This window comes from Neltuma alba, unplaced genomic scaffold (assembly GCF_004799145.2).
Source record: "Neltuma alba isolate B1F8T4 unplaced genomic scaffold, ASM479914v2 tig00013702_pilon, whole genome shotgun sequence".
NCBI lineage: Eukaryota > Viridiplantae > Streptophyta > Magnoliopsida > Fabales > Fabaceae > Neltuma > Neltuma alba.
In genome coordinates this window covers 1-54954 of record NW_021637863.1, presented here as the reverse complement: position 1 = coordinate 54954, position 54954 = coordinate 1, and the positions used below count along the sequence as shown (strand labels likewise).

Genomic DNA, 54954 nt, shown 5'->3' with positions numbered 1-54954 from the left:
CCATTCCTCATATGTTGCCTCTGGTTCCATGCCCATACTGAAAAAAAGAAGCACGTTCTTGCATTTAATTTTTAAGAAAAAAGTCAATTATATTTTTTTTAACCAAAAAAGTCAATTAATTTATATGAAAGATTGGTACAGACAAACAGTCGTACATAAAACAGCATCATAAAACCAAACATCAACTTATTATTAAGTTAACTAGGCAAAACACAGGACACAACTACTATAATCATCATAACGAACAGCCAAACGTTCATGGCATCGCCCACTCAGATGGAAATACTATTTGGGATACCCTTGCCAGTGAGCCCCGATTCACTATTAGGATAGAGCAACGTGTAAGGCATATTAATAGGACCATATCGATTTTTGAGTTTCACATCATTGTTGTCTCTTTCAATTCTTTCCTCAATTTTTCTTATTCTTTCTCTGAACCTCTCAAATGCCTCTATTGCCTCTCTTTATCTGATATCCAATCAGATAAGTTGTCAGCTTGTCCAAGGTATGCCTCAGTAAAAGAATGCCTGGACAAGATAGCTAACACTGCAATCACATTGATTGCTTGGTCCTTGGAATTAATGGTTCTCAAGAAAACTTTCTCTGGGTCATTCTCAAGCTCCTTATATTCAGGAGTACCCTTTTGAGGCATGTAACGTCTAGTGATAGTTGGACGATTTAGGATATAGCCCCCATATGGGTATTGTCCAAAATTAACAGCTGCATGAAGGCCTGAAGTAATCCATATCAGAATTGCAGGATTCTATCAAGTCTTTACGAGTTTTCATTTTGGGCCACCTTTGATCATCTTTCTTATCACCATGACCAACCTGAACGAGTTCCTTCCACCATGATTGAAGTTCACTGTCTTGTTGAACAGTTTCATCTGACTCGTAACAAATGCGGCAGTAATCTTGGACCCAAGTCTTGATCGCAAACCATATATCTAGTCCATCAACAGCATAAGGGTAATCCTTAATGACAAGATTAAGGCCGTGAGGAGAAGTTGAATCCTCAGTTGCCATTCCCCTAAATCAAGCAAGAAAATAGCATCAAATTACATATGATGTGATATAGAATCAAGGAGTGTTTTTCTGATATATTTACCTCTTAAGAATGTCAACTGGCAGTGCTTGATCTGTAAAACCCCAATTCTTGTAAACCTTAGATGAAAGCTCCATAGAATATCTTCCTGGCAAAAATGTTGACTCTATAATGCCATTTGCATTGACGAGAAATTGTCTAGCAAGAGCATTTATCTTCATAGTATCTGTGAAGTGTGGAGCTAGAAGTTTGTAAACAGGATGAATCACACTAAGTTGTCGATTTGTTGCGATAACGAAAGGCTCAACGACAGCATGAGTGTGTAACCTGTGTGATTGATGTAAAAATATTAGAATAGTCATCTTTGGAAAGGAGAAAAATTAAGATGCATGCAAAAAACTAAAAAATTATAAATACCAATGGCTGATTAGTTGATGATAATTCGAGTCGTTCGTCACAACATAGGTTTTAGCCAACATCCAAACCCATTTCTCTACGCCTTGTTCAGCAGGCAAGTAGACTTGAGGAGTCCCATCACGATCACCCTCTTGAGGCAAACTTAGCTCAATTGCTAGAGGTTTTAAAGTCCCATCATTTTGCAAGAAAAGAATTGTCCTAGTGGCAAATGCTCTAGGGTGAACTTTTGAACTGATATCATCACAAGCTGTTGTGTTTATATGCCGCAAATATGAAATGAAATCGTCATAGTAATCCAGTACAAATAATTTCTTGTCCTTTATTGCCTGATGAATCAAATGCATAAAAATTGTTCTTAATATAGAGACCATATGTATAGGAAATAAGTTGAACTCGACCAGTTCTAAAGCAAAATACTGTTCTGGAGGAATAAAGAAAAAGGTTTTAGGTTCAATTACCTGCTTTACAGATAGCCCTTCTAGATTTTTCTGGAGATCATCTTCATGATTTTGCAGATGGTACCATCTACCTTGCTTTTAATAGGCCAGTCCTGCAAAAAAACGGATAAGTCTCCATGTAAACCTGATTTTGCAAATTGTACCATCTACCTTTCCCGACAAGGTTATCATATGCATGATACTTGATATATAATTGAACAAATTAGACTTCAAAGCAAGTTTTTATTATCCACAAAAACTCCATTTTCTTTCATTTGATATATCATCTTCACTTGTTTTGCATATGCATGGTACCATCTAACTATTGACATCAAGTAATTAGGCTTACTTGGAGACAACAAATTTTGACAGGATTCACTCCAGCAAGCATCTCTCTTGTGAATTCTTCATCTTTCATCCATGCATTTTTATTATCTGCAAGAGAATGATGATTCTCAGAAAAACTTATTTAATCAGTCATTTAATTCCCTATTCCCATTATGTATATGATTCAGAATTCTCAATGCTTGTGCATCATAAATGATACAGACTTTTCACACACTCATACACATGGCATACCTCTAATCACCTGAGGCTTTTGAAATCTGAGCAATTCATCTCCATCAATTCGGAAAACTTCCTTTAATTTTTGGAGTGGAAGAACGCTACTTACGGCCAAAAGTAAAGCCTTTGGCAACTTAAATCCACCTTCGTAGAGATTAAGAACCTCCTCAAAGGTATCAAACTCTTCAGCAAGACGAGCTTTCAAAGCAGGTTTGAAAACCTTAGTGACAGATTTGAATCCAAAAGTGACAAAGTCTGCATTCTTCAATGGAGAAAATTCTTCGTCTCTTGGAACGTAATTTGCGCCCAAAAATGTCACTCTGCTTTCATAATCTGGTAAAATGATGTATTAATAAGCCAATTAGAAGAATGGCGAATTTGGAAACTACCAATTAATATCATTGAATGTTATAGGCTATTGAACAAAATTCCTCTCAACATCAATCGAAGAGATAATCATTGGTTATCAATATATCTCCTTCATTTCACCCAAAAAACAAAACAAAAAAAAAAAAATACATCTCCTTTAAACCTTGAGTTATATGAAGACAACTCCATAATTTGTATTTTATGTCATGTGACATGTGAAGGTTGTTCATAGAAATACGTACACAAGGATGTTTCATTGCCATTTTTTTTTTCCAGATAAGGGCATAGTTGTTGGCTTATAATCCAAAATTTAATAATGATGTTTATGTGCAATTCAACCTATGTAATTGCAGATGATAATTAAATCTTAATGAAAATCAACACTAGAAACCTAACCTTTCTGTACTGACGACCTTCCAGTTCGTCCTCGACGAGGGTAAGGATATTTAATTTCCCCTCCAACGGTCCCTCCAAGAATCGGACGTTTATACTTTTTTGGACAGTTCAAGTCATTATAAGTAGCATAATCATAGACCCTGTCACGTTCTTCAAGTTGCCTATTTCCAATTCCATCCCCTCTCAATTTGGATAATTCTTCATCTCTATATCTTCGGAGCGGATCTGGTGTTTTACCAGGAAGATATGTCTGCAATGCATTGGACAAACTTTATTTCTCGTTAGATATATTTTGGGTTAAGGTTCATATCCATATCTTAGCATGTTTCCAGATTCGTTTAGTGTTTTGTGGTTCATCTAATAGCACCATAAAATATGTTCTCAGGTGTGTCCGACGCTTTAAAATATTTTGTGCTTTATACAGTAACCTGAAATATGTTTTCAAGTACACTCTCAACACCTTAATTTTTTGGCAAAATTGCACTAAAATATGATTTAAGGTGTTAAATGTGTCTGAAAAAATACTTTAGAGTCTTGCATCAACTAGAAAATACTTTAATTACTAGACACATATAAAAAAATATTTTAGAATACTGGATAAACCACATAATACTTTAAAGTACTAAACACATCTAGAAGAGTACTTGAGAGTGCTGGATCAATTTAAACCATATATTTTCAACTGAATAATTAACAAAATAATATATGAACAGTCTACTTCACCTTAAAAGTTGAGGTTGTATTACCTTGTTGCTGAAGAATATGCGACCGTCTTCGTATCTATTTGTAGGGTAAACCCAAGAATTGCAAGGAAAGTGGATTTCACTTTCACCGACGAGTGGAACATTCTTTAGTGTCAAACTTATAAGAAAGAACTCGTTGGGATGCTTATTCTTAACCAGAATTGCTCCTGGAATCCCTACTTCTTCTTCCCCATTCAAAGTGTACATTGAATTCAAATTTTTCAGCCGTCAGATTTGGGGCTTTAGTAATCCAGTTTTCCAGATATGCTGGCTTCCCAATTTTCCCTTTAGCTCCCCTTTCTACAAAATAAAAGTTTTTAAACCATGAATTAAAGCTTCATATTGAATACATTGATACTATAATTATTAAACAGTAAAGGGTGTTCTAGTAATTTTATATGCCAAAAGACATTTAACGCTCGATATTCAGTTTGTCGATAATATGAGTTGGCGGGAAAATAAAAAAAGATATTCATGTTTTAAGGAGAGGGAGGAGAGAGAAATTTTAATAAGTTCAATTTAAAAAATTTAAGAAATTAGAATCTTTTGCATGTCTTATAACATAACATATTTTATTTAAAGTATTAATTTTTACTACCTAATATACTTAATTAATTATAATGCTTTCTAACTATTAACCAAATTCTTCTAACTAGTATTTTTTATTTAGGAAAATTTTTAAATTTACAAGAAAAAAGTGAATTTAACTAATTAACTTATTGAACTTACATAGTAGTTAATTAGAGCCTATAAAAAGGAGTGGAGGGGAGGGAATAATAAACAAATGAAATTTCCCCTTCACGATATTTATCCCCTTTAACTGAAATCTCAAATGATATATATAGGGCTTTGAAAGATGAAAATTTAACTTTTTATTATTATCCAAATGGAGAAAACTCGTCTTTTCTCCTTTAGTTTCCCCCCTTCTTTACTTTGAATCCAAACATAGGATAAAACTATGGTACCTTTTCTTATTATAGGCTATACTTTTAGTTAATTCACACAAACTAGAAGTGAAAGTCAACTCATTAAATTTGTTTTAACTTAATAAAATTTTTCAAACTTTACCCCTATATCAATGAATTTTGAAGAAGAAAGAAAAATACAAAAACCCACATAATTAAGCATTTAACTATAGAGGTAAAATTGGCAAATAAGCATTAATGACCGTTTAAGTGATTTAGGGAGAGTTTGGAAACCCTCAGAAACACTTTTTTTTTCTTGGGTCCAAAACCCTTAGAAGCACTTTAAAAAGTTCAAACAAAACTTCTCACAGATACTTGCTTCAAAAACAGTAAAATTACTCTCAAAATGCTAATTTAAAAAAATTAATCATTCTAGACGGCATCATAAATGCGAAATTGAGAAAGCTAAGTAAACAAATGTGAAAGAGCTAACCTCGGTCAAATTTAGAAGCACTGACGAAGTGGATAGATACGCCTCGGCCTAAGCACTCACTGGCACGATCCAATAAAGACACTCCAACGTCAGTAAAGTCGAAGGAGTTTTTCTTCTTCACTAACACCACACTCCCTTCGATCTGTTTTCCCTTTCTGCTGCCTAAGAGACTAGACAACATTGTCACCTTGTCGAGGAGACACTGAAAAGCAAAACAATTTAAGCTGAAGATGATGGCAAAAGACGACTAATCACAGGTTGTTGTAATTAAGTGACAAGGTTCAGTGGGTATTAATAGAGAGAAAGAGAAAGAGAGAGAATTTTAACGAATAAAAAAAAGACTTGTTGAAGTCAATGATATATGTAAATTAATTAAGTTTACATTGGGACTGAGATTTATAGGATTAACGAGTTTCATGGGACTATGCTACCTGTGATCATATGATTTGCTGTCTAATTTCGATAAAAATTAAACAGGAAGTACGTGGTCGTGCGAGATTAAGGCATCATTTTCTATGAATATAAAAACAATGAAGATATATTTTACAAAGTGTCACGAGTCGAAATTTGAATATAAAATTCCTCAAGTAGATTGTCCCAACAACCATATGTATAATATTGTTGCTTTTCTGGCAATTAAAAGAACCACAAATCAATGATAATATATTAATGGATTAATTAATTCATTTCTCATTGATGAGACTGAGGTTTGGTTTTACGTTTGATGTTCAGTAAAATCTGAAAACTGAATTGAGTACATTTTTGACACCAAACCAAAATTTAAAAAGAGAAAACAACCAACTTATTTCAATTATGTTTTGGGTTTGGTTGGTTTTGAAAAGCAAAAAAAAAAAGAAAAAGGGCACATTAGTGATGATGGAATTCCATTGCTAAATCAGTTTAGTAACGAATCTTGTCCGTGATTAATTAATGACAATCTTTTTTGCGACGCAATTTATTAGTTCCGTGGCTAACATGAAAGAATTGTCTTGGATTTAGAATGGTGCTTCTCAAAAATATAAATGGGACACTGGGCCTTCAATTTGTTTTCATTGCAAACGTATGATTATGGAACCTGGACTTGGACAAAAACCAGAGGGCTGACGTTCTATCTTTAATTTTAGTCCTAACTGAAAGTTTTTCGTTCAATTAAAAAACCGATCACCAAATATGCATCTAACAAAAACAGAATAAAAAACTGAAAAATCGAAAAAAACCAACCTGAAAAACAAAATCAATTCATTTCGATTCAGTTTTCAGTTTCAGTTCAGTTTTACTTACCCTACTAACATTCATAGTGTTAACTTTGAGCCTTGGCTCAGAATTATTTTGGGAAAAGAAAAAAAAGAGTTTCAAGGGGGATATGCGACTTCTGAGCACACGAATTGCTGTCTAATGGCGACAAAAAGGAAGCACATGGTCGTGCGAGTGGAAGACTGGCAAGAATGAGATCAGAGAAAGAGACACAGAGTGAGAAAGAAAGAATGCTTCAGCCATACCCACTTTAATCCTTGACTGATCACGCATTCTCAAATAAAAGAGAATACATTAAATTAACGAAATTTTTCAATCTTACCGCAAATTTTTCTCTATTTACATTTGCAAATCATATTCATATTTCTTCCTTCTTTGTCTCTTTGTTATGAGAATTAAATGAGGATAAAATTATAAACAAGTATTAAATATACTCCAAGTAACTAACAATTAGAACTAGAGTAGCACAGTTAAATATCTACAACTATAACTAATTGCATACTACCTTCAGTTTTTAATATAAAAACTAATTTAATATTCAATTTAGTTCTAGATATAAAACTCAATTCACTTTGTCCCTTATATTTATCTATTTTTCTCAAAATAGTTCTTGTATTAGTTGCACATATTAAAGATTTTATCAAATTGTAATTCTAACTAATATATATGATTAGCAAAAGTATTTTGAAAAAAAATACATTTTGGTATAAAGTATATCGGTTAGCTCCTGTATTAAGAGACGGAGCCGGCATTTGATGTCTTAATCTTATCTTCTAACAAGGCATCATTTTCTAAAGTATATCGGGTAGTTTTATTAAAATTTGTGCCTGTAGTCAAAATTTGAATATAAAATTCTTCACTTGAATTGTCCCAGCTACCATATTTTATATATGAGGCCTTATCTACTATGATTGATGGAGGCAGTGTTGGAACGAGAAGGAGGGAGACTAGCGGGGCCATGGCCTCCAAAGATTTCTATATTAAAATTATATAATTATATAAGTGTTATATATTTCTTCTCCCAAAATCTATAAAAATTCACATTATATATTGTTTTTAATCTCAATCCCTATTATAATTAAATCCTTACCCTACTCTGAATAAAAGTATTCTTATAGTTTCACATTTAGGTTAGTTAAATACCCAATATAACATTAAAATTGTGTTTTCTATATGTTGGTTATTTATGATGCTACAAGTCTTTGATCTTTGCTAAACTTATGTCTTCAAAGCTTTAAAAAATAGTTTGGCCGAAGAAAAAAAACACTTTAAAAAATGGTAAAATTTTGCCCATAAAATTAATGTCTTTTTTTTAATTGTCTTTTTTTGTTGGGACTAAGATCGCCTGACGTGCTTATTTGAGTTGATGGTAACTCTTTAAAAGTAATTTTTTTTACAGAATACGAAATAAACATATTTGAAGAGTTTTATTTTAACTTAGGTGAACTGTGAACATGTTTATGTTCCATTAAACAGCTTGAAATCTCACGAAACTAAAAGCTAATGGAGACTATTTATTGATTTTTTTTTTTTTGCCTACGGACTATTTATTGAAATTAAAATAAAGTGACAATATTTCTTTATTTTTTTGTAATGATTGAAAACCATTTAAAATGTTTTTAAACCTTCAAATTAAAATGAAAAAAACGCATGCGTAATGGCTGAATTCTATTTATTCACAGTTAACAGGGGAAATAATCGCTGTTTAGAATTATTAATGATTGATGATAATAATGAATGATAATGTTTTGATTTGGTGGACAAATACGATTGCTTCTATAACATTTAGTAGTTTTTTTTTTTGGTTTAATAATATTTAGCATTATATATTTGATTGATTGATGATTTGATTTGATTGATTTCCAGGTAGAATTGACTTAACTATATAAGAAATTGGAGAGAGAGTAATAATGCACATGATCCCCATCTAATGATCTATTAATTTTTCTGACATGCAAAACATATTTTTAAAATTTTTTTCTCGTTGAATTGCTAGTTTAAACTTCAAAGCCTTCTTATCTTTCCCACTCTAATCATTTGGCCCAATTCGGATTTAATAAATATGTTCAACAACTTGGCAGAAAGAAATGTAAGCCCCTTGAATTTCAAATTTTTTGTTGTGTTGTCCAAAAGGGCAACGATTATCGTATACTTTCTTTTCTTTTTCGGTCGACAATTATCGTATACTTTCGGAGTTCACATCTATTTTATTTTTTCAAAATGAAAGTATGATTTTTTAGAACAATATGATACGCTAAAAGCAATTCGCAATTGTTAGAAACAGAAAGTTTCGAATTTGATGATATAAAAATCGAAAACAGAAGTATGAATACAATGAACATTTAAAAATTGATAACTTTCGTTGTCAATTATATGTCCCCCCCCCCCCAGAAAACGTGTTTACGTGTTTACGTGTTTAATTATTTCACATCGATCTACTTGCATCTTGATTTGGTCAAGATTTATTATACATTACATAATTTCTTCAATTATAACATTTGATTTAGCAATGATTCCAACTTATCTGGAGACCGTTCAAACGTGCCTAGCATGAAAATTGGCAAATGACTATTGAGAATTCAGAGCAATAATTGGCATCGCAACTTAAAATAATGTCATTGCTTCCTATCTGTAAATCACCTGTATCCCATTCTCACGTGTTAAGGAATGCATTAAATTCATAAAATTTTCACATTTGTTCCTCTTAAATGAAACGTATTGAAAAAAAAATATGCTGTACATTTTCTCTCATACATTTTCTTTGTTGTATTCACTGTCAACAGGAGTAAAATTGAAAAAAAATAATTAATTATCTTACAAGTGACTTATATTTAGGAATAATTTTTTTTCCTATAAGTTACTTACATATAGGAAGGAACATATTTGTCAATGGAGATCACAAACCTGAATAATTAATAATGTCGGAAGACAATTATTGTCGCTGATAAACGATGTAAAAAATTATTGCAGTTTTTCAAAATATTTAGATAGAAAGTTTTGTGGTTTACTCACTTAGTGTGAAACTATAGATTATAATGGAGATCAGCCTGCTTGAATAATTTATCAAAATAGCCTACATAGATTGGCAAAAGAAGGATTTATAAACCGATTACTCATTTCACAAACATTATGAGAAAGGATTAAAAGACAAAAGAGCTTATCTCAAGAGATGAAAATAAACTAAAAAAACAAGCCAAAAGCATTTTTTATCGCATGTTTGAGGAGTACCCCCGCAACAATTCATGAAACAAGTAGGGACTTAATTGAAATGACTTATAAACAATTCTATAAGCAAATTCAAATGGTCTGGTGTAAATGGTTGGCATCCCAACAAGAAATAAATTCATCAATAAATACTTAATTAGAAATAGATAGAGACCTTTTAGCTAATTCTTCTACCAAGTACAGAGTGCTTTTCTTGATAGCACAATTTATATAACGGCTACACCATTATTTACAATGGTCTTTGAATCAGTTTTGAACAGTGGAGGACTTGTTGATAATTATAGTAGTTCTCTGTCTCCTAAGATGACTTAAGCACTTATTTATACCAAAATTAGATAGTTGCTGGGTAATCTCTCACTGAATTGGCCTCTATGTTGAGCAAATTTGACAACTTTTAGTATATTGATAATGCCGTTAATAATGCAGGTGATATTCTGAATTCATCTCAATTCAAATTTACTTATTTCATTATATTATACTAATTCCTTCTTTATGTATATAATTTGTTTTTGACAGATGGACCAAGTGTAACCGATGGTGGAGGAGACAAATGAATGAAGACGATTAATGTTCAACAATATGAAAATTAAATTTCAATAATTTTTGTTCACTTGTGGTATATAATATGATATAGACTTGATGTTAGGCTTATGCTTATGTTATCATGGATTTGTAATTTGGATGTTGCTTTTTGTTGTTGTTGAATGTTGTTGAAAATTCTGATGAATTTATGACCAGGTTTTAATGTTTTGAGATTAGTTCTAAAGTTAAACAAGTGACTTATTTTTTTCTAAAACAAAAAGTGACTTATTAATATTAAAATTCAAATTTGAAAACCTAATATCAAAGAGCTTATCTAAGTGAGAGAAAGACTACACTTAAACTATTTTTTTTAAAACTATTTTAGATTTGGCTTTAATTCTATTAAGATCATAAACAAAATTTCACAAACACATATTTACTCCCTCATAAAGGTATTTTTCAAGTCTACTTATGATTAGTTGACAATTAGGATAAGATTAATTGAACTGAATACCATAAATGTGGCGTTTATTGGGAGGCATATATGATATTTCAATTTTTTTAATTTTATAAAAAAAATTAAATTTTTTATTTTATTCTTTTCCCTTGTATACATGTGAGAAAAGAATGAAAAGAAAAAGAACAAAAGAATAACTGCCTCTGTAATGTATAGAACGGCATTTACTCCCTAATCCCTATATGGGCCTATGCTAACTGGGCTCAACAAGACTTGGGCCTGACTGATTCTGGCCGCAGTTCACAGAAATTCAACGGAAATAAGTAACAAAACCCCTGCTAAACAAGCGAAAAGAAAAAGAATAGAAGATTTGAATTCTGACAGAAAGAGATGTTTATATTTACTACCTGAAAATGATGTCTATATTTATTACCTGAGAATATCTTAAATATGATTACCTCTAATAGAAAGATACATATACTGCCAAAAACATGTAAGTGCTCTTTTAGCAAGAATTCAAACTTCGATTCACTATATTACGGGACCAATTCCTTCCGCTAAATCCAATCTTCACCGGTAAAAACTTTGACAAGTGGGCTTTAATTGAAAGTGTATTAACCAAAACGTTTTTTTTTTCGCCAACTTAAAAAAAAGGTTTGAACAAACAAAAACTGAAGTTTGTGACTTTATTTTTGCCACGGAGGTTTGCGATTTCAAAAATTAAAAAATTTAATTGCTGAAAGATCTATAGAAGTTGAATTTTATTTACAAAAATTCACCCGATAATGTTACTCCAGAAAATGTCTAAAGCATTGAAAATTCTTTTTTAAATATTGTCTAGTTTTTATTCCCCAAGAAATTAACTATTTACATAGTTTAATGAATTTGATTGAGAATGATTCTGAAAGTTCTGGATGTTTTTCGACAAATTTTACAGATTTAACTAATTTTATCCAAATTTTTTGAGTTGTATGAAATCGTTAAAAAGTAAGATTTTCTCACATGGCTCAGAATTAATTCTAATGAAAGTAGAATGGGAGATGGTAAATGAAGTGAAAGAAAATTAAGAATAATTAATATGCAAGTCCTCATACTTTTAATTGGTTTTTAATCAGTCCCTATAATATTTTTCCTTTTTATTAGGTCCTTATACTTTCACATGTTTTTAATCAGGTCCTTTTTTTTTTCTTCTTTTTATCAGGTTCTTATTATTTTACTTTAATTTCAATTCGGTCCTTGTATTTTTTATTTTTTATTCTATAAATAAAAATATTCTAAAAATAATAAATTATTATAACAATCTTATGTTAATATTCTTTTAAATTTTTAGTTAAACAAATATATTATTTATTTTTCAATTCTGATTTTTATAATTATAAAATTCAAATTATAATAATAAAATTTTCTAAAATTAGAATATAATTATCAATAATTTATAGTTAAGTATAATTAATTATTAATTACTAAATGATTATATTAATTAGGGATAATTAATCTCCGGGTCCTTATAGTTTCATCTAATTTTTAATTAGGCCCTTCATAATTTTTTTCTTTTTATCAGGTCCTTTTAATTTTACATGTTTTTACTTAGGTCCCTCCATTTTTTTTCCTTTTTATTAGGTCCTTATATTTTCACTTATTTTTTAATTATGTCCTTTGTCATTTTTAAAAAATTATTTATTAACTTTATTATTTAAATTAATTTCATTTTAAACTAATATTATATAATTGGACAAAATAGTTAATATAATCATTTAGTAATTAATAATTAATCAGAATAATTAATTATACTTAACTATAAATTGTTTATAATTATATTCTAATTTTAGGAAATTTTATTATTATAATTTGAATTTGATAATTATAAAAATCAGAATTTAAAAATAAATAATATATTTGTTTAACTAAAAATTGAAAAGAATATTAACATAAGATTTTTATGATAATTTATTATTTTTAGAATATTATTATTTATAGAATAAAGAATAAAAACTACAAGGACCTAATTAAAAATAAAGTAAAACAATAAGAATTTGATAAAAAGAAAAACAAATTATAAGGACCTGATTAAAAACATGTGAAAATATAAGGACCTGATAAAAAGAAAAAAAATTATAGGGGCGTGATTAAAAACCAATTAAGACTATGAGAACTTGCCTATTAATTATCCCTTTTAATTATTTTGTCCAATTATATAATATTAGTTTAAAATGAAATTAATTTTAAAGAATAAAGTTAATAAATAATTTTTTAAAAACAACAAAGGACCTAATTAAAAATAAGTGAAATTATAAGGATCTGATAAAAAGAAAAAAAATTGAGGGACCTAAATAAAAACACGTGAAAGTAAAAAGACCTAATAAAAGAAAAAATTTTATAAAGATCTAATTAAAAATCAGATGAACTATAGGACCTAAATAAAAACACGTGAAAGTAAAAGGACCTAATAAAAAGAAAAATTTTTATAAGATCTAATTAAAAATCAGATGAAACTATAAGGACCGGAAAATTAATTATCCCATTAAATTATAGGGAAAACTTATATAAACCCCAGGCATGGAAAATAAATTACTAATAGGTTCTCTAATTAAAGAACTTGTGTGAATTAATGCACAGATGATAAGTTTATAAATTTTTAAATTCAACTCGCAAAAATCATATGAAAACTTGTACAAAATTCTGTGTCAAATTCTAAGCAACATAATTGAGAAAATTAAAAAAAAAAGTCGCAATTAAAAAACAATAGGCATAAAGAATATATAAATACTCAATCTAAGAACTAGTTGGGGTCTTTATTTTGATTTTAAATATAAGATATCAATCAATTTTGTCTTCTAAATTTATAATTTTTTTTACAAACTATCCCTATTATTGCATATATAATAAAAGAGAGTTTCCATCAATTGGATACTAATTAAATGTTATATTTTAAGGAAACCAATATATATTTGTTATAAATAACTAATTTAAATAAATTTTTTGAGGTAAAATTCCACTAAAATACCTTATGAATTTCCAAAACTCAAAAAGGTGATCTCAATTTCAAAAATTTCAATTTAATACTCATTACCAAAATTAAATTTTGAAATGTTAATTATTTTATGATGTTACACCTTATTTAAAAAGAACAACGAATAAAACCACCATCACCGACAATCCTGCCGCCGGATGTGTTTTTTGGGGCCAATTTGGGATTTGATCCCAGCACCCTTTAATTTAGATCCTAAAAAGCTCAGTAACCATAGAGTTACCAAATCTCTTTTTAAATATGATGCAAAATAATATACTAACTCTGAGTCTTAATATAATATTCGAAGTGCAAATTAAATTTTATATTAAGGACTAGATGTAGTATAAGATAACTATCAAAGTATATTACAAATCATTTACTATACTACTAGACGGATTTATAACATTTTTATAAAGTTTCATCAAAACCCCTTATAACAATTTTTTTTTATAATTTTAACACTTTGGAAAAATACAAGTGAGAAGGTCATGTTTTAAATCATTTAGTATACTACCATTTGTATTCACCATTTGATCACCATAACTTACAACACTGTTTTTTTTTTTTAATTATTTCAACACTTGGAAAAATACAAATAAGAGGGTCAGGTTTTAAATTATTGGGGGAATCTCAAAAAAATATCTTTGACTTTCAAAATTCTAAATCAATATTATTTACTACACTTTAATAACAATTAACAATATTTAGAAAGCAAATAACAACATACTCTTTTTGGGAGTATTTTTGTTGTCATTCCTGACTTAGGATTTTGAAATTTTAGAAGTATTTTTGAAAAATTTTCCTAAATCATTTACCACACTTTAGGAATAGTAATTATTACAACATTTCACAGAGTTGTTTAATTGTTATCAGAGGGAGTACTGATAAATTTGGAGAAGGAAAAACACCATCATCTTTATTCTGTGCGGTTATGTATGTATATATACATCACTTATGAGATATACGATACGATATTTATCATATCTTCGACTTGATATAACTCTAGATAACCAACATATATTATATAACTTGACTGTCTAAATAAGATCCTAATCTAAACTGTACAGATATGATGAAACAATGGCAATAATATAATAGTATAAGATAATGAAATAATAACAATAATATAATAGTTATATTATTCTTCAATTACCAATAAAAAAAGATATTTTTAAATGCTAGTTATTAAAAAAAAAAGAAAAAGGAAAAAAAAATGCTCCTCATGACTCATACACTATAACTCATGTGATAAGGATGCTGGATAATTTTTGGTCAGAAAAGGAGCTATTTTTTATTGGCTTAAAATTGACCATGAATTTTTATCAAATTTCAAAGCAAAGACATTGAAAACGAATTCTATGTTGCTTGCCCAAATAAAGTTTTGGCATTATTATTTATTTTTATATATATTTAAATTAATTGTTTAAATTTAAATTAAGATATTATTCTCAATTTCAAATATTATTTTACTTGGAGATAAGGAGCAAATCCCATGGGATATTGTCAAGTATAATCAAATTGATTTACTCTCTCCCTCCCTGAGGAACTTTATTTAATCGCGTAAAATACCATACTCATGAAAATACGCAGCACAGGAAGCCAGAAATAGATCATTAGCCAGCGCCCGCAGGTACGTATTTATGTATATGGCAGTTTTTTCAGTTTTGTTTTAATGACGATACGAGAAATTTGAAGTCTCAATGTTTAGTGAGGGATTTAAATTTATAACAGTTAAGCATCTAATTCCATGGTTTTAATTGAAGTAGGTATTGATCTATGACTATGATCTCTTGGCAAAGGGTTCTCCGGGTCTCTATGCCACACCGATTTGGTTAATTTATTCATAGGACATAATTAATTATACATATGGATGTGATTGTTTTTTTGTAATCGGTCCTTTAATTTAACAGAAGTTTATGATTTAATTTTTTCTCTCTCATGGTGCTTGTTTTAATGGCTGTTTGGTTGAGGGTCTTATAACTGATTTTAAAGTACAAACTAATAGCTACAATAATTTCTATGATGGATATTAGTCTTATTACCAAATATAGAGATGTATAAATATATGTGTTCTTTTTCCAATGCATTAACTAACCCTATACTTGCTGGTCAACAAACAAAAAAAAAAAAAAAACTAACCCTATACTGAATCTTCTAAGCTAGTGCAATACTCTTCTCATGGTTCTAGGTTGTTTGTTGCTTATAGGCGACATCTAATTGGGGAGATCTTCCTCACGTGGGGTGGTTCAAATATGAGGGTTTTGGAGAGAACTCTGCTTGATGAAGAAGAAAGTGACAGGCCAGAAACCCTAGAAGATAAGAAAATGGTTCGAATTATAGGCAAGTGGGGCATGCTTATTATAGCAGGGGCAACTTTGGGAATTTTAGTGTGGGCTAGTTATAGCAACAACGACCACTTAACTAAGTGCTATTACTTAGTTTCTTATACTTGTTGATGCTGGTCTGCTTTACATTTTAAGCTTCAGCTCTCAGAAAGCAAGAGAAGGAGGAGAGGAGGAGGAGGAGGAGGAGATGTATGATACACACGACGAAGAAGGAAGAGAGTATGTAACAGAAGAAGAGCTGGGAATATTGTGGAGAGGTTTCCTTCGAGTAATTATTAAGTTAATCCTGTCTCTCTCGAATAAAAATAATTAGGGTTTTGTATTCTTTTAACGTTTCTTTTGTTAGTTTGAGTAGATTGCTTTGTTGATTTATTTATTGGATCTTCGCTTGGGGGAGAGAAGTTCTCTCTCTCTCTCTCTCTCTCTCTCTGTGAGACGGTGCATCACATTGGCTTTCTTCTTTAATTCTCCGATCATCTTTGATCTTAGCGTTGGTATTTCTTATCTTTGTGGGTTTTCTCTTGGCTCATAAGGATATTAATTTGTTCAGCCAAGGATGCGTCTTCCGTCCTATTATTTTTTTCCTGATATAAATTGTCTCCAGCAGAAGGATACTCTAAAACAAAAAGAAAAATATAGGAACAACAGTCTCTGTAATCAGCATAAAGGCATTTACTCCCTATAAGGCTATGCTAACTGGGCTTAAAAATAGTTGGGCCTAACTGATTCTGGCCCGAGTTCACATGAAAACTCATTGGAAGCGGAAAGACGTCCAGTACGTAATAAAATAACAAAACTTGGGTTATTGGAAAAAAGGGGGAAAAAAAAAAGACAATGAAGAAAATTCAAATTTCAATAACTTATGGCCTAAGTTTCGAATCCTGCTGGGATATGTGCCGATCTATATATAGTGCCTTGAATACCATATGACCTAATATTGGGGATGGGAGTCTTGCAAAGTAAAAGTTTTCATCAGAATATATACGATTTCCCAGATTAAATTGGATTAAATTTTATCGAACAGTTCTAAAACATTTCTATGGATTTCTCCTGATTCCCAAACATCTGTTTCACCATGTTCCTCTAAACTACAAGCAGATTCAACAGAACTATATATACATATATATCACTTGTTAATTCCAGGACTTGCTGCATTTATGGTGAGCCGACCACTCAACAGTGTTGGTCAAATTGCTCTTACTTGCCTCCAACATTTTGAACCGTTTCCAATCTCCGAGGACGGCCTTAAGGTCGGCGATCTTGGCGGTGATGCTCCGGCAACAGTTGGCGTGAACGGTGGTGACTGCTTTAAAGTCCTTGCTATCCTGACAAAACCCACTAAAGTAAAGACTATCTATGAACCTAACTCGAACTCCCAACTGTCTAGTTATGCCATGTCTTATGAGATCCTGAAGCACGTCTTGTTCCTTTTGACCTTTGGAATTGTCCTTCTTGCTGTACCATGCTTCGAACAATGAAATGGTCTTCTTGTTGGATCGAACGAAGTAGAATCCTGTGTTGATATCATGCTTTTCCGACCATGGATCTCCTAGGTACCTGTCAGTACTGATCTGTAAGTCCTCATTACTGTCGGTGCTAAGTCTTGTGAACGGATTTCTCAGCCACATCACATCAGCATCCTGTTTCATTGAATATTCAGATCAAACATTGTACCAGTTAATTAATTTGCATAGAGATATCAGAAATGGATTGTTCTGTGAAAAAAAAAAAAACATTATATTAGAGGTATAGTATATATTATTTCAGCAAAAACTGATTTATACATCAAGTAGACGTGGACTTGATTAATTTGTTTATACTAAATTACTGACGATAAATGTAGCCTACGGAAAAATATCCAGAGAAACTAAAAAAAGAAATGAGAAGAGAAGAAAGGAAACTCGTGCCGTGAAGATGAAGCTGTATCCTTGTTTGAGAACTCGCAAGAGAAAGAGAGTCCTTCTCCACATCATGTTAATAAAATCAGCAGACATGAACAATTTCTCCCCTTCAAAATCAAAACCCTCCGTTTCCAATCTGAAGCAGTTCAGCCGGCGAAACCGGCACCGATCATACGCCGTCTGGTCGGCGGCAACAACCAGAAGGTGGTCAACAAGAGACCTCGTTCCTTCTCCTAGCCAGAAACTGGTCAGGAATAGGTCAAACATAGAGGTGTCTCCATTAACTTCTGCTTCTGCATAAGCCTTGTTCATGAACGTCACTATCACAGTCTTGTCTTCCATGGACGCTTTAGCCAAAGCAGATTCAAGCAACTGTTACAGTAACGTCAGGGAAAAAAACAATTAGATTAAAGAAAGACTGGATCTTTTGATTCATTCTGAAGCATATGTGATGTTGAACTTACTTTTTCTGATGGTGGTTTCTGGATCAGAACCGGACTAGAGAAAGAAGGAGGCCGGAACAGAAAAAGAACTCCCATCAAGAACAGCAGTACGACGGCGAAATTCCCAGGATTCTTTTTGACAGGATCCATGAGATGCGCCTGCATAGATATCCAAGAAAATTTGCTTTTTGGCTATGGCGGAAGAGAAGGCGAGTTGAACATATAGAACGCAGTTGATCGAATTTTCCTTTGTACGGATATAAGTTTCTTGACCACGAATTTCCTTTATGCGGAGGGTCCCATTTAATATGTGGGGCTCACCGGTACTTTTCTTTAACAAGTCGGTTTAACTTTTCGGGATAACTTTTCCTATTGTCCTTTTTAGGCCAAGCCTTCCCATGGGCTCCAAGTGGCGTCAATGTTTTGAAATAGACAATTCATTGAAATTTCATAAAGTATACTATCTTTGTTTTCAATATAAAAATTAGTTTGATTTTTAATTTAATTTTAAATATAAAATTTTAATCAATTGTTTGTTTATATTTATCTATTTTTTTAAAAGTAGTTCTTATGGTAGTGCACTTATTAAACATTTTATCTAATGATAGTTCTAACTAATGCATATAATTAGCAGCGATATTTTTAAAAAAATTACTTATTTATTACAATAACTAACTTAACAAATTTTCTTAATCTAATCAAATTAATCAACTAGCTTTTATATTAAGGATCGGATGTAGTAAGAGTTAATCAAAATTTCACTCCTCAGCAAATTGCATTCACTACTCCATCTAATCTTAATTAGAACAGCTACTTAAGTTATTTAAGTAGATTAAAAAAATAAAATTAATTAATTAATTAATTATGACAAATGCGATACATAATCTTTTTAAAGTTATATATAAATATGAGACATAAAATTAGGTAAATTACTTTGAAAGAAATTATATAAATATAAGAAATAAAGGTTATTCAGATGTTATATTTAAAACCAAATTTAACATTCCAACTAGCTCCTGTATATTAGGGACTCCAAGGAATAATGTTTATCGGAGCCAGTCTTTGATGAAATTTATTATATATTCATTTGATCCTTTTATGAGGTAGAGAAATAATGTTTTTGGAGTCATATTTATAATTCACATTATTAAATTTTTAAAAAAATATACAATTTATCATTCATTTACTATTTGTGAAAATAAGTAATCGATATAAAATTAAATAGAAAAAATTTGAAAAATTATCAAATTTGAAGATAAAATTATTGAAATTTAATTAAGATTTTTCTCTCTTTTTGTGAAATACATGTTAGAATTGCATTGTAAATATAAATAGGAGAAGAGAAGCATATATATATATACACACACATGCTGCTGATATTTCTTCCGATAATTTTGCGTGGCTGCCGTATGACTAAGCAACCATTTCAGAAACACCCACCAATACGCACATTTAAAGCACATAAAGCAAAGATGGATTGGACCATTAACCATGTTTGCTAGAGTGAAAATTGGGGCATTGACTAAGTCAACTAGATAGGAATTTAATCACACGCCAACTTTCTCGCATTCATGTAAATGATGGAATCTTAAGGCCTGTTTGTTTTCTTATGTTCGAAACAATTCTTTGTTTTTAATGACAAAAAAAAACTTATTTAGTTGTTAAATTTTTAATTAAGTATTTTGTGAAACAAAAAAGAGAAAATTAATTTAAAGGACCTTATAATTTGATTAGATTTTTATCAATTAGGTCCCTAAATTTTATTACGTCCTTGACTTTGCAACCGAGGAAGGGAAGGTATTTATGGAATGGTAGGAAGGAGGTCGGTCTAAAGATGGGGAAGGAAATGACGTTGAAGGAAAGAGCAGAGCTTCGTCAAACATGCTGACTAGTGGAAATTTTTAACGGTGTTAATCATATCTAACGGTAAGGACTGAGGAATATAATCGTAGAAAGCTAAAAGGAACTAATATAAAGGGAAAAGAAAGTCCAGGTGCCTGATTCAAAATCCAACCAAACTGTAACGACTTTTAAATTAAATTTTCCAAAAGAAAAAAGAAATCTTTTTTAAAACCAAAAAACTTAAAACAACTTTTATATGTTTTATACTCCTCCGGTCCTTAATATAGAACCCAATTCTTGAGTTGGTTTTGATTCTAAATATAAGACCCATTTCTTATATTTATTAATTTTCTCTAAATTACCCCTATAGATACTCCCTCAACCATAATCAAGTAGAAGAAGGAGAGGGGTATTAAGAAAGATGATTATGGTGTCTTAAGAAAAATGTGTCACTTTTCTTATAATTAACTAACTTACCTAACTTCCTTAATCTAATCAAATTAGTTAAATAGGTCTTATATTAAAGATAGGAGGAGTATTTTTTTTTTGGGTTCTGTCTTGTTATTTCTACTTATTCTCCTTTTTGTGCTTCCTACTTTGTTACTTTTTCTCGTGTTTGTCTGTGTTGTTTCCCAGTCTTTTGACTCCATCCGTCATCGCTGCACTCTCCGTTCTGTCTCTCACCTTTTGTTCGTTACCCAAGTTGATTTTAAGAACAATTATTTCAAACAAATTTTTATGGTTTTTTTGTTTTCAAATGCAATTTTTAGAACAATTATCCAAAATATATATTTTTTCTAAAACTTATTTTAAAAAATAATTTTATAAAACTAGTTTAAAAATATAAAAACAGAAAACAGAAATAAACAGGGCATTAATTTGGAGGTTTCTTCCTTGTCCCCTATATGAGATAATTTAGCACAAAAAATTGGGCGAAATTCAATTAAATATTTTAATTGAAAATATCCTCTTTTGATCTTAGTAGCAATTAGCATCTTACACAGTTACACTTATATATCTGCCCAAAAAGAATTTATTTTAGTATAAAAAAATCTTAAATTGATCTAATTTCTTGTACTATTAATGAATTGATTATTTTAGAGAAGGAAGAAAATTTGTGACTTTATTTTTGCGGCTGAAGTTTGTGTTTTCAAGAATAAAAAAAATTAGTTGTTGAAAAATCTATAGAAATGAAATTATATTTACAAAGATTCATCCAATAATGCTACTCCACAAAATGTCCAAAGTATCGATTATTTTTTATTAAATATTGTTTTTTTTTGGGTTAATCCCTAAGACAACTATTTACGCAGTTTAATGAATTTCATTAACAACGTGCTAATATATATTTTTATTCCTTTAACTTTATATAAAATTTTAATTTGCTCCATTAACTTTAAAAAGTATGATATTAGTCCCTAAGATTGTTAACAAAAAATGATGATATTGAAATCTTAAATACTAATAAAACATTCTCAAATGCTAATATATCAAGTTCAATTAAAAAAACAATAATTAGTACAAAAAATCATCACTTAAGACTAGCACATTCAGGGCCTGTTTGGTTTGAGGGGAGGGTAGGAGAGGGAGGGGAGGGTGGGGTAGGAAAGGGAAGAAGAGGTTTTATCCTCACCTTGTTTGGTTTGATTAAAAAGGAAGGGAGGAGAGGATATTTAATTATCCCTTGTTTGGTGAGGGGAGGGGAGGGGAGGGGAGGGATAGTAATAATCAATTTACCATTTTACCCTTACATATTAGTTTATGCTTTTTATTGATATATTATATAAATTAATTTACATCTTAATTTAAATTATATAATTTAATAAAAATTCAGTCTTATCATGTTAATATGTGTATTAAAAAATTGGTACAGTAATTTTTTATTCTAATTAATATAATAATATATTTAAAATAATCAAATTAACAAATTTTATATGCTCTAAGAAAAATGAAATTTTGTTCTCTTTAGGCTATCTTTTTTTCCAGCTTTAAAATATATTTGATAAATAATATATTTATAAAAAACAATTATTTTATAATATTATAATTTTTTATTTTTAAATAATTTTTATAATATATTTTTAATTATAATAATGTATTTTTTTTATATTTTTACTTAGGATAATATATTTTATTTGAAATAAAATTATAATAATATATTTTATGGGTAGAAGTGGAATATTAAAAAGTCTATAAGAGTATAATGGTCCAAAAATTTGGCTCCCCTCCAAAATTTTAACTAAATGAGAGGAGGGGCTCATTTTCCCTCCCCTCCCCTCCCCTCCAACCAAACAAACCCTCAGAGTTAAAGGATTGAAAATATGCTTTTTAAAGTTAAGAGATCAAATTAAAACTTTATATAAAATTAAATGACTAAAGTATACACTTTAGTCTTAACAATAATTTTGAATTTTTTGAGTTGTATGAAGTTGTCAAAAAAATATTTAACTGTAAAGACTTTGTAACTGAATTGGCCATTTAAAAAAAAAAAACTTTGTGACGAAAGTAAAATGGGTGTGGCTGAGGTACCAATTAAATTAGAAATAAGATACTAAGGGGGTGTTTGGATAAAAACCAAACCATGGTTTCAAACGTGCTTTTACGGTTTACGAAGTAAATATGTGAAGGAATTTGTCTCGTTTTGCGGAAAAGTGCTTCTGAAACCATGGTTTGGAAGTTGCCAAACACCTCCTGCTTTGGAAGTGTTCACTCCCTCATAAAGGTTTTTTTTTTTTTGCTCATGTTAGATATTGGGCCTGAGTCCGCCCTTGATGAGTCAAACTACTTGATCCAAAAGAAGAGAATCTCTGAGATCAAGAAAATTAATTACAAATCAGAAACAATAAATGATTGATTAGGAAATATTCAATCAAGCATTAAGTACTTGATTGATTGGAGAGAAATAATCAGATATTAATTATCGATTGTAGAATCAAAATATTATCCTACAATAAATAAAGGAGATTGTGCCTTCCTGAAACAAGGACCACACTGGCCCTATAAATAGGAAGTACCTCCACCCATTCTCTTCACCCAAACCGTTGAGCTTTCCGGTGTTCTCTTCTCCTCTCTTTGGTGTATCTGTTGTGCCATTCTATCAGGCCTCTAGTAGTCAGGATACTGCACTGACCTGATACGTGTCCTTTCTCTGTCTATATTATTTCCTTCAGCTCAAATATGTCCTACAAGTATAATTTTGTAGTAATTTTACCCAAAACCCTTTTTTTATCGTTTACTTTGACTGTTAAGAACACGTGGTAACTAAAAATGCCACCTCATCACCACATGGCACTTAATATTGCAGTTGACAAAACTCCCCCCCCCCAAAAAAAATTACACCTCAACATCACACTCCCCGCTCTCGGCACAGTCTCCTTGTTCATCGTCCATGAAAACACCAATCACAAAACAATCAATAATGAGAAAGAATCAGATGCACAATCCAGATAATCAGCACCCAGCCTTTAAAAAAAATAAAGAGAAGAAGAAAAAGAAATAATAGTGGGTATCATGATAGAGCAGCTGCTAATGCTCAATGCTCAGAAACAAACGAGTCTAATCCATAAACAAAAGAACAGCAAAAAGCTTCTCCTTAGCAAGAAACTAATTCTTAGAAACCACCAAACAAGGAAAAATATTCAATGCAAAAAGCTTTTGAAGAGTATTACCAATTCCGATCAAATGGGGAACAAATAACTCCTTGGTAAAGTTGACCCTTAATGAACCCCAAGAATCATTTCCTTCATGAGCCCCTCCCTCCCAAGAATCAATCGACACACCCATATAAAATACTACCTCATCTCCTTAATATAAAAATTGGTTAACTAATTTGAGTATATTAAGAAAATTAATTATTTTTAAATTAGTTATTTGTAATAAATAAGTGTTGTCTTTCTTAAAATATCTTTACTAATCAAGTATATTACCTAAAACTACCATTATTATAAGGACTATTATGAAAAAAATAGATAAATATTAGAGATAAAATGGATTGGAGTTTTATATTTAAGACTAAAATAAAAATTAAATAAGCTCATATTAAGGATAAGGGATGGTACAACAAAATTTATCCATCTAACAGGTAATCATCATCATCATCTTGATCGGTGCTATTTTCTTCATGGGCTTCTTCCCCATCTAAATCCGCCGATGTACCGACTCTCTCTCCGACAGCATTCGGCTCCTCGTCATTCTGATCAGAGTAAAAGGATTCTGATCAAACATACGTATTCTTCAGCTACCCACCGCTCATCCTCACCTTTAGCCTCCTTACACGGCCTTGTTCATCCCAACCAAGATGACGTCGATAAGCAACACAAGTAACGACTGGAGAACATAATTAAAAAAAAAAAAAGGACAGAGATGAGCAACCCATTGAGTCATTAGGTGTCGATTACTCGAAACCAAAATTAATCCCCAAAATTAATCTATGAATTGGTATCAAACCAAATTAACCAAAGCTCCAAAACCCAGTAAAATTAGAATACAGTTCTTCCCTAATAGAAATCAAATCAAAACACAACCTAGCTAAACGAAGCAATATCCGAGTCAAGCAACCGGCTTCCACGCCGGTAATAGTCTCCGATTGGTGGCCTCTTCGCAGCTTCAGTGATCGCATATGGTGACGAAGTACAGCTATGAGCAGCAAATCGTGCTTCCTTCGGTTCGTTCCAGGCCTGCTCCTCTCTATTTCGGCCCCGAATCGTCATCGAGACCTGAGACAGAGATTAGAGAGCACCAGCCTCTTATTTGCATTGGGGGCCCTACCGCGGGTAAGAGTGATGGAAAGGAAGGAACTTTTTCTTTTTGTTTTTGGGTTTCAGAGAAAGAGTTAATGAGGGAGAGAGAAAGGGAGACAAGATGAGTTGCAACGATGAGGTGTATAAGTCAAAATCCATGTGGCTGCCATGTAAGCATTTGGAATCAACATTAACGGTCAACGTAAATCGTGGTTAAATTGGAGCAAAATTGCTACGAAATTGTACTTTTAGGACTTTTTTGGGGGGGGGGGGTGTTTGAATGCTGGGCGCTCTTTGGGGTTTGTTTGGTTAGAGGGAAGGGGAGGGAAAATGAGCCCCTCCCCTCATTTGGTTAAAAATTTTCGAGAGGACCTCCCCTCCCCTCCCCATTTTAGCTCCCTTCTAAATTGAGGGTTTTTGGAGGGGAGCTAAATTTTTGGACCATTATACCCTTATAGGCTTTTTAATATTCCACTTCTATCCATAAAATATATTATTATAATATTTATTTTAAATAAAAAATATATTATCCTAAATAAAAAATAAAAAAATACATTATTATAATTAAAAATATATTATAAAAAATTATTTAAAAATAAAAAATTATCTAAATAAAAAATTATAATATTATAAAATTAATTTTTTTTATAAATATATTATTTATTAAATATATTTTAAAGCTGGAAAAAAAGATAGCCTAAAGAGAATAAAATTTTATTTTTCTTAGAGCATATAAAATTTGTTAATTTGATTATTTTAAATATATTATTATATTAATTAGAATAAAAAATTACTATACCAATTTTTTAATACACATATTAACATGATAAGACTGAATTTTTATTAAATTATATAATTTAAATTAAGATGTAAATTAATTTATATAATATATCAATAAAAAACATAAACTAATATGTAAGGGTAAAATGGTAAATTGATTATTACTATCCCTCCCTCCCCTTCTTAAACCAAACAAGGGATCATTAAATATCCTCCCTTCCTTCCATTTTAATCAAACCAAATAAGGTGAGAATAAAACCTCCCCTCCCCTTCCCTACCCCTCTCTCCCCTACCCTCCCCTCAAACTAAACAGGCCCTTTTAGTAAACACTTTCAAGACATTTTAACACCTTATTCGATTGAATTATAAGAAAAATTTATATAAATTCCAAGGATGAAAATTAATTGCAAATAGGTTCTCTAAAAAATTTGTTTGAATTAAATTCTAAGCCACATAATTGGGGGAAAAAAAATCTAAAACTACTCATGGAGATACTGACGTATCAATTTTAGAACCTTACAGTTGATCCGTATGTTTTTATACGAGTTCTCCAAGATCCTTTTATTCATAGGCCAATAGGCCATATTCGTAGGGTTTGTTAATAATTAAATTTTTTATCCGGATGTTCTTTGTAGGTTTTCTTAAATTGTTTTTTTAGGCAGAGTAATTTTTCCTAAGTTATTATATGATACTGCCCTAATAAATTGAACTTTGCCCGATCTAGTCATTTTTTTAGAGTTATGTGTGCCCTTATGTATTTCATGTGAGCTAGCAGTCACAAAATGGATTATATTATTTGCAATATATGAATAGTACAACTTTTTTTCCCAGAAAAATTTCTTTTATATTAATACTAATATTGATTGATACATTGGTCTAATATTGTCCCACACATCCAAATCTATTATTGAGAAGAGAAAAATGGAGAAAATTTGGATTAATCTGCTTCATACACTAAATTTCAATAACTAATTTAACTATTTAATACTCATAAATTAGTTATCTTATTCTGATAATTAAAATGGGAGAAAGAGCAAATTTAATCGACAACAAAGCTCATGTTTAAACCATAATTACTCTAAAACCATCAATCAGCTCGTAATGTCCACCATATGAAAAATTCAAATCTTTCTGAGAAATAATAATTCTCATCTACAACAAAACGGTAAATTATAAAATGAGTAAAACACATTCGAATGTTTCCCAGAAACAATAATGAGTAGATTCAACGTGAACTGTGCTGGGAAAAAAAAAAAAAAAATTCAACGTGAACTATCTATACGGCCAAGTCCAGTTAATGCCATGAGCTGCGGCATGCACGGTGAACCGACCACCTCAAAGTAGTCGTCGAATTACTCTGACTTGCCTCCAACTTTCTGAACAGCTTCCAGTCGTGGAGGACGGCCTTAAGGTCGGCAATCTTCGCGGTGATGCTCCGGCAACAGTTGGCATGCACGGTGGCGACTGCCCTAAAGTCCTTGCTATCTTGACAAAACCCACTGAAGTAAAGGGTGTCCATAAACCTAACCCCAAGACCTAACTGTCTTATTATGCCTTGTCTTATGAGACCTTGAAGCACGTCTTGTTCTTTCTGACCTTTGGAGCTGTCCTTCTTACCGTACCATGTTTCAAACAATGAAATGGTCTTGTTGTTCGATCGAGCAAAGTAGAATCCTGTGTTGATGTTGTGATTTTCCGACCGAGGATTTCCAAGGTAACGGTCAGTACTGATCTGTAAGTCCTCGTTCGTGTTGTTGCTGAGTCTTGTGAATGGATTTCTTAGCCACATCACATCAGTGTCCTGTTTCATTGAATATTTAATTTGATCACATCAAACAAGTTAACGAGTCAAATAACTAAGAAGTAAGAAATAATAATCATTTCATGGTAATCTCTCCTTCAAATCTTAAATATAAGAGTAATGAAAGGTTTGCTTGATCAAAACTTGAATTTAATTTGTCTTTCAAATTTGTAACTTTCTTCCTGAACTATCCACATTATTACACTTAAATACAAAGGGATTTATGTTAATAAGGTAGTTTCCAAATACAAATAATCTAAATGAGTATGTTAATAAAAACAACATATAATTTTTTTTACAAATAACTAATACTTAGCTAACTTCATTAATCTCCATAAATCAGCTATCTGCTGCAATTTTTACTATCTCCGATCTTTAATATATAACTCAATTGACTAATTTGAAAAAATTAAGAAAGTTACTAAATTATTTTAAACTTTTTATATTTATCGTTTTTCTTCAAACTAATTTGCATCACTTAGACATATAATCTGATGATCTACATAAGTATTTTAAAGAGATCATGTAACATTTTATAATTAAGTAATTTAATAATTTCCTTAATTTTTTTAAATTAATTAACTGGATCTTATATTAAGGACCAGAAGTAGTAAGAAAGTATGTCTTTGTGCCCAGAATCAGAATTAAAATATAAAAAATAACATTCATTTGCACGTACGTTACTAACTCTTCCACAGTACGCCACCCAGCCATGTTACGTAAACATAATCGAGCATTTCTCGTTCAAGTTTCTGGGTGACTCGTTCTTCTAAATATTATTCTATTGGCTAATCAATTCAATAAACGCACTTTTCTATCCGAAGCAAACATCGAAGAAGCATTATTAGGAGTACTGAGTACACCTTTGACTTCCAATGTCTATGATTAAACAATATTCAATATCGTGCGTTTCAACCTGTTACTTGTTCTCACAACTGATAATGAAAATGATCTTTTTCTGAGACCAAATTGATTAAAAAACCTATAAACACGCACGCGTACATGCCACGTATAGACTCGTATAAAAGAATAAAATTTCAACACAAATTATACTTTCAGCTCTATGCATTTATCTCAAGTTCATATTAAAGGTGTAGTTAATGTTAACCTAACCTATTACAAATTATCTCATGTGACAGTAAGCTAAGCAACAAAAACAAGATTAAAAGAAAATTTTGAGTTTTTGTCTTAATTAATGCCCAATTTTTCTAATTCAACACCTACAAATACCATATGTTAGGCACGTCTAAAGAGAATAACCAGACTTGGTTCTAATAGAAGAAAATCCTATGCCGAGTTAGGCAAGTCATATGCACAACATTATTGCAGGACAATTAAATAGAAATAACCCATGGAATTTATGCATCACCATTGACTCTCGTCATCTCAGGAATTTCCTCTCTAATTTTTTTTTTAAAATTTTAATGAACATCACTACAAAGTTGATTACTTGATATTAGAAATAACAGCTATAGCAACTTTTATAACTTGGTTATAATAGTTTGAGATTCATTTAGATGAATATTTAAACATAAACATTAATACAAGTTCAACTTTATAAATATATAAATATATACATAAAAAAATCAATAAATATATATAAATTTTAACATATCCATACAATCAATATATGTTGATAATTGAATCTCATACGTTTTCCAGATAATTCAACACCACTACCAAACAAATTGTGATTTTTTTTTTAAACAGCAACATTAACTCTGAAGTCGCAATAGTTTTCTTATACATTAAGATCTAATTATGTAATTAATTACTTGACCTGGCATGTGTTTGGCCAAAATTAAATGCAGATTTCACGTTCCAATGTAAGCCATTCACGTGTCATTTTACTATATAAATCAACTACGATCGTTAACCATCACCCCTCTAATTCATCGAAATTTAGTAGTCTTAATCCCTTGGCTCCCCCCATTAATTACACAGAACCGTTTCAATAACATTAATTGACAGCTAATTACGCCCCTCTAATTCATATTCATACGTATCTCTAAACACGTCAATTCTGTATTTAACTACCTTAAGAAATATGACAGCTTAATTCACAACAATAATATAATAATACCTTACTACCAGATTATTTCTAATAATAATAATGCTCTGGATACCTACTAAATAATGAACCGATAGAAATTAATCCAAAAATGTCTCAGTAGTGAAGTGTGTGAGAACGAAAAGCTATGTGTTCAGAAGCCAAAGGACACGTACGTAGGCAGCACAGTTTACTCTTAATAATAATTTTTTTCTTTAAAGGTTATATTGTTGAATTTCGGAAACAATTCTGAACGAAATATATTGCATTTAATAAGAAAACAGATAAATATAAACCTCTCAAGGAAGACGCGTATGAACGTACTACAAAGGAATCAAGAGCAGTAATTAGATTCCCAAATATAGAGATAAACCATTATATCAAACTTCCAAGGATTTTAGTATGTTTTGAACTTATACGGCCTGAAATTAAAACTGTATTTAAATTACAGCTTTGTCATAAGCAAATATAGTATTTTAGTCATTCAGTTGAATTGCCCCACAAGAGACACAAAACCCAATCCGTAAAACTTGATAAACGGAATTAATTAATAATCAAACAATATGTTATTTCAGTAAAAACAGACCTATCTCTTTGATGGTGACTGTATTAATTTAATTCCAAAAATAAAGGAATTGAAAGAGAAACGTACCGTGAAGATGAAGTTATATCCTCGTTTGAGAACTTGCAAGAGAAAAAGAGTCCTTCTCCACATCATCTTAATGAACTCAGGTGACATGTACAATTCCTCGCCTTGGAAATCAACACCGTCGGTTTGCAATTTGAAGCAGTTTAGCCGGAGAAACTTGCACCGGTCATACGACGTCTGATCGACGGCGACCACCAGAAGATGGTCTAGAAGAGACCTCGTGCCTTCTCCAAGCCAGAAACTGCTCAGAAATAGGTCAAACATGGTGACGGTATCGCCATTAACGTCTTGTTCTGCATAAGCCTTGTTTATGACAGCCACTATCACAGTCTTGTTCTCCGTTGAGGCTTTCGCTAGAGCAGAATCAAGATCATTATCTTGACTTCCAACAATGGCACTCTAAAAATTAAAGAATGTCACGAAAAATTATATGAACATTGGAAAAGATTGAATCTTGTGATTCATTCTGAAGCAAGAAATTGATGAGAAGGTTTAATTATAAAGTTGAACTTACAGTGTGCGACGGTAACTTCTGGATCAAGAATAATGGGTTAGAGAAAGAAGACGACCGAAACAGGAGAAACATTCCGATGAGGAATAGCAGTACGATGGAGAAATTGGTAACTGTTTGTTTGGGATAATCCATGGCGCGTCTTTACAAATTCTGGTATTTCCTGTGATGTTTTGTGGCGATGAAGAGAATTTGGAGACAGAGTGTGAGGTTGTTTGGTAGAAAGATCATGCAATGTTGGTGATCTCAAAGAGGAGGAGAGGAAAAGAAAAATAGAAAGGCGATTCTCTTTCTTACATTTAGATTCGTGGATAAATATATAGCTGGACGAGGAAGATGTGGATGAATGAAGGAGGAAAAGGAAAAGATATAAAGAAAAAGGAAAAGAGTTTCCCGTTTATGGTTCAGAGAGGTGAATGTAGGCAGACTTATATAGGGAATTCATGGGACCATTCCTCGTGTTTTCATCGATTCATCACTCAACATTCACCCTCACGTAAAGTGGCAAGTTTTTAATTATTTGATAAATTAATTTTCTTGTCCACTATTTGATATATTAATTTACTAGTCAGATAATTTTTTTTTTAAAAAAAAGAAGTTTTTTCTTTTGTTTGCCGCAACTCATGAACCGATATATCCTCTAAGGAGATTTCTAATTCAAAATCTCACATTCCAAAAAGACTCATAGAAAAGGTGTTTGGCGTCATTAACACATTTTGACCAGTAAGTTTGGTGTCATTAACTACAAGACCCCAATTATGAATACGAAATAGTTACATGTTTGAATAAAAATACAATGAATAGTGTAAAATTTAATTTAATTTATTGGCAAAAATAATTTAATTTAAGTTTTTGGTACAATGTATAATTTAAATTTGATCTATATATAGGTATATTTAAATCTATATATCCATATATAAAAGCCATGGTTTATGACATGATGGGTCGAAATAATATGCTTTTATATAAGCTAGGTAATGTGATAGAATGTGACAGAGGCTGGCAAAAAAAGATCAAAAAACGGGACAGAGAAATGTGGGTCCCACGTCATATCGGCAATTTTTAATTCTTATCTTTCATTTTCAAAAGTTAAAGCGCGTGTAGGAACAGAAAGTATTTTGTTTGGCATGTTCGGTATCTTAAAGCACTTTATAACGCATCTGCCACCCTAAAAATATTTTTTCAGTCATATTTAGTATTTTAAAATAATTTGTAATTGATCTAACATTTTAAAATATTTTTTCACATGCTTTTATCACTCTAAAAAAATATTATATGGTACTTAATATATATTTATGTAACGGAGTTTTTTTTTTGAAGAGTTAATGATTAAGTTAAAATAGCACAATTATTTTTGAAAAAATTAATACTTTAAGAGAAAAATTATATCACAAAATCTTTCAACAAACCGTATGCATCTAAAAAAATACTTCATAATATTGGATGCATTACAAAATATTTAAAATGCTAAACACTGATAAAATACTCTAAAGTGTTAGATTTACCTCGAAAAATTATAAAAATGGTTATTGGGTTAGTTTCACGGGAAACGAATATTTCGAATTTGGCAGCCCATCACTTTTCTCAAAGGTTCTCATTATCTGATTCAATTTCCAAAGAAGACATTCTTATTCAATTGAATGATGTTATCCTTCCAACTCTTGCACATGATTATATCTCAAGTTTGTCAAAACCATTGAGCATTGAGGAAGTACAGGGTGCTATTAAATCAGTGAAATCTGAAATGGTGCTTTGGGGGACTTGATGGCTTCAATCCATTTTTTTTTTTCCAACAATATTATGGCATATTTTGCAAGAGAATGCTCGGGGGTGGGGGTGGTGTTTCAGTGGTTTTTTCATGAATCAGAATTTACCACATCCTATAAACAGAACTTTTATTTACTTTGATTCCTAAAAATAAGGACGTTCAATTCTTTCAATGACTTCAGGCCAATAATAAGCTAATAAGCTAGTGATATGTAACAGGTTGCGACCCAACCTCAATGTCTTATTTCTCCTTTTCAGAATACCTTCATAAGAGCACTACTACAATAAAGACTTTTTACTTCTGTTTTGGATGATTTTTTACTTTTGTTTTGAAAGGGACATGAAAAGAAGGGATGCAAAAAGTACTCACTTTTTACTTTTGTTGCAGACAGAGGAGAAAAATTATGTTATTTACGTTTGTTTTGGAATAGAAGTAGAAAGTTTTCCCATTTATTACTATTTTCTTGAAACAGACGTGAATGTGCTTGTTTTTTTTTTTAAAAAAAAAAATTCACTTCCTGAATATCACTTCCCATACAACCACAACAGCCACTTTCCACTTGAAATAGTAAAAACATTTAAACCAGTCAATATTTTCAGCCAACATATATTAAGATCATGATTTCATCAATATATTAACACAATAAATACTTAATCAAAAAGAACAAATTGCAAAAGTCAAAATTGATGATAACCTATTATCTCTAAACATAAACTTTATTAATCCCTAGACTACTATTTTTGAAGCAGTTGCTGTGTCAAAAGGTCTTAGATAAAGTCAATATCATCAACAGTGTATGAGCAGTCATTATCAAAAATTTGTAAATTGACAAATGAACAAATTTAAACATATGAAGAAAATAAAATAAGTAACAATTCAATTTAAAAATTCAACAACTATTACTAAACTAAAATTATATTTACTTACCTCGTCAAATTTTTTAATACATCCACTCTTAATAATTTCAAACATGTAATGGACAATGTAATATTTGCACTCTATTGACCTCGTTGCTTAGCACACTGCAAATCACAAGAAAATGATAATGCAAATTTATATATAAAATAACTGTCAGACATGTATACTTAGAACTTCCAGGATACAAAGGTATCTCTGTATCACTCTGCAAGCTATCATTTGTATGTGATTGTGCAAAGAACTCTACCCTTACATCACAAATCATATCGCTCATTCTATCATTTACGTCATCTATAACTTTTTTTTCTTCAAGTACTGAACTTGTTTCTACTTCACCATACCATATTCAACTTGTGTATCGAAGATTTATATCACCGTGAAGCATGTAATCCCTAATATCATCAATACTCAGTCGACTCTCATTTAAACACTTAACATACAGGCTAAAATACATTCTGTTTTTGCTAGGAGCATTTCTTTCAGCAAATTCAATAAATTGTTCTACTTCACCATACCATATTCCTCTCTTGTTCTCAAACCATTCATTTAACTATAATCCATTGCATTACTAACTAATAAATTTTGAAACATTTAATTCAAGACTAAATTCAATAAGGATTTTTGAACGATTTAAGAGTAATTCAATTCAATTTAGGAAAAAAAAAACAGTCAAACAATTCAAAATTATTGATGGCACTTTAATACAATTCCATTAAATTCCAACAAAATCAAACCAATTCAAAACTAAATTCAACAAGGTATTTTGAATGATTTAAGATTAATTCAATTCAATTTATGGGAAAAAAAAACAGTCAAACAATTCAAAACTAATGATGACAATTTAATACAATTCAGTTAAATTCTAACAAAATCAAACCAATTCAAAACTAAATTCAACAGGAAATTTTGAATTTATGATTAAATTCATCAATTTAATCTAATTCAACTTAATCCTAATAAAAATAAAGCAATTAGCAAATCCAACTCAAACAATTCAAACCAATTCAATTTAACACTAATTTTAGCTCTTTAATCTAGTTCAACTTAATTCAAACAAAAATAATGCAAATTCAAGACTAATGATAATAATTTTGTCCAATTGATTAAGGTCAATTATTTAATCCAACAATTTAAAGCAATCCAAAATATAAAAAAACTTGCTTTTTTAACTTTACAATCCCAACCACAATTTTCAAGTTTACTCATTTTGGAAATTTTTTTTGCTAAAGCTTCTTTCTTTTTGAGATAATACATCCAAAAAAATATCAATTTGCTATTAAATAAACCTTTCAAGATCATAATAATTATACTATCATTGTAATGCCATACTAATATATGAAAACTCTTTCTTAGACATTTTGACAAACGCCTTGTGTGCATGAATTTTCAAACAAGTTTAACAAACTTCTCCATCTGCGAATCTATTACCCAATCAACATATACAAGTTTAAAACTTTGTAAATACAATTCAAGATTCAGCAGCAACCACAAACCCACATTCTGTTGTAGCACAAGTAGAATGACCAAAAGGAGGAAGATTGCTTGTCAACTTACCTTATTCAGTACGCAGTGCTATCAAAGAAGGGAGAGGCAGATCGCCGAGCTGCAGAGGGAGAACGATGACCTTCTTTGTTCATTGGAGTCGCCGAACTGGAGAGGGAGAACGACGGCTAGCTCTTCCTCGTTGAGATAGAAACGCTACAGCATCGGCGGAGACGCAACTGCCGCCTGTTTTATTAGTAACAAACAGGAAGGAGCCAACTTCTCTCTGTTTTAATAAAACAGACGAGAATTTCTCGTTTACTGAAGACAAGAATACTCACTTTTTTCTCTTCCATTTTCATAAATAGACATGAATAGGGAAGGTAAAAAGTATGTTTTCTTGTAGTGGGGATGTCAAATTAAAATCATTGCAGAAGCAGGTGGTGTATTCTTAGAATACATTTCCAGTGGCAAGCTAACTTGCCTTCACAAGCTGGGAGATTTACTTTAATTAATTAAGTCTATTACTTCTTTGATGATTACTGAGCACAATTCTTCGATTAATAATCTATTTAAAGATTTGGTCTTTAATAAATCCCAATAGTAAGTATCATGCGATTTATGTAATCAACCCTACTTAGTGAGATAAAACTTTATTATTGTTATATTGGTGCACCCTCTGACTTTTATAAGCTTCTAGTGTCTGTTGCGCACAAAATTGATATGAAAATTGCAGATTTCTTTTACGGTCTTGGTGATTGTCACAGGAGGATGTATCTCCTAGCGGGGGACAAAATTTGTTATTCAAGGAGTTTGGGTGGCGTGGGGCTTCGGAAAATAGAGGATTTTAATTAATAAAACTTTGTGGGCAACTGATAAATCTTTGTTGAAATTAGTTTTGGCCCCAAAATATTCATCTTCTATGGAAGAGGGAGTTTTAGACAAATGAGCCTCACGTGCAATCTGGGATGTGCGACTATCATTAATGCGATAGTTGAGCCATGCACTACAATTAATATGGTCCATTATCCAATGCGGATTGATTTGGGTGCCCCAAAAAGCTGATTTCCTTGGTCCAGATTCAATGTTTTTTTATTTTTTAAAAATAATTATGTTAATAAATTTAGAATTTAAAATAAAAGATAATTTCTTAACTATTATTTTTTATTTAAAAATAATTAATTATCAATATTAAGTTTGAACTGTTCGGATCAAATTTCATTAGTTTAAAGTGAATGAGCTTTGAGTGCTTATTAAGAGTGATAGTAATGGGTGCTCAAACCTCATAAAATATGAATCATTAAGATTTTATTTTTTTATTTTTTAAGTAATTATTTTACCAGATGTAGAATTTAAAATAAAAAAATATATTAACTATCATTTTTAAAAATAATTTTTTATTCAAAAATAATTAATTAAAAAAGTTTAAATCTGAAGGGTCTTTTCAGAGTTGGAATAATCGGCAAAGCTCAATATCAAGATCTATTGCTAGGTTACAAATGAGGCATGTTCTCAGCAGACTTTTGAGTGGTGTCCTAGATTTAACTACTCCAAAAAGGTCCCTGATCATCTCTGTCAGGTTTCAAGGCTCTATTCTAAGGGCCTGTTTGGTACATTGGAATTGATTTCGATGGAAATGAAAATGGAAATAGAAATGGATATGGAGATAGATATGGAAATAGAAATGAGGTTTAAAAGTATGTTTGGTATGGTGTGGAAATGAGATCTAATTTTTATATAGAAAGACCAAAATACCCTCTTAAATTAAATTTTTAAAAAAATCCTAATCCTTCGTCTTGTTCACAAAAATCATCCACTAAGCTAGATTTTATGGAGAATGAGGGCTAAAAATATCAAAGCATAGGAAGGAACCCAAAAAAGAATCGTGTCTACAAAGAAGCCTGAAATTGCCATCTATCTCCGCTAGAAAAATGAAAGGCAGATGTAGAAGCCCCTAATGAATCTATCCAGGTATTTGGAGGAAGAGAAAAAAGGGCACAATAAGGACAATAAGGATCGATGGAAGCCTGATTTAGAAGAAAAAAGTGGTTTGCCGCCGACAATCGGTGAGTCAACAGTGAATTCAGCTTCAAAAGATCAATGAAGCTTTGTTTTGAGATTTCTGTGACTTCAATGCTGACGCACAATGGAGAATGGTGGAGGTGGTGCCGTCGTTCGCTTGCACCATTACCGGCGAATATGAAGATTGAAGACTCATATCCACAATCATGGCACCCTTGTTTTCCAATCTGTCAGGTGATAATGGAGGTCAAGGTTGCTGTTGGGATTATAGTCGAAGGATGACTGAAAAAATATGAATGGCAGAAATGTCAAAAATCTTAATTCCATGGAATTTTTTAGAATTCCATGGGTCAAGTGGTGGAAGCCAATTCTGGGCTTTTTGGTGGAATTGGGCTCCATGTGGAATTAAAATCTAGCATACCAAACAGGCTAAAATTTGAATTCCACCTTCAATTCTATTTCCATGATCCCCAATTCCATCATACCAAACGGGGCATAAGGGCCTTTCGTGGCAATCCCCCAGGAGTGTTTGGATAGACACTACCGATCAGAGCTCCAATGACAATGGGCGTCATTAATCCAAACATTTTGGAAATCGGTTCCATCGTCCACTTAAGGAATTGAGTTCTGCTTTTCTGGAATTCTATTATCTGACTATTTCATCCCATCACCCCTCCTTCTGGAAAAACCAAGGACAATGACGAGGATGATGAAGGATTGTGTGCGGATGACGCCAAAAGTGAACGACGCCTGCAAGCTCTTCAATCTGTCATCTTCTTGAGCCACCCTCCTTGTCACTCACTCCAACTTTTGTTCTTCAAGACAATGTGTTGTCTTTGATCATGGAATTCTTTAATCAGACATTTGTCTCCTCCTCCTCCTTAGATATGCGCGGTTGGTTTATTTCCTGGCGTCTGCATATAATTTGTTGGATTAAGGTGGATATAACAACTTTAAGTATTTTTTCTGGTACATCCAATATTCTGAATAAATTTTTTAAGTGCCTCCAGTATCTTAAAATATTTTTTTTTGCATATTCAGTACTTTAAAATATTTGTGCACTTTAACCTTAATTTGTTATTTGGTTTATTTTAATTTTATTTATATTCACATAGTAACATTAATCCAATTGTAACATGAGACTGTAGGAACTTGTATATTAATTTTTTAATAGAAAATGTATTTAACAAAAGGAAGACATCACAACAACAATCTAAAACTAGTTTGCTTCATCAACCTCCTCCTCTTGTTTAAGAGCAGGAAGAGTACAAAAAATTTTTTCGATAGTACATGAAGACTAGTAAGAAAAAAAAAATCACCAAACCTAAAATTTTTCTGAAAATATAGTTAATTAGAAGCTGCCAATCCTATAAAATAACATCCTATTATCCTCAATAAAATTACCTCCGACTTTAGTTATAAGACATTATTCGGATATAGTATCTCTAAAGGATAAGAAGTATCACAATTATTTTCTTTTTGTTTTTGTCAGAACGGCCTCTACACAACTAGAAAATAAGACAATGTTCCCATATCCTTTGGCCCAACAGATGTTTAGGCCATGCATGATTCTCCGTCATGTTCTTATTATAATTTTTAAATAACTAATTTAAGAATAATAAATAATTAGTTAAAATTAATTAAAAATAATAAATAGATTAGAAATTTGTTTTTGTTTTCAAATATACCCTTATAATAAATGAGAAAAAAATAAAGAGAATATGTGAGAAAATGTAATAAGAGAAAAATAATTAAAGATAATATTAAAAAATCGTATTAAATATTAAGATAAACCAAAATTGAAGTTTATAAAATAAACTATACTTTTTTAAAATTTGAAACTTATAAATAAAACAAAAAAAAAGACGGCTAAAGTAGTCACTTAATTTTATATGTTCTCCTTTTATTAAAATAATCTTAAATGTTCCATGAATAATGACTAAATTCTATAGAAAGTAATCTAGCCCCCCAGTAGAGAAAAGCGACACAAAAAGATTTGGCAGTTAGTTCCTATTCCCTGGAATCTTGAGGATATATTTAACTAAAGAAATAAGGCAGGGGAATCTCAAAAAGAAAAAGGAAAAAAAGAATTGTATCCCCCAAAAAAAAAAATTTGAAAATGAAAAACCCAGTCAACGCCTGAGGGCGAATTCGTAAATTCATAGAGCCTCCTTGAACTTTCCGTTTCGTTTTATGATTCTTCCTCAGCCGCAGGCATAAGGGGATTTCTGATATCTGATCTCGATCATTCTGCTTCCTTCTCTTTGCTCTGATTCTTAATCCTTTTTGTTTGTGTGCGATCTCCACAAGCTGATTTATGGATTTCAGCTGCAAAATTGATTCGATTGAAGTGGGTGTGATCGCAAATTTCTACGGGCAACAAGCATCTGATTTTCTGGTTCCATCGATATTTCAACCCCTTGATCGATTGATTCCTTGGTTACGGTTTCTACGGTTTGGTCTTCCCAAGTAATTTATAGCTTGCTCTCTTGTTTGATTTTTCAGGAAGGTATCCTTTTGTGTTCCTCGGTCAGTTCCCTTTCCCTTTTAAAAATTAAGTTTTGCTTGATGCATAGGTGAATTCTATGCAGAGGAAAATGAGAAGGAAAAGCAGATTTGGTTTCTGAGCATCGATTGAAATTTTTTCGAGTATCTAAAGCTTCTGATTATGCTACCTACTTCATGTCTTGAAGGGGTCGTTATAAACCAGTTTCTTTATATTTACTAAACTGAAATTTAGTTGATTTTGAACGCACTGAAAATATACTGTCTCTGTTGTAGCTAGATCCTGTTATAATGAATAAAGCATCATTTTTAACATCACAAAGCCTATCAGATGAGGGGAGTGATATACTCTGCAGGAACAGATTCCAGAGAGGAGAAAGGGTACTGGGCAGAGTTTAGAGAGACAAAAGGGAAAACAAAACCTACTAACAATATCGGCCAGTCGGTAATAATTCAATAATCTAACCAGTGTTAAAGCAATAATTGATTTTTATGTTGTTATACTCTTGTTATAAACTATGGTAAAGTCATATAATAATAATTTATTGATTTTGCTATTATTCTTCAATTATATAATATGACCATTTATTATCCATATCATAGATTCCTTAAGCTACCAAGTCATATTAGGTTATCTAGCCATTTCTGATTATTTCCCACTTATTGGGAAAAGCTCAAGTCATTCAACTTTTTTAGGCGCATTGGAGCGGAAAATGCCTACTTGAACCAATAGTTATGGCTAGTCGAAGGAATGAAAGATGCTTCAACAACTTTTGAGAGTCAAAAATTGCATTTCTTGTTAACTCATCTATAGCTTCCATTTTGTTCCCCCCTGATACGCCGAAAAGAAAAGGATCTATAGCTTCCATTAGGTGTACTTTTTTTCAAGTTGAATCTTTCTGCTACTTTCTTGCTTCAGAACTCAGGGTTGAGTTTTCCCTAACAGTGGAAAATGATGAGGAATAGTTATGGATATTAGGAGCACTATAATTATGGTTTGTATTTACAAGTAAAATGGGAATTTATGATATGGGCGGTAATTAGTTAAATACTTGTGAGTGAGGGTTATTTGGGTCATATCAAAGGTTAAATTAATTGTTATCTTAAAGGTTCAAAATTTCTAAGCGTTTCTTTCTATTTGGATTTATCAAACTTGAGACTAAAATTCGATTTTTTTTTTTTTTAACTAGAGTTCTGTTCTTTCCTTTTAACTTCCTGAACTTCTATTTGATTTCTTGCTGTGTTCTGCATCAAGAAGTCAAATTATATTAATTAAAATTTGTGTTTGTTTGAATTGAGTTGAAAGAACCAGAAAGTTTGATTTTTGATGTCATTGGCACTATTGTACTATGCTTCCTTTAAACTGACAACCAGAAAATTCTCATTCTTCTTTATGTTCTTTTATACCCAATGAAATGAACCAGTTTAAATTAAGTCTTGTTGCATCTGATGTGTGACTCCATATCGTTATTTTATATTTCTACTGTTGCTTGAGAATGATTATTTATATACTGTGTGTTTCGATTTTTCACAGTTTACTTGGAAAGTTTGCACATCGGGTCTTTTGTCATCTTATACTGGGCTCTGGTGTCTTTTACATAAGTTCTATAGTGCTAAAAGCGAAAGCAGTTGAAACGACTGTCTGTCTACTATTTTACGGTTAAAAACTGACCATGTCAGCCAGATCTTCCCTCAAGAAGATGTCGCAGGCTAAGGGTCAATCTTCTGGTTGGGCTGCTTTTGATTTCAAGCAGAGACAGAAACAGGGTCTTGAATCTGAAGTTGCCCAGGACCCATTCCCGGCTATAGCAAGCATACGCAATTCTTTGCCTCAGGGTGAGAAGTTGCTCAGGAATAACCACGCTCTGGTCAAGTCATTTTCTTCAGTCCTCCTTCCTTCTAATAATTTTCCAGCTGCGAAAGAGAATGGGAATAACAAAACTATGTTTTTAAGCGGTGACTCTGGTGGCAATCATCGTAGTGCTGTTCCTCTGAAAGATGCTACTTTAGCCATAAAGAAGCTCAAAGAGCAACATTGTTGGGCTGAAAATAGCTTGATTGAAGATGTGTTGGCTACTGTGAGTAATGATATTTCTAAGGCCTCAACATTTTTGGAAGCAATGGTTCTTCAGTCAACTTTGAAGAACATATTATGGCTTCTGCAGTCAATTCTGAAGATCAAAATGAATCAATTGTTCCTCGATCAGCTGCTTTGGCTGATATTCCATGTGATAAGGCAAATAAAGGCCTCGCTTCAGAAAATCCAACGGACCTTGCTCCTTTTGGTTCTACTCATTCTGGTCATCACAAAGACTATGACGAAGACCATGAAGGTGGAAATACTTCCCTAGTCCAAAGCTTCTCTGGCCATGAAAACTTGAGATTCAATACTGGTCTCTTGAACTCTGTTCCTGTTGAGCCTGAGTGGGAAGAGGATGATGTTTATTTAAGTCATCGAATGAATGCATTGCAAGTGATGAGGTATGAATGTTGGCTCATTCCTTTACCCCTGAGATGTCCTTGAAAATTGTCTGTTGCGTATTAAAATTTTCTGTATCCTGGGGTCAGTATTTGGCTAACTATGTGGTGTTTATACAGCATATCTTACTTGTACTTTGTTTGGTCAACCTTCGACAAGACCCTAAGGTAATATATTATATTTGTTTTACAGGTCAGCATCCCGACACTCAAAGGGAGCCACTAATGCTTTTCTGAGAGGTGATCATTTTTCTGCTCGGCAGCACTCAATGAAGGCCCAAGAGAACTTGCTTACTGCTCAAAGACTTAATGCTAAGGCTGCCAAAGAAATTTTTAGTATCAGGAATAGTGAAAATGATATATGGAGATTGGATTTGCATGGTCTTCATGCATCAGAAGCTATTGAAGCCTTGCAAGAATATCTGCATAGAATTGAAAGCCAGGGATTCTTAAAAGGTTCAAATGGAGTGAAGGATAAGGATGGGGTTGTAGATTTGACTTCTGGCTCAGTTAATAGCATGGATAAGCGAAATTTAGATAAAAAGCAGGCGCCTGTAAGGCTTAGGTCATCAGCTTTGGAAGTCATAACAGGTATCTTTACCTTTTTCACTATGGACAACTTTTCGAATATATGTTTGTGCTTATCTGGGTATTAGCTAATAGCCTAAGAAGGCCCTGGGAATTACTTTTTACCTCTGTTGATACCAAGCAACATGTCAACCTTTATAGCCTTGAAAGATGCACAAGTGTTGGAGAAATAATTTATTACGTCTAACTTATGTTGTTCTGTATTTTAGTTATCTTGTTTTATTGAAGGGTTATTTGCCCTTTCCAACGAAATTGCCCACTGCCCAGTCAGCCAGCCTTGAATTGGCTGAAAATACATCTCTTCTTATCACTTGCCACTGTCTCTAGGGGAATGATTTTCCTTAATGGTCCTATTGATTCTCGTGCTTGTTATTGGCTAAAGAAAACATCAACTCTGGGCTGCTAAAAGTATTTTTGTTGCATTAGTATGCATGTCACAGCTTATAAATTCCATGACAAATGAAATTAGAAAATTTAATTCTATAGAAGACCACCACGGGGATTTAGGAAGCAGGATAGAAATGATACTCAGTGAGTGAAAATCGGTAGTCTGAAGGAAGGGGAAAAAAACAGAAAAATGAATAAATCTTTTTTCCCATCTGTACAAGTGATGATGTAATTTTTATTACTTTGTTTTGTTGGTGCTATGATTCCCATGGCAGTGGATTGATTTGTTTTATGTAAACTGTCAACTTCCTTAATTACTGGACTAGTAACTTTATGTCCATTGGATGGATCAGTTAATTACCTATCATTTCGTCAGGTATTGGTAATCATAGTCGAGGACAAGCTGCTCTTCCAACAGCTGTGAGAAGTTTCCTTAATGAAAATGGGTGAGATATCTTTCTTTCTACAGAGGACATACCATGTACCATTGGAATCTAGTTCACCTTGCTTCTTTGTACCTCCTCATTTTCTTCTCACTTTAATTTAATGATGTTACTCTGCAGATACCGTTTTGAAGAGATGAGACCAGGAGTACTCGCTGTGTGGCCCAAGTTTCGTCGAAGTTGATTTCTGACCTTGTGGGATCTATGCAAAATATGTCATTGTACCATTTCAATGCTTCATCAGGACTGCTGAGCTAGTTTTAGCAACACTTGATTCTTGTCAATTGAGATTTCCCTCTTTAGGTGGAATCGTAACAGGTTATCTTTGTAAGTTCAGGAAGGGAAAACTCGCTTAAAAAATTATGATATTGAAGCAATATGCTGTGTGTATAAACATCTGCAAATTCAGATCCATTGCTGATATGACGTGGCTCAGCCTGGGCCGGCTATTCACAATGTGGACGAGAAAGATACGCGTCCCTCCCCTTCAAAAGCTAAGTTTAGAAACTTTTGAATTGTCGACCAGTCGATGTCTTTGTCCTATTGGTAGTGAATGAATGGTTTCCAGTATTTATTTAAGAAAAACATTGTCAACAAGTCACAGTATTCGCTGCATGTGGAATGGTCTCCTCCTGGTTCATATATGTGTATGTATATGTATGTATATATGTGTGTATCCCATTTTCAGATTGGAATAATTTGGGGGAAAAACGTGTCCAATTTTTCTTTCTTTTGCATATTCCATAATGTACCAATGCTTCAATAAACAAAAGGTACGTGTATAGCATTTGAAAAGAGGTAATACAGATTTCATTTGCAAGATGTTAACAGTTTACTTATGCATGTAGTTCCTTTACCTTCTTCATTCTTCCTACAATTTTATAAAATATTCAAGGGTTAAGGTACAAGTTTACTCTGAGAGTTTTTATTCAGAAGTGCTAGGTATTTAGAAGTATTTTTAGGAGCAAATTTGTCGTGAAAGTTTAAAATTACAGTAATGTTACTTTTTTTGTTAAAAATGTTAACGGTCAACGTTATTATTTTAATAGTCAACGTTTGTTTTTTTGACGGCAGGAAATATTTTAAACTTCTGAATACCTATTGTTTCTAAGTAAAAATTTTGAGATAAATTTGCATCTTAACCTATTATTCAATCTATTGATGTTTACTTTTTAATGTGGTACGTTTATTGATGTGTGGATGTAAATAATTATGTGTGCTTTCTTGGATGTCCCATCCTAAAATATTAAAAATTTTACTAATCGGTTGGTTGAATAGAAGTAAAACTCGGTTTCTCTTAAATAAGGTTAAGAGTTTGAAATCTGGAAACTTAGGAAAGAAGTCACATAAAAAGGGTTATTTCAATTGAATTTGACAATACTTTTATCCGGTATAAGAATATTTGCATCAGAAAATTCTATCAGTAAAAAACCTTAAAATTTTTCCCATCGTGCTGTGTGATAGTTATAAGATAATAATCCAATATCAATCTCTTCTTCGATTGTTTCCAGACTCATCCTAACAGCGTATAGTAAGATGAAAGAAAACCGTCCTAAAAATACATACAAATCGAGCGTATCAGAATTCACAGTGAGGAACTTACAACTCCTATTTAATTGGTTTTCAATATTAAAAGAAGAGACTCACATGAAGAACCTAGGAACTATGAAAATTATTAAAACCCTTCAACTGAAGCGCCTTCGAATCAATAGTAATATGACAGTCTCTGAAGTTAGCGCCATTGAAATTACCATGAGTCTGTCCTGCATTCAGAATAGCATTAGTATTGTTCTGTGTTGTTGCAATATGAGAAGCCCCGCCATTATCATTAAAGTTGTTGCCACCTTGCCCCTCTTCTCTCACCTCGGTACTGATCATCATCTGCTGATGAACTACTCTTACCTGTTTCATAACATCGTGCGGAGGCATACCTTGTACATGATCGACCTTACATAAACCAAGTGGTCGTCTGATAAAATCATGGAACTCACAGTGTGGTCCACCAAGATCCACGTCAAGGCCTTTCCAAGGATTACACAGTATGCGAATGAAATATGAAAGAACAAAGCCCCCAGAAAAGCCAGTATTGAATTGAATTTCCCATACGTCTCTTGTTATTCTATACAACCATAACTGACCTGTTCTTTGTCGAAACTTATCTTGATACCTTAAAAGTGACACTCCTGGTACTGCTGTTCGTACTATGAAGCTCCCTTTTGATTCATCAACTCGAGCGTCTCGAAACATAACAAGGCCATTGAGATTATCTCTCTGAGTTGAGAGTTCCATGTCTACTCTTACTGGATTACCTTCACATAAGCAATCAGAGAGGGTGAAAAGCACCTTGTTTCGACTCAATCTACAATAAGAAACGCAAGTTTGTGATGGGTCGTAACGTGAAGAGTAAACAAGAGCGAACTCTTTGAAGAACTCTTCACTTGACCATGCGTAGAGCTGGGCTTTAACCGTGGGGTCTTTAGGCATGCTAGGGCGCAATAAAGGAGCTGTGCCCCAAGTGGAACCCCTAAGCATGCGAAACATTCTCAAGGAAGAGAAGAGGAGAGAGGAGAGAGGAGAGAGGGAGGTATGCTGGATGAAGAACGCAATTAGGCAATTAATATGGAATATAACGAGTCTGTGAAAATTAGCATAAATCCTTAAGAATAACTTTTGAATTACTTTTTTCTTAAGGAAGAATTCAATTCCATTCAATTATTGATAATTGCAAGAGGACTTTTCATTAATGAAAATATATATTCGAATACATCCAGCCATATCCAAGGTGAAGGATAATGGAACCTCTCAAAGAATTTTTAAAGTTATATTATCCCTGTTTGCTTTAGTTCCTCAGATTTTTAGGAATAGCACTAGGCATTTCAATATAATTAATTAAGCACATATACCTTTTATAATTTTATTATAATATAATTATGTTTGGCTGGCTATATAACTAAAGGAATTTCATTCGTAGAAATCATGATTGCTTAGAAATTGGAAATTTACGTTCATAATTTTATATATCTATTAATTTGTTGCCCTCCTTTTAAAAAATAAGTCTATGATCATTACCATTTTATATATTGAGCTGTAAAAAGATGTTGATAACAATGATGATGGTGTTTTGGCAAGAAAAGCAAAAAAAAAAAAAAAAACGATGGGGATGATGTCATCATCATGAGGAAGAAGGGAGAAGAGGAGGAGTAGGAGAGCTATTTAATTGACAGAAACCAAGTTTGGATTCTTCTCTCCTCCTGATGTTCTTCATCCTGTAACTCTTCTGCCTTTTTCTCCTCTTTGTTCTCCTTCTATGGAGGAGGACGAGGAGGAGATGGAGGAGGATAAGGAGAAGCAGGAGAGGAAGAGGGAAAAGGAGGAGGAGGAGATGGCGACTAGCAATAGTTCTAATCAACGCACTACCGATGATCATGTTGGGGAGAAAAAGTTTTTATTAAAGAAAAAAGAAGAAAAATATTTTAATAAATGTAATTTAATTTTTAATTTCATTAGAGTCTTTTGATATTTCAAGGAAATCTTCTTAAATTAAAGGATTAATTTAACCGGCATTACGTCGTCCCATAAAATTAGGGACCTAATTGAAATTATCTGTGTATATAGATATATGCAGAAACAGTTGGGATATTGGCAGTGTGGTTCAACTTTTATTACCGGTTTTAGTCTAGTTTAACCGAGCCTGTCGAAGGACCTAAAAATGCTATGTTAAACAAAAGATCTTCTAGGGTAATAATGTAAGTGCAATTAATGTAAGAATAGTTTTCCACGTGTTGAAACGAAAGAAGGCAATTAAAACTGGGTGTTGCAGGAAATTAAAATGCAATCAAAACAGCTAAATACGACTTCTTTGGTCTTATTTATCAGGGGTTTTCAGCGTATTTTACATAGACAAAAAAAAACTTAAAATACATTAACTCTTTATTAAAATATAACAATTTTTCAACTTTAACCATTTTCAATATATACACCTTTTAAAAAAATAACTACCTACACTATAATAAATAAAGAATAAAATAGTACATTCATGCTGAAAATTTAATGAGGTGACTTATAAATAGGACAAAAAAAAACCTTCTCTCTCTACCCTATAAACTATTCTAATCCTATTTATAAAGCACTTCCAGCATATTTTACGCATACCAAGAAAAACCTTAAAATACATTAACTTTCTATTAAAATATGACAAATTTTCAACTTCACCCATATTCAATATATACACCTTTCAAAAGAAATAACTATCTACATTATAATAAATAAAGGACAAAATAGTACATTTGCACTGAAAATTTAATGAGGTGACTTATAAATAGGACAAAAAAAAACTTCTCTCTCTACCCTATAAATAGAACCAGAGGAGTAAAACACTTTTAAATAAAGCAAACTAGCACTAAATAGGAACTTGGACAAATGGATAACAAACAGATGGAAACATGGTTAATTTGGCCGAGAGATTCAAGTGAATGAGCGAATCCAATTGTAATTAATGACCTTAGGACCCTTAGGTACAAGTTACATGTAATTAACGTAGTTAGAAACCCCTAAACCAAATTAATTAACATGAGCCTCTTATAATGAGCAAATATGACCACTAAATCAAATGATAATTTGACAAAATAATCTCTGGAAATTAAGCCAACTTAATCAACCAAGAAAATCACACAAAAGTAACATTAATTAAGTTCAAGATACCAACTAACCTATGCAGGACCCTTAACATAAGTTTAATCAACATTAAATTGTACATGATTACAATGCAAACCCACATCCAATCCAATCTAAGACCTAGATTAAAATTAAATACAAACTTACAAAAGTCCCTAGCCATCAAGTGAATGGTCAAGCTCCAATCCTCTAACCCAAGCTTCATCCATGACACCCACCAAGCTCCTTATTAGTCTTCCATAGAAAAATGAAGAAGAGAGAAGAGATAAAATGAACAAGATGAAATGTACGTAGGCGTGAGAGGAAAGAAGAAGAAAAAGATGCGACCCCTCTTGTCCAAGGAGAGGAAAGAGGCGTAGGGTTAGAGAGAACGGAGAAGAAAGGGAAGCAAGGGTAGGAAATTTTGGACCAAGGGAGCCCAGACAAATTAAAATGAGCCAACAAGAATATAGCGATATAAGAAAAAGGTAAAAAGAATGATTTATTTCCTTGAAAAATTGTCAAATTTGCCCATTCAATTGTCTTCCCCCTGTTTTATGTATTCTTTGCTTTTGGACCTCTTTTGTTTTGTTTTGTTTTTTGTTTTTTGTTTTTTGCCAACAGTTTTGGATCTCTTTTGGAGTGCAAGAACAAGTCATAGTCATTGAATCTCTTTTTCGAGTGCCCACACGACCTAAAATAACAGCATGAAAGTATATTGCAACGTTAACTAATTCATGTCACTACAAAAAAATTAACTTTCAGCGGCGACAAGTTGTCACTAAAAAGTCGTTGCCGTAGCAGCCGTGGCTGAAAACTTTCAGTGGCGACTAAAAAGGTTGCTGCTGAAAGATACTTTAAGCGGCGACTTTTAGAAGTTAAATGTCGCCGCTGAAAACACTTTCGACAGCGACAAAAAAGTCACCGCTGAAGGTTCACTTTCAGCGGCGACAAAAAAAGTCATCGCTAAAAGTTCAGTTTCAGTGGTGACAAAAAAGTGTCGCCGCTGAAAGTCAACTTTCAGCGGCGATTTTTTTGTTGTCGCCGAAAGTCATCGCCTAAAGTTTGTTTTTTTGTAGTGTGTGACACATAAAATCTTAGGCCTAAGTACTAAAATCGAAAACGTGTTAAACAAAATGCACATTTGTTATCATTTCAAGAGGAGAAAATAAAGGAAAAGAAAAGTTCGAAAAGAAAATAAAATAGAACGAGGTCAAAGGATAATTGGAGGAAAAATTAGACTAAAAATTCATAATTTTCTCTAAAATGAATGCTTGACATCTTCTAGTTTAATCAATCATGAAATCAACGATTTCATTTCATCTTACATAAAACGTAATGAAAAATATTAAACTTCATGAACATTAGAAAATAAAAATATTTACAATTTGATCCCGAAATTTTCATGATTAAATAATAATGTCTAATAAATTGAATTAAACTCAAAATCAACTGTAAATATGGAATAAAAATATGTAAAAATGAAAATATATCAACAGCTATCAACTCCAATAAATTCATAAGTTGTTAGCACATTTTCCTCCTTAAATTTCTGTTTTTAGAGTTAAATTGTGTATACAAGTAGAGCTATTGAGGAAAATGTGTTTAGTCTAGCTCTTTGAGATACTTCTAAGATAATTGTGATTATTTTGAGTTATTTAGAACTTGCACATTTTTCCTTTCAGCAGGAGGATGGATACCAGCACTTTGAAGCCGTTTAGAAGACCTTAAAGAGTGGAGTAGTTGGAACAAAGCATGGAAGAGCTTTAAAGACCAATGCAGAAAACTCCTATTTTCAAGTGCATTCACTGCTAGTTCGCCGCAGTCAATGTTGCAGTGAACAAAAGAAAAATTCAGCCCAAGAGGGGTGAATTTATGGCCATTTGCTATTGGTTTCGTCACGGCCAATCCACAGCGAATAAAGAAAATCTGCTGCTATGTGTTTTGATTACTGACACGCTATTAAGGTTAAAAGGAAGGAGAAATGCGATGGCTGGGCATTTTGGACCAAAGGGAAGGCGATTTCATACTGCTAGGACTTGGGAGAAGGAGGTTTGGAAGAGTTTTGGAACACTGAAGTGGATTCTTGAAAAGATTCTTAGAATTCCCACTTGGTTTTTCTGCCTTCCTTCTCTTTTCCACTTTGAATATGATATGGCTAAGATGTATCTATATAGTTTTAGTTCATTTTGGATTATGAGTAGTTAAACTCTTTATTCTAGGAGTGCTTTGAACTATTGTATGGATTAAACCTGATTTATTTCTCTTTTTTTGCTGATTAACAACGTTATGTGTTGATTTTACCTTGTGCCTGTTGCTTCTAAGTGTTTGATCACCATTTATGATGTTTAGTTCAGTGGAATGGAGCTCGAGAGAGTTCATTTGGCTGTAGAACGTAGGTAGAAATGTGTTAGACTTGAAGTTTTTAAGTAAATGGATGGTTTAATTTGTTAGTAGGGTAGAGATATTCCTATTAACCTAACATTGCTAAATTATTGAGCTTCTTTAATCAACATTAAACGAGAGATTGTACTTGTTAATTTGATTTTCTAAAAGATTAGCTTTGACTTGAGAAAGCTTAATCAATTGATTTTGAACCTTAAGGCACTTAAACTTTGTTATTAAGCTAACTAAGAGGAATCCATTTGGGTTTTATGAAGTACAATAGGGTGAAGCAACCCTATGTCCCTTTAATGATGAATTTGAATTTCCAGTCTAGTTTTTTTGAATTCAACTTAATTTGTTTTCAAATATTTCGTTATAATTGCAATCACTTTTAAGCTTATTTTTAAGTTTAACCTAATTAAAATCATGTTTTTGAAAATCAATCCATTTTTGTTTTAGTTTTTATGACAACGACACTTTTCTTACCTATATTACTTGTCAACAATCCGTGTACATGTGGTTACATTGGAAGGTGAACAGAAACCCAACTTTAATTTTGATTAAAAAAAAACAACATAATATTTTATGCATATGTTTTGTTTCGAAAAAAATAAAAGTAATGTAATTTACCAACTGGATGTCAAATATATGATACCAACTTTTTCTAGAATTCTGCTTACGAAATCAGTTGACGTTTCACTAATATACGTCAGCAACCGATTCAGATATAAAATGATCTTGTCCCAAAATGTTTTCAACTTTAAATAACTCAGAGTGCTCAAGTATTTTTTTTTATAAAAAAAGCTTGCTATAAAATGTTACAGTAAGATTGTGATGTGGATCTTCATAACTACCCACCTGGCCACCCAAGAATTATCTTTTAGAATTCCATTTTATTGTCATAAATACCCTAACCTAGCTCCCAAATGAAAAGCTATGATTTAATTATAGTTTTTCCTTATTCCAATATTCTATTTAAAGAAAAAGCACCGCAACGTTTTTCATGATTTGTGATACGCGATTCTCTCAATTGACGGTTCACCGGTGTGTTGTTTGTCGGATCAAATTAACAAAAGAATGAAAAAATTTCTCCAGAGAATCTCTAAAAGGCGAGTAGCCACTTTCGCAAAATGGATCAATTCAATTAAGAAAACATATTAAAATTTCAATAATGCACCACTGTCAAAAGATCGATTGTGTGCTTTACTATAAACTAATAATCCATATCAATTTGTCAAAAAATGCTCTATGAAGTTAAATAAGTACTGTAATACGAAGTTCGCAAGAATTTTCCTACCTATCTTTGTCATATAAAAATCCAAATTTTTCTCCCATTATTTTGAAGGAACCTCCTTGCGCCACTTTCATAAATGGCTCGACTCCGACAAAAAAGTACAGATCAAACTTGCAATCATCCATTACCATCAAAACATCTAGGAAGAATTTAATTTCAAACAAGAACCATGAAATTTCAAAATACCAATAGAACGCCAAGGATCCCTTGCTAAAGTTAAAAAGACTTGTTAGGTACAAAGAAATTTCGATGGAGGTGAAAGTGGAAGTAGAAAAGGAGATGAAAGTGTGGTTTTAAAACATGTAAGGTATGATAGAAATGGGATATAGATTCGAATGGAAAAATGTATTTATAATATGAAAAATAGCAAAATGCTCTAAAAAAATTTTCTCCGATCTCACCACCACAAGCGTCCATCAATGAAAAGAATAGCCACTACCAGCCAACATGAATCGAAAATTAATCAACAAGAAAACCCCAAAATCATATAACTAGCTCTCAGGTTTGGCCTCACATAGTCATATAAGGTTTGCCTCTGTTTCAGTTGGGCCGCAGCCAAGTCAATTGCACTGCAACTCATTTTGCCTTTGAAAAATTTTATACTTCTAACTCAAATAATGAAGAGTTCTACCTATGATTTGGCCTCTATTTGTTCTTCTTTGATCATCAAAAATATTTTTGAGAAGCCTTAATTTTTAGTTCCTTCTAAAGTACTTCCAAGTGGCTTGAAACTTTAATTCTGAGACAAAATAACCTTGCAAAAGTGACAAACTTTATAAGCTCAAAAATAACAAGGATAAATGCCAAAATATAAATAAATACATCTCAGAGTGCATAAAACACAAGAAAAAAGTGCTGAAATGACATGAAATTCTAGAGATTAATAGTATCCTCTTCAGTTTTGTTTTACTTTTAAAATATAAAAGGAAAACCGCACTCATTACTCTATATTTCTAAATTTTTAGTTTGGGCTTTGTGTGAGACTGCCTTGATTCGAACTCGTAGTTTAGGAGTTGAATGCAAAACACGATCACCGCCAAGCCATAATTTTGACAGGCTTAGTGTGTTCTTTGTGTTTTTAATCAAACCATTCTCCATGATCTCTTCACTGATATTAATATGGTATTTGATATAGTGTTATAACAAATGTATTTGGTACTGAACTACAATAAAAGTATATGCACTTGTCACCAATTCATAGCTGACTTTTGAAAAATATCATATCACAGTATCAAACGGTGTCAAAAAAGAAAACAAAAAAAAAAACCACAGTATCGGAAGCAAGTTTGATAAGATGTACGTTATTAATTAGCTCCCTTCCTTCACTACAAAAAAAAAAAAAAAGACTTTTAGGGACACCTTTTAACAGTGACTCAAAAGTGAGACTTTTAATGGTGACTCCTAATGTCACAGCTGAAATGGACTTTTAGCGGTGACAATTATTGTCACTGCTGAAGGACACTTTCAGCAGCAAAATTTTGGTTGCCACTAAAGGGTAGTTTCAGTGGAAAGTCTATTTTAACTTTTTATTATTATTTTAAGTTTTTTGTAAAAAAAATCATATTTAGACAATATTTTATTCATTAATATGATTTGTTCTGACAAAATAAAGTATTTTTACATGTTGTGTTTAAAGAGAGAGAAGGAGAGGGTTAGAGAGATAATATGTTATGTGGGAGAGTAAGAGAGGGGGAAGGAGGAAGAAATCAGTGTGTGTATGAAAGTGAGATATTATAATTATTTGTGTGTGAGAGACTTAAATAATCATGATAAAATGTATAATTAAATTTTATTATTTTTATATACTATTTTCATATTTCATAATTATAAATGTGAATATTAAAATAAATAATATAATAGCTTAAATAACTAGAAATAAAAAATGTAACAAATTATATTGTATGAATTATATTTTTTATACAGAATGGATCTTATAAATAAATTTTTAATCAAATAAGAAAATTAAATATAAATATTTAATAATAGTATTAGTATTTAACAATATTTAATATAATAGCTTTTTGTCGCCGTCAAAAGACACTTTCAATGGTGACATTCTTGGAATCTCATGAGTGTTATGGGGTTTATAAGTTTAATATACTCTCATTCCTAGTAGGTTAATCGTTTGGGATAGACTTTCCCTTTGAGCTTATGCTCATCACATTGGTCTTTTATTGAGAATCAACTAACCAGAAAGGGCTACCTATAGAAGGTTGTGACCGGTAAGAAGACTAAGTGAAGTATCGTAGAGTAGAGCCACCAGGGATGTTGGCTCTCGAGGGGGTGCTCTGTTATGAGTCCCACATAGGGGAATCTCACAAGTATTATAGGGTTTATAAGTTTGATGGGTTCTCCTTCCTAATAGGCTAGTATCACTACTGAAAGTTTATTTCAATATTTGTTACTATTATATGTATTTGATTTTACAACAATTATTACCAAATTCATTCCAGCTCAATGGCAAGAGGAAGGGACGCAAAAGGAGGAGGTCAAGAGTTCAAACCATAGAAGGGCCATATTTATGGTGATAATATCCAATTGGTGATGTCATACATCGACGTGTAGACATGTGGCATAAATGAGGTGGCGAGTAACATGGCGGCTGACCAGTAGTGACGTGGTGGCGGTCGATGGCCAGCCACTGATGGTCTTATTTTCTTTGCTAATACTTTCAGCGGTGACTTCTTTCTGTAGCGACACTGAAACTATACTTTCAAACAATCACTATGGCAACGACTTGGCTGTTTCAACGGTGACTTTTTGAAGTCAACTTTTTGTTAGTGCTTGTTATTATTATCACCATCAGTAAACATAATTCATCTAAACTAGATATATTTTTCCTTGAAAAGCGTGGAGGTAGGGAATTAGTGGCATTACAGTATGTTAACAGTGGGTTTGCTATAAATTGATATATGCTCTACTGGTGTTCACTACTCGGAGTCTCTAACTCTGCATTGACATCAATTTATCGAAGACGCTGTAAAAACTTTAAGACGGAACAGATTCCATTAAGACTGATCATAGATAAACACATACACGATGTTTCATACATAGAGTACAGCATTGAACAATAATATGGTACAAATATTTGTCAACATCTGATTAATTGCTTTCTGACACTATAAGACACAACA

At 32.0% G+C, this 54954-nt stretch overlaps 4 protein-coding genes, 1 long non-coding RNA gene and 1 pseudogene across 6 annotated transcripts; 2 read left to right on the top strand and 4 right to left on the bottom strand.

Moving 5' to 3' along the window:
- Positions 1–250: 250 nt before the first annotated feature.
- Positions 251–6664, bottom strand: LOC114738882 (linoleate 9S-lipoxygenase-like; annotated as a pseudogene).
- A 10495-nt stretch (positions 6665–17159) lies between these two features.
- LOC114738879 (uncharacterized protein At1g28695-like) lies at positions 17160–18722 on the bottom strand. The gene is made up of 3 exons (XM_028926946.1): positions 18547–18722; positions 18089–18454; positions 17160–17821 (listed from the first exon to the last, which is right to left on the bottom strand). The coding sequence occupies exons 1-3, from the start codon at positions 18688–18690 to the stop codon at positions 17315–17317; spliced, it is 1017 nt and encodes a 338-aa protein (XP_028782779.1). The 5' UTR covers positions 18691–18722; the 3' UTR covers positions 17160–17314.
- An 8458-nt stretch (positions 18723–27180) lies between these two features.
- Positions 27181–30972, bottom strand: LOC114738880 (uncharacterized protein At1g28695-like). The gene is made up of 3 exons (XM_028926947.1): positions 30901–30972; positions 30390–30785; positions 27181–27687 (listed from the first exon to the last, which is right to left on the bottom strand). The coding sequence occupies exons 1-3, from the start codon at positions 30970–30972 to the stop codon at positions 27181–27183; spliced, it is 975 nt and encodes a 324-aa protein (XP_028782780.1).
- Positions 30973–39313: 8341 nt separating this feature from the next.
- LOC114738877 (uncharacterized) lies at positions 39314–41205 on the top strand. Its single transcript, XR_003739563.1, has 2 exons — positions 39314–40037; positions 41127–41205. It is a non-coding gene; the product is annotated as an uncharacterized LOC114738877 (long non-coding RNA).
- Positions 41206–41213: 8 nt separating this feature from the next.
- LOC114738876 (uncharacterized) lies at positions 41214–44085 on the top strand. The gene is made up of 5 exons (XM_028926943.1): positions 41214–41942; positions 41978–42073; positions 42264–42661; positions 43422–43491; positions 43609–44085. The coding sequence occupies exons 1-5, from the start codon at positions 41266–41268 to the stop codon at positions 43670–43672; spliced, it is 1305 nt and encodes a 434-aa protein (XP_028782776.1). The 5' UTR covers positions 41214–41265; the 3' UTR covers positions 43673–44085.
- Positions 44086–44927: 842 nt separating this feature from the next.
- Positions 44928–46041, bottom strand: LOC114738878 (uncharacterized). 2 transcript variants are annotated; one of them, XM_028926944.1, is made up of 2 exons: positions 45136–46041; positions 44928–45040 (listed from the first exon to the last, which is right to left on the bottom strand). In XM_028926944.1, the coding sequence occupies exon 1, from the start codon at positions 46027–46029 to the stop codon at positions 45145–45147; it is 885 nt and encodes a 294-aa protein (XP_028782777.1). In that variant the 5' UTR covers positions 46030–46041; the 3' UTR covers positions 44928–45040; positions 45136–45144. The 2 variants fall into 2 exon arrangements, with proteins under 2 accessions (XP_028782777.1, XP_028782778.1); XM_028926945.1 differs by having other exon boundaries at positions 44928–45251; positions 45627–46041.
- Between the last annotated feature and the right edge of the window lie 8913 nt (positions 46042–54954).

Excerpts from the sequence above, each read along its gene's own strand:
- LOC114738876 (XM_028926943.1), top strand. The coding sequence starts at position 41,266 with ATGTCAGCCAGATCTTCCCTCAAGAAGATGTCGCAGGCTAAGGGTCAA. Across the intron at positions 42,074-42,263 it reads AATGCATTGCAAGTGATGAG|GTCAGCATCCCGACACTCAA; the intron begins GTATGAATGTTG and ends TTTGTTTTACAG. Across the intron at positions 42,662-43,421 it reads AGCTTTGGAAGTCATAACAG|GTATTGGTAATCATAGTCGA; the intron begins GTATCTTTACCT and ends TCATTTCGTCAG.
- LOC114738878 (XM_028926944.1), bottom strand. The coding sequence starts at position 46,029 with ATGTTTCGCATGCTTAGGGGTTCCACTTGGGGCACAGCTCCTTTATTG.
- LOC114738880 (XM_028926947.1), bottom strand. The coding sequence starts at position 30,972 with ATGTTTCTCCTGTTTCGGTCGTCTTCTTTCTCTAACCCATTATTCTTG. Across the intron at positions 30,786-30,900 it reads AGAAGTTACCGTCGCACACT|AGTGCCATTGTTGGAAGTCA; the intron begins GTAAGTTCAACT and ends TTTAATTTTTAG. Across the intron at positions 27,688-30,389 it reads GATATAACTTCATCTTCACG|GACACTGATGTGATGTGGCT; the intron begins GTACGTTTCTCT and ends TCAATGAAACAG.
- LOC114738879 (XM_028926946.1), bottom strand. The coding sequence starts at position 18,690 with ATGCAGGCGCATCTCATGGATCCTGTCAAAAAGAATCCTGGGAATTTC. Across the intron at positions 18,455-18,546 it reads AGAAACCACCATCAGAAAAA|TTGCTTGAATCTGCTTTGGC; the intron begins GTAAGTTCAACA and ends TTACTGTAACAG. Across the intron at positions 17,822-18,088 it reads GATACAGCTTCATCTTCACG|GATGCTGATGTGATGTGGCT; the intron begins GCACGAGTTTCC and ends TCAATGAAACAG.